The sequence below is a fragment of the Mustela putorius genome, unplaced genomic scaffold (genome assembly GCF_011764305.1).
Source record: "Mustela putorius furo isolate JIRA1106 unplaced genomic scaffold, ASM1176430v1.1 tig00000145_pilon_pilon_pilon, whole genome shotgun sequence".
Taxonomy (NCBI): Eukaryota; Metazoa; Chordata; class Mammalia; order Carnivora; family Mustelidae; genus Mustela; species Mustela putorius.
The window spans coordinates 43,700,488-43,772,576 of NW_025421294.1; positions in this window are offsets into that span (position 1 = coordinate 43,700,488).

The window sequence follows — 72,089 nt, forward strand, 5'->3', positions numbered from 1 at the left end:
AATTCTAGAGAGATAGTGACCACACAGCAAGCTGGTGGGATCTTTTATTAAAAAATGTGTAAGAAAAAGTGACATTTTTATAAAGGAAAATTATAGTATGCATATTTGGTAATAATTTTATTCACCATTTATATCATAATAATAGCAACTTCATAGTAAGTACTATTATTATTTTCATGTTGTTGAGGACAAAGCTCCACAAACCAAGTAAACTGTGTATTTGTTATGCAAATGTTAGTAAATACACTGAAAGCAAAAACATGATCTCTGTCTTCCATTACTTAGGAAGAGTTAAATATAAAAGCACAATAAGAGAAGAAAGGTGTTATAAACTATAAAAGAGGTAATACAGTATGGAGACTACTAGAAGGAAGATATTACTTATTGTTGAGGTAAGTGGGGGCATTCTTCATTCTAGAGGAAGTATTTGACCTGGATCCTACAGGATGTACAGGGTATGTTCCATACTGGGAAGTTCTAAAGGGCATTTTGGCAAATTATAATGATTAAGAAAATAAGAGAAATGTAAATATTTTTAACAGAGAGTCAAAGTTATCACTTTTTAGTTTTATCAGTCATACACAGATGATATGATTGTATACAAACAAGAAGAATAAACCCAAATCTTTTGGAATTAATAAAATAATTCAATCAGAAGGTTAGAAGAGACACATCAATGGTTTTCTTAAACTTTATCAATATCCAATTAGAAAATGTGTAATGAAAAGATCTAGCTCACAACAACAATAAATTTTAAAAGTAATAGAAACAAATTGAATAAGTGATCTGCAAAAGAGGAAACTATAAAACTTGAAAAATGAGTACAGAAGCCCTTGGATTAATGGAGAGCCTTGCCAAGATAAACAATGGAGATAATCAAGATGGAGATATTTCAATTCTCCCCCAACTATTTAAACAATAGAAATCAATGTCAGTCAAATCTTATGTTTTGGTGGGTATGGGGCAGCAAAGTTTACAAAATGATTTTAAATTTTACCTGGAAGAATACATGTAAAACAAAAAACAAAACCCTCCAGAAATACAGTAAAACACTTAAAAACATAATAATAATTAAGAACAGTCTCCCCTCTTCTGATGGCACCAAAACACAGGTATTGTTCAAAGGAAGTTTCCTGAAAGTGTGGGGGAGTGGAAGAAGGGGAGACTCTTGAGAGAAATGAAGACAGGACAATTGTTCTATAGTAGAAATAATAAAATCCACAACAGATTTGTTCACTGTGTCCCTGGGCTGCTGGAACAGAAGATGCTTTTAAGAAGAACCTTGCAGGGGCGCCTGGGTGGCTCAGTGGGTTAAGCTGCTGCCTTCACCTCAGCTCATGATCTCAGGGTCCTGGGATCAAGTCCCGCTACTGGGCTCTCTGCTCAGCAGGGAGCCTGCTTCCCTCTCTCTCTCTCTGCCTGCCTCTCTGCCTACTTGTGATCTCTGTCTGTCAAATAAATAAATAAAATCTTAAAAAAGGAAAAAAAGAAGGACCTTACAAATGATTTTTTTTTAAATGTGATTTTGAACAAGAGTCAGTTTAAGTTATGATCAAACTGGGCAGAGTTGAAGATGTTTATCAATAAAAGAACATACAGCATCATTAAGGTTAACTAGAACACTTGGGATACCTTTGTAAAATACTGGTAACAACAGAAGAAAGACTAAATGGCCCTCATATCTTCTGATGCCATATAGATTAGGTATTTCTTTCTTTAGGATCACAGTGCAGTGGGAATGTCCTATAAAACCTGCAGATTAAGCTCAGTGGGGAGAAATCATAACAACATGCCCCCCCCACTTGGCAATGAAGAGACGTGGCATTATACTTACATTGCGAAATTCATTTTGGCTGAGAAAGCCGGGTCTTGAAATGTGCTTGCCAAGAGAGTAAAATGATACAAATATGCATGCTGAATTATACATAAATATGCATATATACATAGCCACCCACACATACCATGTTTGGATGATAAATAGACCAAAGATTGGTATTGAGCTATTTAGATAGATAGTCAAAGGGTAGTCTAGGAAGGCTCAGGATGCATTGTACTTCAGGAGAACTTTAAGCTTCCACACACAGCAGCATGTTTTCCAGAACCCATTTAATCTGAGTTCAAAGGAATTTGAAGCTCGTGAACTGTTAGGACTTGAAAGATGAGAATGGGCTGCCAGTGACACAAGCCACAAATCTTGAGCATATGGAAAGGGCTGACCTGCTGTGCTCCACACAGGAGAAATTTGTCTCTCTTGGCTTTTTAGGAGGTGCTTGTACTGAGATCCTGGGAAAGAACAGCTCTACCAGCAAAGCCTGAAGTGACAAACACGTTATTCACAACACCTTGCAATTTAAGTTTGAGGCTGGAACTAATGTGCTGGGAAAGAGGTCAATTGTAACAAACAAAGGGGAAAAGAGCACTACAGCTGTAACTTTCACCATCAAAGCTTCTCAATCCCCTTTATATTTCAAAGGGGAGAGAGAAAAGGGCTTGAGGAAATAGTCCAGTTTCTCTCTAAACAAAATAAAATGAAAATATTATGGTAGAGTCAACCTTGTGAAACTGACAACTGATACTGGAGGAAGTTAGCTTTGAAAACCTTGGGAATGAAGTAGAGATGGGCTCTGGTTCATGGAAAAAGGTTTATTTGATTTTAGGTTTATTTGTATTTTTTTTTAAGATTTTATTTATTTATTTGACAGACAGAGAGACAGAGATCACAAGTAGGCAGAGAGGCAGGTAGAGAGAGAGAGAGGGAAGCAGTCTCCCTGCCGAGCAGAGACCCCAATGTGGGACTCGATCCCAGGACCCAGAGATCATGACCTAAGCCGAAAGCAGAAGCTTAACCCACTGAGCCACCCAGGCACCCCTTTATTTGTATTTTTTAAGCAAGGTAAAATAACTAAAGGTCGAATGATAGGTGAGTCTTAATTCACTTCCAGTTTCTCCTTTACCTGTGATTTTTAAAGGCACAGATGGTTTGCATTCTTTGCCTTTGCCCTCTGGGGCTGTGGAAAATCCAAATTCCAGGGACCTGAAGAAGCTCAGCTATGTTTACATTGCTAGTGCTGCGAATTAACTTCATCAGGTGACACTTGTTGCCTTATTAGGCAACAGTGGAAATAATTTGGATCTCTAACTGCTCTCAGGAATAAGAGGAAACACTTGCACCCTCAGTCATCCCTCATCTCTAAAGCAGGCTTATGGGATTCTTCACAAACTTACTGGTATTATGACTCCTCAGATCAATAATTGCAGTCCTTAAGTTCTATTCCCTATGAAGAGTATTTTTCCCCTCCTCATAAAGTCATTTTTCACTTGTCTCTGCGAAATATATATCTTAATGAAATAATGGGCCCCCAAAAATGTGTTTCTCTTTGGGTGACACACTGGTATGGCTTGCTGGATAGAAGATGAGGTAAAACATGAAGGCGGTGTTGATGATAGTGATTAAAACACTGGCTTTGACAGGGCAATAACTATAAACTCTTGCTGCTAGTAATAATCTCTACAATACAACCGGAATATCAGTGCACCATATGTCACAGTATAGCAATCCATCTCTACGAGTGTCACTGACTTAAACAGATTCCAGAAAAACCTATCATTATTTTTAAGTGGGGGGAAAGAAGGACACAATTCCATCGCTGTACTGCATTAGTCACTTCAGTTCAATCCTTCAGCTGACTTATTTATTTTCATAAAAAGGCATCTATATCCTTCAAGCTATTAGATCAGATATCATGATCTCTCTGGTCTACATTTCTTGTGGTTATCCTTTGGATCATTTATCCCTTATCCCTTAGGCAGCTTGTTTTTGAGAGTGAGAGTGAGCTTGTTTTTGAATCTTGTTTAATTTGAACAAGCAAAAAGTTTCTGAAATGTGCTAGTAATTATTCAATATGTGCCATTTATTATTATTGGATATAAGAGGAATTGGGTACCTACAGCTATAGTACCAGGTTTGATTTAAGGCCAGAAGAGAAACCAATAGCAACAGAAGGACAAAACAACAATCTGGCAAAAGAGAATCTTTAGAACTTAACAATAATAATGGTAACTGGTCTTTGTGCTGAGCCTTGACAAGGGGAGACCCTTGCATTACAGCAGAGGATCAGTGACTAAAGTTAATTATTACTCCAAGTCTGGAGAGCAACAGACCTTGATAAAGAATAAATTAATTGTATTACTGAGGTGAAAGTGAAAAAAATAACTTCCCCTAGCGAATATTTGTCAAAAATACCATCCAGGGAGTATGATGCAGCTTATAAATTTAATGATTATCATTTCAGAAGGACCTGCTTTACTTTGCATGTTATAGCTCATGTTAATAAATTATTGGAATTAATGGGTTTCTGTGACTCAGTTCCCCCTCTGTAAAATGAGGATAATAGTAATATCTACCTTAAAGGGTTGTTGTAATTAATTTAATATATGTAAAAATGCTTAGAACAGTTCCCAGATCATAATAAATGCAATACAGGTGGTTGCTACTATTGTTTTGTTGCATTTATAAGAGTTAATTATGGAGTCATAGCAGACTTAATTCAAATCCTAGATTGCCAATTACTTGCTGGGTGATAGTGAGATCAATTGGCAAACGACTTAACCATTTAAAGCCTCCATAAAATAGAGACAATGACAATTTCTTCCTCAAACTGGGAACAGTAGATGAGACCATGTATGGTAAGCCCTTATACCAGTGTCTGGCACAGAGTGAGACATTTTTTATAACAATAAAAGTATTTGTATGACCACAATCTTTGCCATATTACAGTAAGAAAATTAATCTATCCAAGTAAATAGAATATGCTCTTGTTTCCCAGCCTTTTAAGCTAATGAATCACACCAAAATCTGCCATCTTTTCCCTGAGTACACCCAGGCAATCCCTGATTGCTCCTATCTAATACGGTGCTTTCTCAAGATTTTATGAAAAGATCTGAAACAAATAAATTATTTGATAGAAATGGATGAAAATATATATATACATACATATACATATATATACATGCACATTATATATATATATATATATATGTATATTTTTTTCCTCAAATCTAAGGTAAAATGTAGCTGGCTTGGAAGGATGAAACAAGTTGTAACATACTCCTCTTTCAGCACTTTTCCAACAAGGTGGTATTTCAAACTCCCCAGCAGATGGGGAAAAAAAAAAACAAAACATGAGGACAGCTTGTTAGAAAAAGACTCAGACTGTTGAGTCCATCATATCTCCCTTTTTCTTTCCTCATTAATTCCCCGATCCTTATTCCATTATATAACTTAACTATCTCAATAGGCAAAAACAGTGTCTAATCCTCACTACTGCACTTTAGAGGCTTGTACAGTTCTTGAGGCATAAGCCAAGAGGTTTTCCCTAAATGAGAAACCGGCGGGAAACTTTCACCTGCTCTGCAGGCGAGCAACACTTTTCAGTGAATCTCAATGAACTCAGTACAACTGCTCTTTTGTTTCAGTGTTTGATGTTGCAGGTAGAGAAGATATTTCACTCCTATGAGTACTATAGGTCGGACTACCTCATTCAAACAGAAACATATCACCAAAGATTTAAAAGAAATGGATGAAAGAGAAAATATGGCTATACACTGAAGGAAAAAAATGTGTTTTATTTGGTTTTTACATGGATGGAATATTAGCTACCTAAATCAGACCTACAGAGATGTGCACTAAATCTGTTTTGTACTCCCGTATCTTTCACTCTTGTTGAGATTAAGCCAGTGGTGTTCCCATGGAGATATCTCACACTGTTCACTGAGGGTTTCTTTTCTAATTAATGATTAATGCCATCTCCTAATTACAGATTGTGGCAGATTCAATAACATGAAGGATAGTCAGAAACTTTGAATTCCTGTGGTTTTCTTTTCCGTCTGTTACTAATTTGTGGGGCTAATGTGCAAATTTACCTTACATTGTCCTTACCAATAACAGGGAATACATTCTAAAACAAAGAAGGAAACTTCTGAAAAGGAAAACCATTTGGGTGGCCTGTGTACCAGATCCAACCCACAGAGATACTTTTGCTGGCAAATGTTTTAAAAAACATTTAGACTATTATGCTAATATTTAAGGAGTTTTGAGAAGTAATGATCTGGAACAACTTGAAATGTGGCAGCATTACAGTAGAACACCTGCATGACCAAGGTTGGCCAAGTATCTAATGTTTCATTGAGATGGGGTATGGGCTTTTCAGCTTATCAGAGTTTCCATAATGCTCTCCTATCTTATCCATCTTACCTTTTATCCATTTACTGTACTTAAAATGCCTCTGTAAGCCTTTGATTTTATGACCTCTATCTCCAATTTTTGAAAGACAAAACCCTTCACCATTATGTCAACCAAAAACCAACCAAACAAAAATGATTGTTACTCTGTTACTGGTGCTGGGGTTATACTGACCAATATGATCATCTCTGTTCTCAAGGAGGTTGGAATCTAGAAATGGTGATCAAATGTATTCCAAAGATAATATAAATAGTTCCATAAACCTTCTTGTGCAGCTTACAAAGACACATAGGTTGGTAGTTTGGACATATGAGTAGGGAGAGGGAGAAGGGGAAAAATCCATAAACTACTCATCAAAGGGTATTTCTAGGTCAGCTCTGTCCAGGGAAAATATAATGCAAGCCACAAAGGTGACTTAAACATTTCTAGTAGTCATAGAAAAACAAAACAAAACAAATTCAAATTAATTCTAATAATAAATTTTATCTATCCCAGTAAATCCAAAATATCATTTCAACAGTAATCAATATGAAATACATGAGATACTTTACCTCTCATTTTCATACTGTCTTTGAAATGCAGTGTGTATGACCCAATTCAGACTAGCTATATTTATAGTGCTCAGTACTTAGGATAGAAGAACACATCACTGCAGAAAGTACTACTGACAGTACAATTCTAGAGCACACTCCAAGCAGAGGGAACCACAGAAATGCAGGCACACCAAACATATGAAAGCCCAAGTCATTTCCTGGAAGTACTATGTCCATTTCAATCTGATACGGATCAAATATGTAAAAGTAACAGGCATAGGAAAGATGCTAGATAAGTCATACAACAGTTTTTGGCTACAAAAACAATAAAAAGTTTTCAAACTACCTTAATGCACATTATTAATGCTGAATAAAAAAATTATAAGTAAATCACCAAAATTTTTAAATTTCTAAGAAAATTCTCCAATCAATTAGTGACATGTACTAATGATTGTATGTATGAAATTACTGGCTCACATAGTTTAATAGTCCAGAGATAGCCAGAATTTCTGGAAGAGACAGATTTAGGTGAACTGACTAGTTAGGATATTTTATATGTTATAAGTAGAACCATTATGATCACTTCTATAAAAGTCCAATGCACTATTTCCAGGTAATTTCAAATTACCTTTTAAATTTTTTCATTAATTTTACTCTTGATGGTTTCATTTAAAATTTAGTTCAATATATTTTCTATGATTTAATGAAAGGTATATAACCCTTTTTTATTAACATTATTAAGATACAAAGAATAAAAGGTTAAGGATAAAGATATAAGTGGATAAAACATCACGTATAGGTATTCTGTGTGATATCTGCACCTTGTCTTACAAATTGATATTCATCTAGTTTATTACTTCTTGGTAATTCCTTTCCAACAGGTTCTCAGGTGTTCAGGTGTTCACTTATTTTCAGAATTATTTACCTTTTTTTTTTTTTTAAAGATTTTATTTATTTATTTAACAGACAGAGATCACAAGTAGGCAGAGAGGCAGGCAGAGAAAGAGGAGGAAGCAGCTCCCCGCCAAGTAGAGAGCCCGATGCGGGGCTCGATCCCAGGACCTTAAGATCATGACCTGAGCCGAAGGCAGAGGCTTTAACCCACTGAGCCACCTTTTCTTTCTATTTAATAATATTCTTCTATTCAGGCACATATACGAAATAGTTAACTTCAAATAAAATATTCAATACTTTGAGAGAAATTCATAAATATTAGTGGGAAAATACCTCCAATTCACATAGTTTCTTTCTTCTTTTTCTTCCCTATTTCCTTTCTTCCCTCTTTCCTTCCTTCCTTCTTTCCTTCCTTCCACTTTACACTCAGCATGGAACCCAACATAGGCTTGAACTCATGACCCTGGTATCAAGACCTGAGCTGAGATCAAGAGTCAGATGCTCAACTGACTGAGCCACCCAGGTATCCCCTTACTTAGTTTCTACTTGGACAATAATAGCATTTGTAGTAAGTATCCAAAAAGTTTTATTTATTATATCAAAATATAAAATCAGTCTAATTTCAATTAGTTTAAAGCTTTATACAATTGCTGTATCATTATATATGATATAAAGTTAGATTAAAAAAACATAGTATCATCATAAATTGATACTGTATTCCAAGTGATAATTTTCATAGATAGTTGTCATGGAACCATTTATGTCTTTTGATATTTTATAAATATCAAGTGTTATCATTCTAATAATGTAGTATTAATATAATATAAAGGCACAGGACTGTAGAGAAAGAAGCTAGGTTTACAAAATTGCAATTATTAGGAAAGTCAGAGTTTAAAAGCAGCTTCTGCTAAGTCCTGATTTAATTCTTATTTAATAGAAAGTAAATACCTAACAAACTGCTTTACATATTTTTATAGGCAAATAGGAATTAAATTACCAAATAATTAAAAAATTATATTTTTATTCCATTATCCCAAGATATCTAACTAGTCTCTTGAGTCTCTTAGAAAAGGATATTACTGAGGCTATTTTGCAAAAGAATCAATGAAAACAATATTTTAGCTTAAACTATCAAGAAAATTAAGGACGATGCATATGTTTATTGAATGAATTAACTTTACTGTTAAATAAAGCTTTACTGTTAAGAAAGTACTGTAAAATACCAGTCATTTAACTTGCGATAATGCAACTATAATGTTGAGAATCAATTGTGTACATTTTAGTCACTCAATAGATAACTGTTGAATGAATGAATGAATGAATGTCTACATGGCAATCATAATCTTTTTGTTTTGTTTTGGTTTTGGTTTTGTTATTGTTGTAGCTATTGTTAATGATTCTATTCTAATGTAGAGTATTGTGCCAAGATAGAATAGTTCCAAATGAAGACAAGTCAAAGTAAGAGGTTTACTGTATTCAATCAACAGTACTGAATGTCAGTATTTCCTGCTCATAATAAAAGGTATTATTTTGAATTGTCTTCTTCTGAATACCTGGCTGAAATTGTCTAGAGAATCCAAAGGTACAAGTTAACTATCATAGTTCACAGTGCATAACTTTAACTTAGATCTTGTAAAAATTCCCACACTCCATATTTGCAGATACTAGTTCCATAGGACTCATTGTATATGGACAAAGACTCGGTATTTTAAACAAGTAAGCCATATAACTTTTTTTTTTTGCTTTTTTTTTAAAGATTTTATTTATTTATTTGACAGAGAGAGAAGGAGATCACAAGTAGGCAGAGAGGCAGGCAGAGAGAGAGGGGGAAGCAGGCTCCCTGCTGAGCAGAGAGCTTGATGTGAGGCTTGATCGATCCCAGGTTCCTGAGAGCATGACCTGGGCTGAAGGCAGAGGCTAAACCCACTGAGTCATTCAGGCCCTGCCATATAACCTTTCATCTGGCCATTCTTGGACAGTATACAAAACACTGTACTTAGCCACTTAAATATATAATAATCTTTAGGCAATACTTGTTTTGCACACTACTTCTATCCATTATCCTAACTGCCATGTTCACTATAATACAATTAATATTATGTATTTGTCATTAATTAATGGCAGTGACATAAGAATTGATTATAGAGGGGTGTCAGGGTGGCTCAGTCAGTTAAGTATCCAAGTCTTGGTTTCAGCTCAGGTCATAATCTCAGGGTCCTAAAATGGAGCCCTGTGTCAGCCCCCTGATTGTGATTCTGTCTCTCCTCCCCCCTCTGCCCTTCCCCCATGCTCATGTGCATGTCTGTGCATGCTCTCTCTCTCTTAAATAAGTAAATCTTAAAAAAAAAAAATTGACTATAGAAAATATTACATATATTCCTTAAAACTGCTAAAGATATTATAAAATATTACATTTTACTGAATATATTTTAACATATTTAAAGTATCTGTTGCTTCTTGAATGTCCAAAAAAATTGAATGTTCAGCTATAATAAGCAATTATCATTAATATATTCTTCCCTCTGATTAGCATAATTCTTTCTCTTTCTCTTTCTCTCTGCCAAAAACAAATGCATACCATAATCATAAGGAAAATAGTTTGAGAATCCATAGACAGGCACTCTATTAGAATGGAATCTTATTGGAATCTAATGTTAATTTTGAAAGTGTTTACTATGCATTTCAGACTTTGACTCTCAAGTAAGCTGAGAATCACATCTATAGGTAATGAGATGAGGTCATCACCAGAAGGTAGATTAATAAAGTAAAAGTACTACCTACCCTGCTCTCAACTAGTCTCTGCCACCAAATCTACACCCATCAATAAACCAAATAACACAAATTCCAAATTCTCCTCTAAAAGAAAAACTCCTGTTTCCTTCACTTATAGTACTTCTAACATCAAATGTGTGGGGTTTTCTCACTCATTGAGCAATTCTGACATTCTCTGGAGTTAGCTCTGAGCCCACAGTTAGGGGCTCAGCAGCACAAGACTGTCCCTAATCCCAAATCCAGACCTCCCATACTTTCACCAGCTATAAATTAGAGTTCTCCCAATTCCCTTCTCTGGTTTTAGCAATTTGCTATAACAGCTCATGGAACTCAGGGAAACATTTATATTTATGAGTTTATTACATTATGAGTTTATTATAGAAATGTAAAAGATGGATGGAAATTAAGATGGACACACTAATCCTTCTGCAAGGCTTGATTTTGAACAAATTTTTCTCTTCCTCATTCTCGAAACCTCTCCCTCCCCTTAACTTGTTGTTCTGTAGAATCCTTTGTTCCAGGAACTCAGTATTGATATTGACATCTTCCTGACCTTGATGTATACTTAATAACAAGAATCAGATGGCCCGTGTCAGCACTAGTCATGAGACCACCTTGAAGACATGAGGAACAAGGCTGGCAGCTCATACTAGATTGCTATCGAAACCACCCAGATCCTATTTTTCCTATAAAACCCTTTTACCCCAGGTGGGCCTGCAGTTTTGAAGGCTTTACCCTGCTACAGTCTCCTTTACCTAGCAAAGTAGTAAGACTGTTCCTCCTTATCCCCAAACTCTGTTTTTATGTTACGTTTCAGCTCTGGAGCACAGAGGTCCATTTTCAGCGATATAATAAAGCATACAGATGATAACACAGATAAAGAAGTACATAAGGCAAGACATAAGGAATGTGCACAGAGCTTCCATACCTTCTCTGGATGCATCACACTCCTTCCACCTTTTTGTGTTCACCTAGAAGCTCCCCAAACCCAGGCTTTTATGGTTTTTATGGAGGTTCCATTATATAGTCATGAAAAAATTAAATTACTAGCTATTGGTGATTCACTTAGTCTCCAACCTCTTTCTCCTCCCCAAGACTGGGGGATTGTGTTGACAGTGCCAACCCTCTAATCACATGATTGGTTTCCCTAGCAACTAACCTCCATGTCCCAAGGGTCAACTCTTTAGCATAAACTCAGATATAATGAAATAAGGCTTATTATGCGTAATAAAAATATTCTTCTCACTCTTATCACTCAAGAAACTACAGGGTTTTAGGAGCTCATGCCAGGAACTGGGTATGAAAACCAAATATGTATTTTTTATTATGTCACAATATCATATTCTCCAATAGCACTGCTGAGTTAATTTTTCTATAATATTTTCCTAATGGTTTTATGAAGGCATAAATGGAAGAGAGTATTATCCCTAACTGACAAAATTTATTTGATTATTCATTCCTTTCTCAAAGTCTCTTTCTTTCTCTCTGAAATCTCTCCTTTATCCTAAAGCATCTACTGTCCTCAAGCCTACAGTGAGCTCTCAGAATGACATCCCATTCACAACCATCCTCCCCCAACAGAGGCTGCTCTTCAGATCTACCCTTCTCTTTGGAACTTAAGAACAAATTAATTTTTCTTTTCTTGACACCTCAGTGAAACAGAGTCAACTAAAAGATGTTTGACTTGAATGAAGTGGAGCCAATTATGTTGTTATATTTAAACTTAGTGGTATCAAAAAAAGAAAGCTATTAAACAAAAAGAGAATCAGAAAATTGAGGTTAGATAGAACAAAGTTCCCACAGATTATCTAGAACACTTGAATGTATTGGGTCAGAATAATGAGGGTGGTATTATCTCACGGGACGCCTGCTATTAGTTCAGGACTCATTTTCAAATACCTCTACTACGCTGCCAGGCATAATAAAATGGATCTGTATTCATCGACCTTATAAATATTTATAGTACTACTTGGATATTTTTAAGGTAAATTAAATATTATGATCATTTATGAATCTCCACCAAAACAAACAACCCACCCCCCCAAAAATTCTTAATCTTGAGTGAAGTATGTACTGAAAACTTCAGTACCTGAGTTTACATGTTTAACCACAGGACACATGTCACAATGGAACATCTTAACATTTGTCAGCATTCCTTCCTTTGCATATTGGTCAACATAAGTAATTTTAGATGCTAAATAATCTGTAACTACCTAAATTCTTAGGATGATGGAAATGCTTTAGTCCTGTAGCTCTTCTTTTTTTTTTCTTACCCCAAATAAAGTACAGATTCTAATAAGGTGATGACACATAAGGCAAAAACAACCATAAAATATGTAAGATATACTATTAAAAATTATTTCATATATATTATTCTACCTTATGTAACCAAGCACTTAGATTCTTCCTATATTTGGGTATAAGCACTCATTTCCCTATGTGAGGTCATGTGTTTGCAGATAACAATCCAAGTCAGAGTATTTTGCCCCTAGTGTCTTCATTCAGAGTATTTTCTTGTGGTGTCAAAAGTAGATAAATGCACGTAATTACTAGATTGTACATCCTGATCTATGTTTATTTGACTAGACAAACAACCCACCAACTGTACAATTTTCTCTTCTTAAAAAGCATGGTAATTTAAATGCAAAAGATATGTTAATCACTATTACCATTGAGATTTTTCATATGTCAAGTTGGGATGCCTGGAATGATTTTGTTGTCAGCAATCAGGCAGCTTACACTAGAAATCCTTTATGGAAATATATTAACATTTTCAATACAATAGAACCCATAGTCCCTCTGTTAGACCAAGGCAATATGCCAGACCAAGTACAGGCTTTTATAAAATAATAATTTGGTAAATATAGAGTGTTCCCATTAAGAGTAGGGAGACATAAAGCCTGGGCTATAATACTGTAGAAAAGATTCTATGAGACATTAAGAAGAACAAAAATTTGAAATGAAGGGAATAAATAGAATGTACTCTTCCAAATTACTGTACAAGTTCTTTTGAAGTCAAAATATTTGTTGCAATGACTAAAATTTGAAATTGAGGGGTTGTAATCATCAGAGGAGTAGTGAGAACTCACCAGCATAAGGGTGCTCCTATTAGCATTTCCTGCAGTAATTGTTATTTTAATTGGTTGAAATAAACTACAATGCCTCAGGCCAATGATAGAAGTGTAGAGGGGAGCAGCTTTTTTCCCTTTAGGAAAGAGACCCATTAAGAAAGTTTATACCTGAATTAAAAAAAAAAAATAAAAATGAGTATTGTTACTTATTTGTATCATTGCAAAATAGACTGAAATCTCTTCTCTCTGTGCCCCCTCCATGAAACTACCACATTTCAGATTTGTATGTTACCTTCATTTGGGATTATTTCCTAAGTAGGAATTTATCCAAAATTGCCTCCAAACCTCCACCTCTGCCTTCCCACTTTATTTCCAAAGACTTGAAGACTCTAAAGCATTGTTATTTTGTTATAAATTCTTTAAAAAAAAATATATATATATATATATTTATTTATTTGACAGAGAGAGAATGAGAGCAAACAGAGGGAGCAGCAGAGGGAGATGGTGAGATGGAGGAGCAGGCTCCCCACTGAGCAAGGAGCTTGATTCGGGGCTTGATTCTGGGACTCTGAGATCATGACCAGAGACAAAAGCAGACGTTTAATTGACTGAGCCACTCAGGTGCTCCTTGTTAAAAATTCTAATTAATACGGTGAGTACATATAAATTACTGGTAATTTATATCCTTTAAAAAACGCACTTTGTTGGGACGCCTGGGTGGCTCAGTTGGTTAAGCGGCTGCCTTCGGCTCAGGTCATGATCCCAGCGTCCTGGGATCGAGTCTCACATCGGGCTCCATGCTCGGCAGGGAGCCTGCTTCTCCCTCTGCCTCTAGCCTACCACTCTGTCTGCCTGTGCTTGCGCTCTATATCTCTCTCTAACAAATAAATAAAAATCTTAAAAAAAAAAAACAAAAAAACACACTTTGTTTCATTTCTGATACATCCAAGAGTATACTTTCTAAGTACAAACTATGCACTAATCATATGAGTTTTCAGAGGTGAAAATGCTATTCCTCTCAAGTTTAAAATGAAGGTAATGAAATGCATCTGAAATTTCATGAACTGGTAGAAAGAATAGAAGTGCTATTTGAGAAATATATTTTACCTGGGTATAGACTGAATTTCAGTTTTGGGGTAAAGAAATGAAGACCTATTAGGAATAAAATATGTTAGTTTAGAAGAAAGGGCATGAAAGCTTGAGCAAGAATGAGGTTGCAGTGGGATTCTGCAAAAAATGGATAAAAGATTTGATTTAAAAATAGAAACAATAAGATAAATGTGTAATCAAGGTAGAAAAAGATATGAAGGATCAACAAATAATTATGTAAATAGTAGAAAGCCTTAAAGGCTGAGAGAACTGCAGAATTGGAAAAGGATCATTGAAGTGAACAATGATTAGCTCACACGGACATATGACACAGCGATGGCAAACATATTTGTTTAATATTTAGAGATCTACATTTCCAGACATTTGTGAATGAGGAAGTACTAAAAGCAGTACAAGGGAGATTCACTTACACATTAAAACTTCAGTAGTCCCAGAGACTAAAGAGTGTTTGGCTTCTCAAAAGATATGAGAAGTGAAAGCACAGTGTACATATATCTGTACAAAACACCATCTAGTATAGAAGCCAATAAATTATGTCAACAGACTGAATATCCAAACAAGGTGGTAACTGATAATTAGTTCTGCAATTTCAAGCACTATGGCTTGATAATATAAGAGACATTATGATAAATACATCAAAGTTTTCCCATACCTTCCAAGAATTAATAGTGAAATATTCTAAGAATTAAACCAAATTTTGGTCTTCCCTAACTTATCCTATAAATCTGTAAGCTGTATGGTTTCCTCACAAGGCTCACTTTGGAGCTACTCCCATGTTGCAGCTGTTTTGACAAAGGCTTAAGCTAATGAATTTATTGGTGATTCTCCTCCCTTAATCTTCATAACGGGTTAACCTTAGATGGTTCTACATCTTGAGGATGCTATACCAGCTTCAATTGAATCCAAGTCCTACTACTTTTCAAGCAATAGATTTATAACTCCTTCTGGAGATGGGCAAATTTACCCAGAAATATACCAGAAGGAAAAAAAGAGAGAGAGAAAATAAGCCATATTATATATGGGGGAATCTAAGAAACAGACTCAGGTGAAAAAGTGCCATTTACCTGATGTTTTTTTTTTTTTACAAGACTGCAAGTCACAAGAAAATGAACAAAAAGCTTAAACTCTAACAAAGATTGTTTGACCAAACTTGAGTCAGTCTCTTAAACCTTATTATAGGTGCATCTGTTCACTTTCTTATAAAATTGATTTGGAACAAACACCCTGCTAGGTCACTTTAACCATAAAACCCCACCCTCAATTTCTGATCACATTTGATATCTGAACAGGTTCCTCATTCTCCACCATTCCCCAGATGACATCTTATCACTCTGGACTGTCTTCAGGAAGAATTCTGATGATTCCTTTTAGCAATTTTCTATCCACAGAACCCCACCTTGCTCTTTGGCTTTAAATTCCCACTGGCCTCTGCTATATTCAGAATTGAACCAATCTCTCTCCCCTATGGTAAAATCCCGTTGCATTGGTACCTGTATTTATGGTCATGGCCCATAATCATGTCTACCTTACCATTTTTAACAAGTGTCATTGATTTTTTTCTTTAACACCTTCTATCATATTAAGGCTATCTCTCACATTAAGATGACAATAGTAACTGAAAATTATTTATATTCATTTTACACCAACCTAAAACACATCTGCTTCCATTTAAAACTGAATGAACTCCTTCTCTGGAAAAACAGAATCTTTGTGTCCGTAGAAATTCAGTAGTTAGATGCAGAAGTATCAAAATGGCTGTCAACATACCACATCATTTAAAGCAACTTCTTTAGAATAAATGATGAGAAACCATCTGCAGAATTCCCAAAGATAATACAATATAGAAACTATTACATTTCTCACCAAAAAATCATTCCATTTATAAGGACTTTAGTAAAATCTTTCCAATTTGGAAAGTTAATTTTATTTTTTATTTTAGAGGTAAGGGAAAAATAAAACTCTCCTTGCTATGAAGGACATTTGTAGAAAATCTTAGAAGAAATACATGTTGACAGACCTACCCGTGGTAAAGAACAGGTTTTCTGATGATTGGTGCCAAGATGAGGATTTCCTGCAGATTGAGGTTTCTTAAAGTGCTTCAGGGTCTCTGTCTGCTATTTTCTTATCTAATGTATCTTCACCCCTCAGCCCTTAATGACAGTGTTCTAAGAACCTAAAAGCGGGGGGGAGAGACATTTTGGAAAAGACTGCTGAGTTACAGAAAAGTCACCTTGTGCTTGCTTCAGATGCTGTGCACTCAGGAATATAAACCAGAAATATCTTGTTATAGCAGTCAACCTACTGAAGACATGGTCAGCGTGGAGGGGCCAGTACACCTCCAAGATGGGTAATAAGGGAGGAGAAAGACTCTCACTGCATACATAAAGCCAGTTTGGTCTCCAGAACTACACTAGCAGAAGATGCTAATGCATTTTGTTTGAGAAAGGAAGTGGCAGGGGTGAGAAAAATTGGGAGAAAAACCTAAACAAGGTCATTATTCAGTATCTATTTGTGACGTAGCCATTAAACATAGTTATAACATTGAGCAAGACCTGCCTGTGCCTTCCCAGAGTTCCAGGGTGACTGGGTAAAAGATAAGAAAATATGCAGGTATAATGCAATGGGATAAATGCGATGGCAGTAGATGACTTGCGAGAATATGGTAGAGACTACATATTTCCTAATTTTGGGAGGAGAGATGAGGGTCAAGGAAATCCTCCCAGCAAAAAACACTGCCAACCACAGAGCTGAAGGCAGGGCAGTGGTTAACCAAGTTAGAATATTAGAGACACAGGTATAAAAACTTATATACAGAAAGACAAGAAAACAAGAGCTTAATGTGGAAAGCTACACAGGGAAGTAAAGGAAACAGATCTCACCTTACCTTCTCTGCCTAATTTAGGAGGAGGGACCTGAAGCTAAAAATTACAATTAGATTTTGAGCAACAGAAGCAAGGCCTAGTGGGAGTGTCAGGCTTACAGGAGACCTTAAGAAAGTCTTACTAAATTATTTTTACCACCTTACTTTTAACTCATTAATAAAAGCTTTTCTAAAGATAATCTTAAAGTGTCTCTGCTTAATGTGTTTGGATCTAAATCAAATGAATATATATAACATTTTTTTTTTTTTTAAGAAACCAGCTTTTATTTTTTAAGACTGAACAAAGAAACAAGTTTTTCTTTGGATTTGGCTAAGCTAAGATGCTGGTAAGACGGCTGTTTGCAAATGGACCAGTTTGTGTCCACAGAGTAATATATATATAGGCACCCATATAAATATGTATTCACATATGTATACACATGCGTGCGTTTCTTTCCTCTTCTTCTCTTTCCTTTTCTTTCTTTCCTTCCTTCTTCTTCCCCCTTCCCTTCCTCCCTTTCTCTCTTTCTTCCTCTCTTCCATCTTTGGTAACTATGCTGGCAAACCTGAATATGTTTAAGAATTTGCAATACTTTCACAAAATAAGGTATTTTTATCTAACGAACATATGCAACAGGCAATTTAGCAAGATAGTAAAAAATCACATAAATCAAGTATTAAAATTTATTTGATCTAAAGTTCTGAAACAAAGTCATACTCATTGGTTTGAAGAGTAGTTTGCATAATCTTCTATATACATTGGATTTTTCAACTAGTTTTCCTCTGGTTTCCTCTAGACAGAGTGAGGAGAGTTCCCCGTTTGAAATGCATAAGCATGGTTTTAACTCTTCAGATTTTGGTCCTCTCATGTTTTTTCCTCCCTGATAATTTGAGAGCCCTGATCTAATTATCTTTTTACCTTAAACACCTGGAAAAAAGAACTATCAGAGATGAGATGCTACAGGTTGTAGGTCAAAATGGATCATATGTTTTACTCACTGAAAGAACCACTGAGCCTATAAGTAGGTTTTGTTCCCATGAATGAATGATGTGCACTGTATTTAAACTCCACTGTCATCACCTTGGAGTACACTGAGTTACATGTATATCAAAACCTGGTCAGTGGTACAGACACAGTAATATGAATAAATTAAATGACAGTTCAATTTCAAGTCAATGAACATGTAGTGACACATCAGTTTTTGTTTTTGTTTTTGTATTTATTTCTTTGACAGAGAGAGACACAGTGAGAGAGAGAACACAAGCAGGGGGAGTGGGAGAGGGAGAAGCAGGCTTCCCGCCCAACAGGGAGGCCGATGCAGGGCTTGATCCCAGGACCCTGGGATCATGACTTGAGCTGAAGGCAGAAGCCCAACAACTGAGCCACTCAGGCACCCCAGTTCTTATAAACCCCTAGTTACCATGATAAATAGAAATCATTCTTTTATACTTTTAAGTCATGTTCATATTATGCTAAATTTAAATGCTATTACTAATTGTCCATTGTTAAAATAATATTTTATAGGACATAAGTGAAACAAAAATTCTGCCTCTCAGTCTAAAAAGCTCAAAAGAAATGAGATAGTAAAACAATAACAGTTATTTGAAACCTTAAAAAAAATATATGGTTTCAATCATCAGGAAAGCATACTTGAATCATTACACATATGGTATATTTTATTATGTTCTTTAATTGGTCAAGAAAATGGGTTCTTTCTTCTCTAACCGAAGCTTGCTATAGTCCAAATGTGTTGTTTGCCTACACAGAGCCATCCTCTCTCTTCTGTAAATAGATGATCTCAATTACTTGTTAGAGACCCCAGTCTCTTCATTGGCTATCATTTTCATGGACCACTTATATGAGGTGCTGATTATACTACTTGCATAATATGGGTAGAAAGTGACCCAAATTAGGTCAATCAAAATCCCTCCCCAGGAATTTGGATCCTGAGTACAATGAACTTAGAGAAAAGTTTATTCATTCTGTGACAGTGGGAAACTGATGATTCTTTTAACTTGTTTTAAATCCTTTGATCCTAGGACTTATGCTATTTATTCCTCTCTTTAAACTTGGTGGTTCGACTCTTTTATCCATTCCATGATCTGTCCCATATATTAAGACAAACAAACAAACAAACAAACATTGTTTTTTAATTCTCAAGTTACCCACTGATGGTTTCTATTGCTTGTAACCATTTAAACCTGACACAAAGACTGATAGCAAAGCTCATAGGGGTAAGCAAGAGCTAAAAGAACTGTATTATAATTCAAAATTTTTACTAGCACAGGAAGAAGCAAATAGTAAATAAAGGAGGGAGAGCTAGCTCATGTTTGCTTCAAAATAAGTTTCTAAAAAATGAAACAAGATGGGATCAGGAAGGACACAAACCATAAGAGACTCTTTATCTCACAAAACAAACCGAGGGCTGCTGGGGGTTGAGGGGTAGGGATAGGGTGGTTGGGTTATGGACATTAGGGAGGGTATGCACTATGGTGAGTGTTATGAAGTGTGTAGGCCTGATGATTCACAGACCTGTACCCCTGGGGCAAATAATACACCATATGTTAATAAAAAATAATTTAAAAATAAGTTTCTATGGATGAAGTGAAAGAATGGGTGGAATTTTCAGAAAAGACAGGGTTATAGCCTAAGGAGGAAGGAGCAATACCAACAAATACCAACAAGGAAAGATGAGTTCATGATGTAAGCAAGCATTAGCAATGACCTCTGTTCACACATATATCCTAGGGAACACAGAAGTGGGAAAAAAAAGATTGGGAAGGTTGTCTGTCCACTTTTAAGATAAATGTTTATTGTGGTTCTGTGATATAATGGTGAATAATACAGACATGTTCCCGACCTCCAGTAAACTTACTTTTCCATGGAGGAGAGAGACAGTGGCTAACTAAAACATTCTCCAACAGACAAATAAAATACTTTAAAATGCAGTAACTTTTGTGCAGGCAACAAGGATCTAAGAAAGAGACCCGTGGCATGGATTGGGAGATAGTATGGAGGGCGCACTGGAGGAAGACAGTGATCTTTTAGATAAAAATCAAATGATGGGAAAATGAGAAGAATGGGGCCTTCCAGCCACGTGAACAGAACATATAAATATCTTAGGGAGAGAAGACTTTGACTTGTTCTCAGAACTGATTGGCGATGAGTCTGGCCAGGTAAACAAAGGAGAGCATAGGATCAGACAATGCTGGAGAAACAGGCACTGACCAGATCACATGGGTTTTATGCCTTAGAAAGGGGTTTGGAATATATTTCCAATTTATCAGTAAGTTCTTTACATTTTGTAAATATCAACTTAGTGGTTATAGGGGAGGGCACTTAGTCTTGAAAGACGAGTAAGATTTATGGGATGAAGAAATGTGAGAAATCGAGAAGAGCGTATCATAGCAAACACGATGAGAGGTTTAAATGCGAGTGTGATGTAGTTTTTCTTTTTAATTCAGCACACGATTTGGAACTCTCGGAAGTATTTATTATAGTAACAACTACCAACCATAGTGATATCATTCATATTACATATTTCTACTACTAATCTGCTATAGTGTTTGTACTTCCTACTGGTCATCAGCACTGAATTATATACTGACCAATACAGTATGGTTCACATTATATTTTGTTTCCCATCTTGAGTGCAGTGTCCATGCCATATATTTCTGGTATCTCTCACATTACCTGGCTTATAATTGATACAAATATGAATTAGTAATAATAATAAATATATATTTAATGCTTACTATATTCTAGGCACTGTGCTAAGGCCTCCACATGTATAATTTCATTAATCCTCATTCTAAATTTATGAAGAAGACCCAGTTATTATTTTACAGATGAGAAAAAAATTGCCATGACTAATTCTCTTGTGCACTTGCTACTAATTAATTGACTTACAATGTTTTAGAGATTTGAAAAAATAAAAGTATCAGGTCAGATAGGTCAAAGTATTTTGAAAGGATACAGGTGAATGACAGTTTCATGATATACCATTTCTTGGTCCTATTGGGAATCAATCACAAATCTGTTCATTGTGATAGAATCCCACATATCTTCTCCATATATATTTGCTAGCTATTCTTCTCAATGTGTGTCATTTAAATGGAAGAGTTTATTTAGTACAGCTTATATGACAATATGACACTGTCTCATTTACCCTTTCTTTCATTTAATTAAGCCAAACCATGCTTCTCCCACCACTAAATCTAAAAATGAATACAGATTCTACAGTAGATAAGGGTGGCTCATTTTGTCTAGATTCTAAGCATTTCTAACATCTAAATATCTATGCAGAAATACCCATCAAATGATGACTGTAACACAGATTATGATTGTGGCCCAATTATCTCAACAGACAGAGGTGCCATAACGTTTAAAAGAGAAAGGAGACAGTGATATGAAGGGGAAAAAAATAACAAACAGAACACTAATGGGAATAAGAAGAAAACATAAAGATTGTCAAAGAAAATTACAGTTGGTCTCACTACAGGAGGACACAAAAAGGAAAACAAAAATAAAAATAATTTAGATTCTATCCCGAGGCATACAAATATACAAACAATGGAGGAATTTTAATTGGGAAAAAATGCTCTAAATGTTTGCTTAAAACTATTTCTCTCCTTAAAACACAACTACAGTGATGACATACTTGACATTTGCTCACAATCCATTTTCCTCACCCAAAGTTTAAATTTTGTAAACAGGCAATTCCAGTTTCTATTTTGGTTCACATTCTAAATGCAAATAATTATGTCTCACACCCCCTTAGGAAGAGAGCATTTAAATAATAAGTGGAAGATGGTATTAAAACAAATATCAACACACCAATCTGTACAGAAAATCAGACAGATGAGACAAGATGTTTGGCAAAAGGAATAGTAAGATAAGAAGGAGAAATGGGGAGATAAGGTGGAGTAGGAGGCAGAGGAGAGGAAGAACCTTGCCACCAACCACACACACACACACACAACATTAGACCCTGATTATTTTTACAATTTCAAGCATTTAGATTTGCCCATTTTTCTTCCAGGAATAATTCATTTTCTGACCATGTTTAGTATCTATTCCACCCCCTCTGCTCCCTTCCCCCACTGCTAATGGTGGAGGTTTGTTGGTTTACAGAAAATTGTGTCATTCAGAAATATTAGGATCACAGAAGGCTGATTAATAACTGTGTTGAAAAGCTAAATTTTGGTGATAGACCACATAAATCTTTCTTATATGAGATGTCGGTTCTGCAGGCTGTAGGGTTGATAGAGTTTAGATCTTAGGTTTAGCTGAATTTCTTTAGGAGCTCTGGCAAAATAGGACCACAAAGAAAATGCCACTAAAGGAATTCATATTTTCTTAATGGAGAGGCAGAAACTTGGTTTAGGGAAACTTCAAATCCTCATTGGCTATTAGGGTAAAGTAAGAAAAGTGTCATAATAACATGTGAATGAAAATGTTTTTAAAATGTTATTTAAATGCAATCCTCAATTCTTCCAAAATTTAGAGAATTAGTCACTTGTTGCCTCATTTAGTACTCAAAATCCAACTTAGCCTAAAGCATTTTAATAAATATAAAAGACCTTAGAAATAAATGAAAATAACATTTTGTAAACATCATATGGCTTCATAATTTGGGGCCAATTTACATATAATACATTTTTTTCTCAAACGTATTACAAAATAGTCTTCTTATTTTTAACCGTTTGCTTCTCCTTAGTCATACATTTTCTTACCATAGAAGTAGTTTTTAAGGGAATACCTATCAAAATATCATAGGATACTACCGTTCAACAAGCATAATTTAGGAAATGTTAAGTTTTTTTTTCCTTCCCTGAATAAAACACTAACACTAACTCAACAGTAACCTTGACTAGCTTGGTCAAGGAAGCAGGGCATAAAAGACATGCAGAAATTAATCTAGAAATTGAAGATGAAATGCAAAGGAATACTGTGCAAAGTGAAGTCACAAAATTAAAGCCCTCAGAACATTGTGGAACTTTCTGAAAATCAGCCACTCTTTACACACTGGACTGAATTGTGTGGTTCTATCTCAAACCTTGCACATCTTCTCTATTCCTAATATTGTCTTAATAACTTACAGTGAAGTCAGCAAATATGCTAATAGCACAGACTCTGGAACATGACTGTCAGTTCTAAATCCTTTTTGCCTCTTACTAGCTTTTGGACCTCTGGCAAGTAATTTAACCTCCCTATACTCCTTTTTTTTTTTTTTAATCTGTAAAATGAAAATAATACTAATAACTACCTGATAAAGTTGTTATGTTGGTTAGTATTTATAAAAGGTGTGGAAACAAGACTGGGGCACAGTAATGCTATATATCATAACTACATGAAATTTAAAAATGCATTAAGTCAGTAAGTATCAATTAGACACCAACACTAGTCCAAGTAATGCTATATATGATGAACAAGGTAGAATAGGTCAAATTTTTGAATTATTCAGCTTACATTCAAGAGAAAGCTAATAGAAATAAGTGTGTCCACAAATAAGAAAGAGATTTTTGAATGGAGGTAAGTACTACGATGAAATGAGAGTTGGGCGATAGTGACAGAGGAAGAGTTCTGATTTGGGAAGGCTTTCTTGGCACCCGGTGTCTGAGAAGAGAAGGTAATACAGGCATAAGAAACAGGGACTTTCAGAACTTCACAACAAGAATTACAGTTTTGTTCCTGAGACAAGGGGTAAGGAGCACAGAGAGGGAAAGAGAAAAGAAGTATTATAATGCTGGAGAAGCAGGCAGTGCTATTTGGGTCAGCCAGGGATTGGCTTTTAGATTGTAAGCGGAATGGAAAACCACTATAGGATTTAAAGCTGAGGATCAAGTTGATCTTGTCTGCTAACAAACTCCTTTATTTCTGAATTGTAATTTAAACTCAGTGCCCAGGGGCTGCTGGGTGGGTCAGTTGGTTAAGTGGCTAAGCCTCTGCTTTCAGCTCTGCTCAGGTCATAATCTCAGGGTCCTGGGATCAAGCCCCACATTGGGCTCTCCACTGGGCTTCGAATCTCCTTTTCCCTCTCCCTCTGTGATCTCTTTCACTTTTGCTTCCAAATAAATAAGTAAAATCTTAAAAAAAAAAAAAAAAAAAAAAACCAGAAATAAAAACAAAAGCAGTGCCCATTGGTCTGACTTACTTTTTACTTTGGCATAGTGCCTTTGACCCTAAATTGTACCTTGTTGATTGAGTCAATAAGTGAAGAAGATACTTGCTGGACGGTGTATGTATATCTGTCACCGAGATATTTTATTTCCAAATTGCTTGGCAGCTACATTCACCTAACTGTGTATAAATCTAGTTACACTTTTTCTCTCACTGTATCCCACTCATCCAAATTTGGGGCAATAATTCATCTCTGGTCTCTTACCATAAACCCTGTGTAAGGGCCTATTCAGCCAGAGTGGCCCCACCCTGGTTGAACTGCCATTTTGTTGTAAGACTTAAATTGACTCTGCCCCCACCCTCCGAGGGGAACTTACTTAAAAACAAGACCCAAAAACCAGTCCCAGGTAACAAAGCCCAAATACAAGGGTGGGTCAGGCCAGGTGGAGACATCCGATCAGTGAGGGGGGGCGCATACTGTCTCCCTAGTTACCAAGTATGGGCCCCGCCCTTTGGGCACCTTTTGGGTACCAATTCTGACCAAGGTGATAGGCTGGTTCTAAATGTCTACTAGGGTAAATTGTAGTTCAATTGGTCACCTAGCATGACTGTGCAGCTTTCTCTGTGTGTTATAATTTCATTGGCCACCTGTATGTGGCCAGGCCCAACCACATGGTCTTTGCTCTATAAAAGTTAGTCTGTGAAACAGAGAGAGGTTGTCCTCTCTGTAAGGCATGGGCCCAACTGGTCTGTTTGACTGTCAGTTCAATTCTTGGTGCTTGGCGCAAAATAAAGCTTTGCTTGAACTTTGCTTTATACCAGTCTCGTTCCTTTAATCATGGACCCATTATTGGGGGACCCAATACTGGGGACCCAACACCTGGACAGGATCAGCTATATGCAAAAGCTATAGGCTTTTTGCTAGCTATAGGAAGCTAACTATATTTATATGATGTGGAGGGCACTAAAGCTATGTTGGTTAAACATTAATATTGCTTTTTGGTATGTTTTAACTGTAACAAGAAATTAGGGGATTTGATTTTGGCATCCAGGTGCTTCCCTGCTTAAACAAATAAACTGATTAACTGAACTCATGTTTTAGCCTAGACTCATGCTTTAGCCTTTAGAAGTCTGTGATTTGTTACAGTCTCATGACTTTTAATACCTTGATCTCGTTTTTATTCTTTTCAGCTTTTGTGATAAAAATTCTCATTTCTTTAAACTCAAAGCGTAGAATTATGTGTATGTATAGTGTTAGTTTCCCTGAGTCTATATTAAATTAAATATTGACTTTGTGAGCTCTATATAATTTATTATTTACCATTCTCAATCTGAGAATTTATTAAAAATTTGATAAGAATGCCTGGTGATGAAATCCCCACAGATGTCAAATTGGATGACCCAACCAAGCCAATTACAAAATTGACAAATCTATGGTTACTTCAATAAAAATGACACAATTTGATTTTACCAGGGACTGATACTTTTAAAGGACACTTTCAGACATTTTCTTTGAAGGAATAATGTTCTTCAATTTTAGAAAACTACTTTTTTTCTTTTTTCTTTTTTTTTTTTTTTACCTCTCAGAAAATTGCTTTCTTGTGAGCCTTGTTAGCCTTTCTGTTCTTTCTGCCTTTTTCCAGAAGTTGATTTCTCATTCTTCAGCACTTTAGAAAATGTTGGGAGAGAATTTCAAGTATTTAAAATATATATTTTTAGCAGATTTACCTTTTGTGCAAAGTGTCAGACAGTTCAAGGGGGCACCCTGAGCTTTCTCACATCTTTTGGCAGCAGAACAGAATTTCATTCCTAAAGAACAGTTGTTCACATTACAAAAATAAGTTTCCTACGTAGGTGCCCTTGCTGATAGCCTCTAGAGAAAGGATAAAAAAATAAATGATCCTATAGACTGATTAACTTACTCTCTTTCCCATCACCAAATCTAGGGCTCTCGGTGAGGTGGTAATGAAGGGTTTTTCAGGGGGAAATGCTTTGCAGTTTTCTAAACAGCTTTTTTAACTTCTATAGTACAACTGTTTTCTAATTCAGTTTCTGTGGGCAGAGGTCATATAAGTAAGGAACAAAATATCAAGTGAAACAAAGTAGTCTTGAGGATAATGTTAAAAATATCTGCTAGCATTCTTTCATACCCATGATGTTAAGCATATCAATAGCCTTAGTTAAAAGAAAGGGGAAAAATCTTGCTATTTTCAATTCTACACAATTATCAAACAAAAAACTCTTTTGCTTTATGGCTCAATCCATCTATCTGTTCACACATATATAGTTAGCACAGTTTCTCAAGCCAACCTGCTGCAGTTGGGGAGCTTCTAAAACTTACCACTGCTGGAGTTCCAGCCCCAGAGAATCTGCTTTGATTGTCCCTCAAATATGAGCAGGTTTTGGCATGTGTTAGTGCTTCCCCAGATGACTCTAATGTGTGGTCAAGATTGAGAAACACTGGGATAAATGGACACCTCTCTTCAAATGTATGCTTGAAAATATTTAAAAGGGAAATTATTACGAAGAATTATTCTTTTGATGAAAATGAGGTTCCTCTGAGGATGATTGGCTGCTGTGTTTCACTGGCATTTATCTATTCTAGAAATGTTATTACTCACCCCATGTTTTTAATATTAGTATAAGTATCATTATTTTTTAAAGATTTGATTTATTTATTTGAGAGAGAGAGCATGAGCACAAACAGGGGGAGAGGAAGAGGGAGAGAGAAAGAGAGAAGCAGACCCTCCACTGAGCAGGGAGCCCCAGGCAGGGCTCCAACAAAAGTCCCTGGGATCATGACCTGAGTGGAAGGCAGATGCTTAACCGATTGAAACACCCAGGTGCCCTAGTCTAAGTATCATTATTAGTAGTAGTATTACAGATTCTGTAATCCATCTTTCTATGAATCATTGAACACTACATCAAAAACTAATTATGTACTGGGTGCCTGGGTGGCTAAGTGGGTTAAGCCACTGACTTCGGCTAAGGTCATGATCTCAGGGTCCTGCGATGGAGTCCCACATTGGGCTCTCTGCTCAGCAGGGGGCCTGCTTCCCTTCCTCTCTTTGCCTGCTCCTATGCCTACTTGTAATCTCTGTCTGTCAAATTAATTAATTAATTAATTAATTTAAAAAAACTAATTAGGTACTATACAGTGGCTAACTGAACATAATAAAAAATAAATGATAGTTTTTTTAAAAAAGCCCTACAGATGGAAGTTCAATGGCTTCATCCAGTTTTCAAAGCACAACACATTATTTTTGTGAAGAATTCGTTAAAAAGAATCTTAGCCAAGTGTCGGTGCCCGAGCGGCTTGTAGCGCATGCGCGGTGATGTTTCTGAGCTCCGCCTTGCCCGCTCGTTGCCTCGGCCACCGCTGCCTCAAGCCGTCGGGTGGCGACGGTGTGGAGCTGCTCCGGCTGGGCCCGCGGGGGGGGCCCCGGGCGCCGCACGACTTTTTCGGTGCTCGAAAGTAAACATGCCATTAAGATGGCGGCTGGATGCGAGCCAGTAGGCGGAACTTAGGATTTTGTATCTATGTGGCTGCGAGTGATTGGTTGTGCAACCTTGGTATATATAGACATGCACGGGCGGGGGAGAGGGAGATCCCAACAGCTACGCAGAAATAAAGCTTGCTTCTCTGAGGTCTCCTGGTCGTTCTTGCTGGCGAGAGCGACAAGTGGTGCCGAAACCCGGGAAACCCGAAACCTACACCGAGGAGTTCTCAGTGAACGCAACGATCCAGTAAGTGAGCACAAAATTTCAGATAAGAAAGTTCCTAAGTATAGGACGAGAAGTAAAAGGGTTCCTAGGCATAGGACAAGAAATAATGGGATCAAAGTTTACTAAGATGGGAGGATTACTGACGGAGGTGCTTAAGGCTAACGGCACTCCGCTAGACTCTAACCATAAAACGGTTAAAAATGTTATCGAGGAGCAAGTCAGAGAAGCCTCTAAGGCAGGATCTAGCAGAGGGGGAGAAAATTCAGAGGAGAGCTCCTCTGAAGATGAGCTTGGGGAAGCCATGACACACTTAAAATTAAAAGAGGAAGTCCCTAACGAACCTTTAAAGGGAAAGACATACAAAGAAGCTGGGAAAAAATATGACTCCCTAGCGCCCTCTGTCAGAAAGTCAAGAATTCCTACCCCTGAATGTAGGCCTATAGCGCCACCTGCAGAATGGCCGCCACCATATAACACTTCATGCTTCCGAGGGGCATGCGGTTGTCCAGAATGTAGAAATGCAGGATGGAGGGACATTACGGACTTTACTAAACCCTCCCCTCTTGCATACTCAATCATAGTTCCTGCCAGGTCGGCTCAACAAGTAGAGCTACTAGTAGTGCTCCTAGTGCTCCAAAGATTTTCAGACACTCCCCTAAATATTATTTCTGATAGTCAATACGTGGTAAATGCAACAAAAAATATTGAAACAGCCATCCTCTCCTTAAGTGATTCACCTATTCCATGGATCTTAAGGCAACTACAAGAGGTTGTGCAACTGCAAACTGCACCATTTTTTATAGATCACATCAGAGCCCATATGAGCCTATCAGGACCATTATCCGAGGGCAATGCTCTAGCAGACCACAATAGTCGTTTCCAACTTATTTGCCCTACCTTAGAACAGGCGAAGCTGTTCCATAGCAAATGGCATGTGAATTCTAATACCTTAAGATATAGATTCCATATCACCAAAGAACAGGCAAGAGATATAGTAAGGACCTGTGGGAATTGTGCCACATTACTCCCTCAGCCTTCCTTAGGGGTAAATCCCAAAGGCCTTCAAGCTAATCACCTATGGCAAATGGATGTCACACATGTACCTGAATTCGGGCCACAAAAGTATGTACATATATCAGTGGACACTTATTCGGGTATCATAATGGCTACTCCCCTCATGGGGGAGAATTCAAAATAAGTCATCACACACTGCCTACGATGCTTCGCAGATTGGGGTATCCCAAAACAAATAAAGACAGATAATGGACCTGCATATACATCAAAATCTATCCATCAATTCCTAAGTCAATTTGGTATAGTCCATACTACAGGTATACCTTACAATCCACAAGGTCAAGGAATAATTGAACGCGCCAATGGCACCTTCAAACGATGCTTACAAAAAATAAGAAAAGGGGGAATAGGGGATGACTACAAGTCACCCTGTGATCTTACATCTCTCACCCTTTACATTTTAAATTTTTTGTCCTTGGACCATAATGGTACATCTGCAGCGACAGGCAAGCGGCGGTTACCGAACACACTCTAGCCCAGGCAAAGTGGAAGGATATACTCACGAGCCAATGGAGAGGCCCTGACCCGGTCCTAAGATGGCACCAAGGTTCTGTTTGTCTTTTTCCACAGGATGCCCAAGTGCCTATCTGGGTCCGGGAGCGACTGATTAGAAGAATCGATCAACATGGCCCGCCCCGTCCTGATGCCTGGCCTGATAGCAATCCTGACGACACCAGCATCCCTTCAACAGATGCACCAATGGGCAATAGTGAAAGCCTGGCCGTTCCCCATGCCACTGACGAATGAGTCCGCCATCCTCCCTCCTGTATACCTACTTTCATTCCCATGCCCGTTTCTGTAAATCCTAACAATTTGCCTGTATTGCTCTCAAGACATAAAAGAGACTTTGGGATCACTGCAGCCATTATTGCGGCTGTAGCAGCCTCCTCAGCTGCAGCAACTGCAGCGGCTGTAGCTCTCACCACATCTGTAACAAGTGGACATTCTCCAGAAACTATTGATGACCGGATGCATCCAATCACTTTCTGGACTTTGCATAACCTCCGTGGCCTATAATGACCTTTCTATTGCTGCTAATCTGTCGAAAGAGTTAAGCAGATAAGATTGACATAGCTCCATTGCGGGATTGGGTATCTGTTGTAAATCCTTATGTTCCGCCGTTTTGCATCATTACGTAAACAACAATGTAGGCAACAGTTGGCGCTAGTACAAGCTTGCATGGCACTGGAAGCTGGTACATTTCCCCAAATCTGGCTGGCAGCGCTAGATCGGTAGTCAATGACGGGTAAGATTGGCTGCATGCACATAGCAACCTAAGCCAGGAGTTCTCCAACCAGGGGGAATTATCCGATGACGGGTAAGCATGTTCATGGCAGCTGACAACCTAAGACCGGCACGATCTCCTGCCTTGCATGCCTAATATAAAAGAAAAGGGGGGAGATGTCGGTGCCCGAGCGGCTTGTAGCACATGCATGGTGATGCTTCTGGGCTCCGCCGTGCCCGCTCGCTGCCTCAAGCTGTCGTCGCCGCGGTCGGGTGGCAACGGTGTGGAGCTGCTCCGGCTGGGCCCACGGGGGGGCCCAGGCGCCGCACGACTTTTTCGGTGCCCGAAAGTAAACACGCCATTAAGATGGCGGCTGGATGCGAGCCAGTAGGCGGAACTTAGGATTTTGTATCTATGTGGCTGCAAGTGATTGGTTGTGCAACCTTGGTATATATAGACATGCATGGGCGGGGGAGAGGGAGATCCCAACAGCTACGCAGAAATAAAGCTTGCTTCGCTGAGGTCTCCTGGTCGTTCTTGCTGGCAAGAGCGACAGTACATTATCTATAAAACTGAAATACCTGGGAAAATCACAGAGTAGGTTTGTAATAAGCAACTGGTGAATAAAAAATAATTAACGAATGAAGAAGGAAGTTTCAAAAAAAGGCATCATGTAAAGAAGATTGGAACAGGAAAGATTCAAAATGATCTAAAGGAGGTAGAAAAAGAACACTCTAAATAAATAAGGAAAAATAGATACACACACACAAAAAATTTCATACAAATGTGTAGAAACAATAACCTTTATTCCATATCCATGCAGTAGGTTTCACCAGATGGTTTCCTTGATTGTGTCAAATAATTGTACACTAGCATTTTATTAAAAGTATATTTTTAAAAAGCTTGAAATATAATGTTTATGATTTCCCTAAATAGATCTTTACCAACCAGAACTGACTTTTTAAGAATAGAAAATATGATATAAAAAGCTTTCTTATTTAGGGATAACATTTGACTTGGGCTTTATAGTGATCCCGATGAAACAAACAGGGGGGCACAGTATATGAATTTTCATTATGTTTGGATACTCTACTTACAAAGTTTTCTTCCTGGTAAATTCATTGCAGTGTCACATCTATCAATACCAGGCCTCCAACATTAATGCCATCATCAATAAAACAGTGATTGTAATTTCACAACTGCTTATAAAGAGCTTATAAGCTTTTTTTTTTTTTTTTGGTAATGAGTTGCACAGATGGTCCATGACTCTCAACATGTGCAGTGTGTGTCTCTGTGTGTGTTTTCCAGGAACCAGGATAAGAATTAAGAGGTTCCCATCCCAAATGTCTGTTTTGTTCATCACTTTAAAATGGAGAAGAAAACCCGTTATATAAAGATATAAGTAGGAAAATTCTGAGAGGAAAAGTGAAAGTGTCTGATGTTATAGATACCCAATTACTGAGTGGTTCAAACTAAGGATATTTTAATTTTTTTTAAAGATTGCTTGATTGATCGATTGATTGACTGATTAGAGAGAGGATGAGTGGGGAGGGGTAGGTGCAGATAGACGCAGAGAAAGAAACCACAGGTAGACTCCCCATTGAGCACAGAGCCCAACTCAGGGCTCCATCCCAGGACCTGAGCCAAAACTTAGAGCAGATCACTTAATTTACTGAGCCACTCAAGGGCCCCCACATGCAGATATTTAAAGAAGGAGGTTAATTTGATATTTGATGTTTCTACATAATTCTATGTTACTTCTCACTCTGTGATAAAAGAAAAATTTTAATTCACTTAAATCCACAAAATGAAAAATTCATTTTACTTCAGCTGATTCATCTCCATCAATGAAAACATTTTTATTATAACGTGCTTTTGTTGGGATCAAAGTGAATTCTTAAGAGGGTCATTTAATTCTACAGAGAATTGTGATACTGGTGATAAATTCTCAGAATATGCAATCAAAAATTGCCATAACATAGTTAAGATAAAATAATCTGTATTTTATTTGAAATTTTATACTGCATAGGAGGAATCCAAGTTGCAAATAGTTGATGCTCCAAAATTTCACAAGAAAATAGATTATTAGGAATTAGAACAAAAATTTTTCTACTGAAGAATGTAATAAACAGTATTTAGATTGCCAGGTACATCCCCCAAATTAAATTTAATATACAATATTATTCATATATTGTATGATTTTGTGAGAAAAATACAACTTAATTCTGTTGTTACTCTAGACACAGACTTTTTAAAAATAGAAATTTGCTTATTCTTTTTGATCTTGGGCACTTGAGTTTCAGTTAGATAAATAAGAAGTGTCTGAGAATTCCTGTGGTAACTGTAAAGAAAAATTGAGTAACCTTCTCTAAATGCCTACTATGTGTCAAAAATACTGTGTTAGATGATTTACATATGCTACCTAAATTAGGTCTCAGATTAACCTCAAGAACTACACATTTTAACTTATTACAAAGATGAGAAAATCAGGTACATTTAAGTAATTTCTTTAAGCCCCATTGATCATAAGTGGTACATATAGAATTTTAAATCAGGTTTGTCCATTGTTTATTTTCTGGACTTTGAGATTTTCAGACTTAGTGTTTTAGGATTCTGGATATTTATAAAGACTAACTTGATTTCAAAACATAACAGGCAATCAGAAACCCTCTCAGAGGACAATAAGGAAGGAGCACAGTGTCCTAGACTATCAAAGAAGATCATCCACCATCACATTTATCATCATCTTTGTCATCTTTCACTACCAAGGACATACTATATGTGATACACTGTACAATGCCCTTTACACATATTGTCTTATTTGATCCTATGAAAAATTCTATAAATTAGATTCAGCTATTACCCCTATTTTACAGATAAGGAAACTAAGACCCTTAATAGTTCAGGAACTGTTATTCCCTTATCCAGACAGGCTGACTTCAGAACCCATTTTCTAAACTACTATTTTAAAATGCCATCCCACCAAGATCCATATGGATGTACCATATATTTATTTTAAGTTCTATTTCTTGTATCCTTCATTAGTATTTAAAGACTTCCACACTAGATCTAATAGCAGAAGTTTTCCATTTGGGTAAGCCATTTGGATTTACTTTCTTCTGTTATTACACCTCATGCTTGGGATTTTGTTCCTAAGGAGGAAGTTTGATTATAATCTCATCTAAACTTTCGTGATGGGTTTCAGACAGTACACATTTCTTTATTGGAAGTTCCTGCTGGGTGTTTTCAATCAGATAGCTGATAGGACCACCTAATCAAAACCAGTCATATTTGGCTCAGGAGTGAATAAAAAAAGAAGGGGCGGGGGAAGAACAAGAAAAGGGAAGCATTCTGAGGCAAGTATTTTAAATATAAAGTTACAAATCTGAGTTCAAGTTCTGATTTTACGACATTGTCAAAGCTGGTATTCCTATACTTAAGTTTTTTCATTAAAGAGAAAAAGAAAAAAATAAAGAAGGTAAGATAATACTGTATTTTATCGATCATAAAATTCACTTTTTGTCCTCATGCTTCAGCATCTATACCTAAGAACATATCTTATAATCACTGATGTCGCACAGTTTAATTAACAATATATTTGCTTTCTCAATGGCACTAAAAATAATGTGTCTTAGTACAGACAGTGACTTAGATTTGACAAAATATCAATGCATTCTTTACTGATTATTATACTCATTTTTCTGATGCCCCAATATCTAATTCTTCTAGGATAATTTAGGTTAAGCAAATGATTGTACTTCCATTCCCTTGACAAAGGTAACTGGGAAATTTCAGGGGAAGCTTTCTGTCCTACAAAGAAAGACACATGGAAACATTTTTCTGAATATTGTCATGTGACTTTTAGAACAGCTACAGCCATCTTCTTTCAAGCTTGAAATTAAAAACATTAGCAAAAAAGAATGGAACCAGAAGAGATGTTAGAAGTAGAGGGAAGAGCCATGATTCATCATGCACAGAGCACTGTTCTTGTTATATATGATGATACATTTTCTTCTTACTAACAAAATATAGATCATGAATAATCAATGTTGTCTGCTGGCGAAAGGAGCTCAGTGTTATACTGCTGAAGATAAGCTGAGTATCAATAAAGTTCCATTTTGAGCCATCTTCTTTTGAACACTTATCAATAAATAGAAAAAATTATAGAAACTATACTTATATTTTTATGTTCATTATATCTGTACTAGAAACAAAATTAGAAAACTAGGTGACAAGGCCAAATTTTTAAATGATTCTGGAATTATATCAGATAAAAACCATAACTCTAGAGTTAGACTTCTTGGGTTTGTAACTTGCACTCAGCTCTGCTAGCCTCAGTTTTATCATCTATATCAAGAGATAATACTGATACTTCTCAAGATGATTCTTATGAGAATACAGCACGTTAAAACATGTGACACTGAATTTCAAGTTATACTATAAAACTGTAGTACTCAAACCCATGTGTTACTGGCACAACTATAGACCCAGAGATCAATGTTAACAGAACAGAGAGTCCAGAAATAAACCCATATTTATATGATCAATTACCCTACGACAAAGATGCAAGAATATACAATGGAGAAAAGGGTCTCTTCAATAAATGGTGTTGGGAAAACTAGACAGCTACATGCAACAGGATAAAACTGAACCACTTTCTAACACCATACCCCAAAATAAACTAAAAATGTATTAAAGATTTAATATGAGACCTGAAACCATAGCAATCCTAGAAGAGAACAGAGGTAGTAATTTCTCTGACATCAGCCATAGCAACATCTTTCTAGATATGTCTCCTAAGGCAGGGGAAACAAAAGCATAAATAAACTGTTGAGACTACATTGAAAGCTTTTGTACACCCAAGGAAGCTGTCAACTAAAAACAAAAAGGGACCCTACTGAATATGAGAAAATACTTGCAAATGAAATATGCAATAAAGGGTTAATATCCAAAATATATAAAGAACTTAAGCAACTCAATACACACACACACACACACACACACACACACACATATCTGGTTAAAAAGTGGGCCAGAAGGGGTGTCTGGGTGGCTCAGTAGTTAAGCATCTGACTCTTGGTTTCAGGTCAGGTCATGATCTCATGGGTCATGAGATCCAGCCCCACACTGGGTTCTGAGCTCAGTGGGGAGTTGGCTTGGACAGTCTCTTCCTCCCCTGACTTGTGTGCTCATGCCCTCTCTTTCTAAAATAAATTAATAAATCTTAAAACAAAACAAAAATACAAATTGGGCAGAAAATATAAATAGATATCTTTCCAAATAAGATTAAATAGATAGTCAATGCACATGAAAAGATATCCAATATTAAAAATCATCAGAGAAATGTAAATCAAAACCACAATAAGATATCAACTTACACCTGTCAGAATGGCTAGAATCAAATAGATAAGAAATACACAAGCGTTGGCCAGGGTGTAGAAATCAAGGAACCCTCATGCAGTGTTGGTAGGAATGTAAACTGAAGCATCTACTATGGAAAACAGTATGGAGGTTCTTAAAAAATTAAAAATAGAAATACCATATGAGCTAGTAATTCCACAACTGGGTATTTAACCAAGGAAAATGAAAACATTAATTGAAAAGATAAATTCACCCCTATGTTTATTGCAGCATTATTTACAATAGCCAAATTATAGAAGTAACTCAAGTATCCATCAATAGATGAAGAAAAAAGATATGACATATATAATGGAATATTACTTAGCCATAACAAAAAAATGAGATCTTATCCTTTCTGATAATATGGATGGACCTAAAGGGTATTATGTTAAGTGAAATAAGTCAGAGACAGAGAAAGAAAATACCATATGATTTTGCTTACATGTGGAATTAGAAAAAACAAAACAAAACAACAACAACAAAAAAAAAAGCAAGTGAACAAACAAACAAAAAGAAGAAACAGACCCATAAATACAGAGAAAAATCTGATGGTTGCCAAAGGGGATGAGGAAAAGGAATAAAGGCAAGTGGGAGATCTTGGTTTCCAGTTATGAAATGAATACACGATGGGGATAAAAGGTACAGTATGGGGAATATCCCCATGCACTATGGGGATAAAAGGTACAGTATGGGGAATATAGTCAACAGTATTATAGCAGCACTGTATAATGACAGATGGTAGCTACACCTGTGGTGAGCATAGTATAATGTATAGACTTGTCAAATCACTATGCTGTACACATGGAATTAATGTTAAACTGAGTGTCAACTATACTTAAAAAAAAAAGAGAGAGAGAGAGAGAGACATATGACACCAGGAGCAAAGTACCTGCTCATATTAAACATTAATAAATGCTCACTATTATTACTATTAAGCCAAAGATACATAATTTTTAAATTTTTCTTCTATATTATTTATGATTACTTCAATATTTGTCATGTGGGCAATCTAATATACTGAAGAAGGGAAAAGTTTTAGGTTTAGTTGGTAGCAATAAAGTATGTTGTTAATGAGTTCAAAGGAGATATTAGGAGAAAAAGAAATATAGAATATCTGTATTCCTGCAACTATAAGGATAAGATGAACCAAAGAATACATTAGGAGTTTTATTAAATAAAGAAGAGGGTCTTTATGATACTGGATTACATAGATGCCACCACTTATATTCCACTTATATTTCAGTTATGGCTGTCTTCTCTGTATGTTAATGATATTATAAAATGATAAGCTATATGCAAATGAATTAGAGAGTAATTAAATGCTGAACAAAATGAGCTCTAGCTCATTCCATCTTAGGAGCAGACCTGGGAGTGGTTCAGGAAGGGTGTGCACATGGGACAAAGGATTGGTTACTATAAAATGACCATGGCTTTAAATATAGTTGACCTGTGAGTGCCTGGGTGGCACAGCTGGTTAAGTGCAAGACTCTTGGGTTCTGCTCAGGTCGTGACCTCAAAGATCATGTGAGTCTGCTTAAGGCACTCTCTCCTTCTATCCCTCAGCCCTGAGTGCTCTCTCTCTTTCTCTTCATCTAAAATAAACAAATAAATCTTTAAAAATACAGTTGACCTGTGAACATCATAAGATTGAACTATGCATGTCTATTTATATACAGAATTTTTCAAATAAATATAGTATAAAAATGCATTTTCTCTTTCTTATTGCTTTGTCAGCAACATTTTTTTTCTTTAGCTTAGTTTATTGTATGTAATACATATACAAAGCATGTGGTAGTTAACTATTTATGTTATCGATAAGGCTCCTGGTCAACAGAAATTTTTGGAGAGTTAAAAGTTGGAAGCATATTTTTGACTATGTGAGGATTTGTTACCACTAACCCAAGAGTTCTTCAATGCTTAACTATAACAGGAATTATAATGAGTTTGCTTGTTCAAAATTTATTAGGTCTTACAGAATTCTCGTCTCATCTGCACATGTGGTAAAAGTAAGTAAACTACTCATGGATATCTTCTTTAATTGGTAATACCTTTATAATATTGGTCCTGCATGGAAGCAACTCCCGGAATGAGATTAGATAGAACCCATTCTGATGATGTGGTGGCTTTTGATAATTTGGTTGCATTCTTATTTATAGTACCCAATTGTGGGGAATGTTCTGCCTGCCCCTGCTAGCATCAAGCAGGACTAAACCTATTTTTAAAAGAGAATCAGTGGAATGAATAGTATGAAATTATTTAAAATGGCCCTTGCTAATATTTCATTTGAAAAAAACCTCAGGCAGAATTAACTGACCACAGAATTACCACTGTGAGAGATCAATTTTAAATCACATACAAAAACCTTCCTCAATAGATGTTTAACAGTACATATTTAGCCTTTTATCCTCTGTATATGACTGGTTTTGTTTTCAGTTCAAGGTGCCATTTTTAGGGTGAACTGGAGATAACTGAGAGGAAAATAATATGTGACAAAGCATGAAAACTATTTCATAAGAAGAAAATTGGGGAAATCTGTGATTGCTGAGATCTGAATAATATAGTTTGGGGTCATAATAGAGATGATCAATACATTTGAAACTACTCAGAAATCTTAAAGCTATATTTTATTACTATCAAAGATAGAAATAAATAATTACAAGTCAAAGGGAAACATATTTCAATTAACCAACACTTAAAATTTTTGAAAAAAAATGACAACTATATCATAAGCAATTTAATAAGATGCCAAACATTGTCCTCATAATCAATTTACTAAAACAGAAGCTGAATGTCATCTGCGAGGATAGCCATAGTAGGCATTTCCTCATTAATGTAGGATGCTAGAAGAGATGACATTGTATATCCTTTCCAACTCTAAGTAAACAACTCATTTTATTGAGTGTCTATAATTTACAAGGTGTTACACAGTAGGTTTGGAGATGCAGAGGAAAAGCCCATAAACTCACAAGAATCTTCAGTCTAGATGTTAAGCTAGATGATTTGGCAAAATTTCAAAATGATAGAGTGATATACAAATGTTACGGTAGCAGAGAAGTGGAATAAAACTTGAGCAGTGGTGGAGAAGATGATGTGGCCAGTCATGAATGAAATATATAGGAAATAGGTGAACAAAGAGAAGAAAGGTACTCTAAAATTCTGTTTGATATGTATATGTAATATAATCTTTATTTTGTTCACCTGGTAAAAGAGCAAGAAGACTTAAGAATAAGAATATGCAGATCTATTTATATACACATTTTTCAAATAAATACAGTATAAAATTGTATTTTCTCTTTCTTATTACTTTGTTGTTAACGTTTTTTTCTTTAGTTTAGTTTATTGTAAGAATATTGTACATCATACATATACAAAACATGTGTTAATTCACTATTTATGTTATCAATAAGGCTCCTGGTCAACACTAGGCCAGATTGACCTGGCCTATATGGATTGTCTATACCATGGTTACCTTTAATTTCATGTATACGGTTACCATAAATTAAATAAAATACCAGGAAAAAAATAAATATTTGTGGAAATACAAATGTCAGCAGCTTTTCAGCTTGCAAACCACAGGGGAAAATATGTAAATAAAATCTTGCTAATAATTGCTTTTCTTAGAACACTGAAATTTAGAAACTATAACTAGTTATTCTTGTCCAATTAAAAAATCCTCAATAGTTAATAATTCTTTGCACATCTCTGTTGCCATAAAAGTCTTTGAGAAATTCTTTAGCAATGTGAGAATAATAATATGAGATCCTTTTATGACACGTGTAGCAAATATCATAGTGTTCCAATGGATTCCTTCTATAATGTGAATTAAGTTGAGAAGAATGGCTTAAAAAGTCAAGTCATTGGAAATATAATACAAAATACATATCCCAAATTCTATGGAGCTGTCCCTATTTCAAATATTGTTTTAATGTAAAATATGCATTTTAATTTCAAGTTAGAAAATGTGCTTAGAGAAGATATCACTTAATGATTCTCATCTCCAAAAAGTCACAGCCTTGTGTAGTATCTTCCAACAATATATAGGTCTGGCCTGTGTAGCAATTAGGATATTGTGAAAATGACAATACCTGATATCTAAGGCTTGATCATAAAAGACACTGTGGCTTCTGCTTTCCTTATTAGGATCACTTGCTCTGAGGAAAGTCATCTACCATGTCATGAGGACACTGAAGTTGCTCTGTATAGAGAAACTCAAGGCAAGGAAATGAGGCCTTCAGGTAATAGACAATTGAGTCAGCCATACTGGAAATGAATCCTCCAGTCCAGTGAAGCTTTCAAATGACTGTGATTCCAGGTGACTTTTTTCTTTTTATTTTTTTCTTTCTTTCTTTTTGAGAGGAAGAGAGAAGGAGAGAGTGCACAAGTGGTTAGGGAGGGGTATGGGTAGGGAGCATAGGAGGAGAGAGAGAATCCTAAGCACGTTCCACACAAACCATGGAGCCAGATGTGGGGCTTGATCTCAGGACCCCAAGATCATGACCTGAGCCAAAACCAAGAGTCAGCTGTCTGACTGATGGAGCCCCCCAAGCGCCACTCCAGTTGACTTTTGACAGTAACATCATGCAAGACATTGTGCCAGAACCAACCAGCTTGGTGCGTGCACGTACGTACATGTGCACGCACGCACACACACACACACAAATATGATTATAAGTGTTTGGTTTTTTGTTATAATAACTTTATTGAGATGTAGTGACATATCATAAAGTTTTCCAGTTTAAAGTGCTCAATTTAGTGATACTAAATAGATTTACAACTATTACCATAATCCAACTTTAGAATACTTTTATTATCCCAAAAATAAATATTTACTCAACAGCAGTCACCCCCCTCCCCCTACCCCATCACCTTCTGCTTCTCAAACCCTTAGTCCTAGGCAACCTGATGTAATTCAGTCTCTAGACATAGAGACATTCTATCTCTATGCTTATGAACATTTCATACAAATAGAATGATACAACATGTGGTCTTTTGTCACTGGCTTATTTTACTTAAAATGTTTTGGAGGGGCATCCATGTTGTAGCATATATCACTTGATTTCTTTTCATTTTACCAAATCATTTCTATTCTACTCTATGGATGTACCATATTTGCTTATTCATTCATCAGTTGATGGGTATTTGAATTGTTTCCACTCTTATAAATAATCCTATTATAAATAATCCTGCTTTGATCAGTCATTTGTAATTTATTTACTGGAAATACATTTTCATGTCTCTTAGATGTAAGCCTGGGAATGGAATTGCTGAATGATACGATAATTCCATGTTGAAGTTTTGAGGAACTGCCAGACTGTATTGTAAAGTGGCAGCACTGTCTACAGTCCCACCAGCAGTGTACGATGGTTCCAATTTTTCCACAACCTTGCCAAAACTTGTTATTATCTGCCTTCAGAAATTTGCTATAGTAGTGTGAAGTAGTATCTCACTGCGCCTTTGATTTGCATTTCCCTGATGACTAATCATGTTAAGCATCTTTTTCTGATTATTAACCACTGTCATCTCTTTTTTGTACATATCACTATTCAAATTTTGGTCCATTTTAAAAGATTGGATCACTTGTCTTATTCTTGAGTTGTTCATTGTTTTAAGTTCTAAATTTTCAAGTAATTTGGTAAATGGTAGTACATAACTAACACAAGCAGTACATCTACATTTTCTTAGAAAAAAATGTGATACTGATACATTTTAATTGATTAGAGGGAAAATATAATGGTTTGCTTGAAGATAAAAAATAGCATTACTCTATTCTTAGCACTGGGACTCAGATATATATATAGTTGAGGTATGAAAAATAAAAAAATCAACATCAGAAATATATATATATATAAGCATAATTCAAATTATATGCCTCCCTAATTACTACAGTGATTGATTATTGATGATCCAAGGAAATTTCTAAAAACTCATCAACCAAAACAATTTCTTCCAACAATATAGGAAAGAATTGAAAAAGTTTGAAACATTTTTAAAATTCTTTGTCTAGAAATTTTCAGTACCTCTTCTAGGCATTCCTTTGCTTATAAGAAATAAAGGATAGCATAAAACAGAGAACTGCATTTCATAATGCTCTTAAAACACATGCATAATAAACTTGTGTTTTTTTCTTTAAAATGCCATGATTCAAAATGGGACAATTTTGAATATATACATTATTTGATGATTGGGTTCTCATTGTGTTCAGATTTATTTATTTGAGAGAAAAAGCACACAGGAGCAGGGGGAGGGAGCAGAGGGAGAAGGTGAGAGAGAATCCCAAGAGGCCTCCACGCCCAGTGCAGAATCCCATTGAAGGTCTCACCTGTGACTGTGAGATTATGACCTGAACAGAAATCAGGAGTTGGTGGACACTTAACTGACTAAGCTACCCAGGTGCCCTTGGGTTCAGATTTAGAAACCAAAAGAAGTTAAGCATTTTGAAAATCTTTATTGATATTTGTATTTGAAAGAAAAAAAAATTCACTCAGCATGGTTTTAAAAATTATTTCTATATAATTTTTTGTCTTCAGTTACTTTATTGATTTAGTCCCTACACTGGGATATTAGTATGGGAAAGACAAATACCACCTGATTTCACTCATATATGGAATTTAAAAAACAACACAGATAAACATAGGGGCAAAAATAAAAAAGAGATAGAGGCAAACTAGAAAAACAGACTCAACTATAGAGAACAAATTGAGGGTTATTGGAGGAAAGGTGGAGGGATGGGTAAAGAGTGATGGGTATTAAGGAGGGAACTTGCGATGAGCACTGGGTGTTGTATGTAAATTATGAATCACAAAATTCTACACCTGAAACTAATATTACACTCCACGTTAACTAACTAGAATTTAAATAAAAACAAGATGGGATTGGGAGGGAGACAAACCATAAGTGACTCTTAATGTCACAAAACAAACTGAGGGTTGCTGGGGGGAGGGGGTTTGGGAGAAGGGGGTGGGATTATGGACATTGGGGAGGGTATGTGCTTTGGTGAGTGCTGTGAAGTGTGTAAACCTGGTGATTCACAGACCTGTACCCCTGGGGATAAAAATATATGTTTATAAAAAATAAAAAATTACAAAAATAAAAAATTAAAAAAAAAAAAACTTGAAAAAATAAGAAACTAATAGATGTCCTAAAACAAGAATGATGTGAATGAATGTGTGCTTTAAAGCAATATCAGCAACTACTGATGGAGGTTAGAAAAACATTTAATTTCTCTTCCTCAGCTGATTAATAAAGATCCTTAAAACCCTGCTATCATATCAAAGAGATTTAAAAATCCCCCAACTATATTATCTCTCACCTATGTTATTTTTAATATAACTTACTTCTACTTTTCTAGATCTATGTTAAAGAAAAGTCAATCAAGGGGTGTCTGGGTGGCTCAGTGGGTTAAAGAAAAGTCAATCAATTTACATGGATGTTCTCATTGCTATATAGTACTTACATTCTTTTATTTCCAAATGCCTACAATAAATAATGAATCTAATACAGCGAATATAAATCCCTATGCTTTAAATTTAAAATTACCATGGCATATTTAGAGAAAATGATAGCAACAATTGTGTTTATGTTAAATAGAAAATTACGAAAAGTATATTTAATGTTTTTTTCAAAACATCTTGATCAACACAAAGAATTAAACTTCAGGAATTGATAATATTACAGAGACCCCCTAATAAGTTTAAAAGCATCCAAAGCAGCTCCACCTGAAGATATAAAAGTTACACTGTAACAAAGTATGACAATAAATTATCCTCATTATTTAGTGAAAACACAAATGTAAGCAATATAACAAAGGCTCCTTAATATAGGAATATGAATCCAAAAGGCAGTTCTATAAGTGAAAGAAGAAACTGTGTCTGTGTGAAATTTGCTGTTCTGAGTGTTTCATGATTTATGTAAAATGAATCACACTTAAATAAATTATGGTAAAATCTTTGTGTTTTTTTCCTTTATGGACATATTAGAATATCATTGTTACATTATACTTCAGCTGTATACATGTTATCCAAACATTTCCTTTTTCAGCATTTTAAAAATTACCAAAAGGAAAAATTAACTTATGCATTGAAGTATGATGGAGAAACACCACTGTATTTCTATTCATGCTGAGGTGACTGACATGTTTCCTATGCTCTATTGATACCCTATGATCATGAGTGGCCAATGTTACAGACTTTAAATGAAATCTGATTTGCTTTCAACTTTACAGATCATTTCTAAATATAAAAATTTCTAGCTATAACTGGATACACTGTGGGATTTTAGTGATTTATTGTTTTATAGCAAACATTTATATAAAACTAGAATAGTTTGTTTTAAACATCCCTCCACTCTTACCATCTTTCATATGCTTTTTCCCCCCTCCTGTATACCATAAGAATATAATAAAAAATAAAACTTACTGTGCTAAAAACTGCAAAATTTGGCACTGGAGCTTCTCTCTAAATTGACCAGAGGTTGTGCACATTCTCTACCATTTGGCTTTAGTAACACTGGCTTCCTGTCAGTTCATAAAATATCTTAACTTTACTTTTTTTCTTTTTTTTCCTAAATTAGGCAAATTCACTTTCTGTAGGGAAGATTCTACTCTTGAGTCTTCTTTACCATTTATGTCTCAGTTCATCCTAAGTATAATTTTCTGATCGTTTTCCTTCCCATTTAAATAATTCTCTGCTTCCAATTTTTGACCACACCAGAACATTTATTCCCTTTAAAGTGGTTTTCACAATCTGCAATGATCACTTTCATGATTTCATTTTGTGACAATTCCCCTCCCCACTTCCCTCCCACCACTATCAACTCAAACCTAAACTACAGGAGGACAGAGACTTTCCCTGTCAGGTTCTTAGTTGTTTCAGAATGGCAAATGTTTGTTGAATGAATAAACCAACTTGTACAAATGATCTAGTTGTAACTAAGATCTAAGATCCTCTGAACTTGTACAATTTATATACTACATAGGTCATGTCCTCCGTTGTTTTTCTAGGTTTAAGGCCAATTAAATGATATGCTTTGTTTGGTTTTCAAATTAGAAGTAGAAAGAGTGACATTTCAGAAAAGACCTTCTTAAAAAATTCAAATAACATAATAAAGATAAAATACATAAGTAATCTCTCAACTCTACATTTCAGGGGTTTTTTTTTCCCCCTTAAAAATTTAATCAATCTTTTAAATATTTCACTCATGTATAAATGCAACATGTAGGGCTTAATCAAAATATTAAGAGGAATTCTAATACAAGTTGCCTCATGACATGCTTTTTGGGGAAAGTTGTTTTAAAAAAAAAAGAAAAAAAATCTTTTTTTTTCTCAAGTAATTAAAGGAATGGATCCAATCATTCCCTTTTCAAATTCTCATTGTATAGAGAGGATAATTTATTTTTAGCTAAGAACTGAAGCTAATAACTTAGGGATCATCTTTTTTTTTTTTTTAAGTTTTTAAGTGTTAGCAGTGACATGAATTTGAGTAAGCTTAAGTACATTATTAAATTTGTTCAACCAGGTAGCAAAAATGGATTTAAAAGTTAAGGAGGTAAAGAGCTCTTCATAAAAAGTCAAGATATGTATATACATGTATCCATCAAGGTAGGCATTTCAAGTATTTTTTCAAGACATCTAAATAAAAAATCCTGAGGTTAAAAAAATGAACGTTGGAAATTCCAGATAGAAGAATTTATATGTAAGACATATAAAAAGACAAGAATAGGAAGATACCAGACATAAATTCATGAGTTTTTCTTTTGATTTTAAATTTATTAGACTGGTTATTGCCATCATAAGCCTGACACCAGACTGTCATAATAAATCTTTTGGGAAAACCTCTGTCCACTGGGATAATTGGCTTTGCTTTAGTCTGGGCAGAAAAGAACATTTTCTTTCTGTTTATACAGAGTTGAGATTGAAAAGGGAAAGAGAAAAAAATAAATCATGGTAGATATATAAAAGCTTAGTCATCCTTTCCTACTTGAAAAACCAAGCCCTCCCCTTTTCCCCCTAACTTATAATAAGATATCACTGAACATCGTGTTTTATATGTTTCCCTCCGTACAAAGATTAGTAGAGAAGAATGAAAGACAAAGAAAGAAATCAGAATTACTCTCTTTTGGTTATTCCTCCATATAACAGGGTAAATAGTTTTATGAATAAATAAACAGGTTCATTGATCTGCTTTGTACAACAACAACAACAACAACAACAACAACAACAAAAATGGATTCAGTGGCTGGTGTCCTTAGGTCCCAAGCATTTTTTTTTTTTTTCCAATTAAGAAAATAAAGTATTCCAGGGCAAAACATCACTCATCCTCTCTAGTTTCATACACCTCCCTCTAATCTTTTCTTTTTAATCCTCATTCCTCTTCTCTTCCTAGCACTGATTGTAGGATGTGGCCCACTGGACAGTAAAATTAAAACAAAACAAAACAAAACAAAACAAAAAGTCAAAAAAAAAAAACTTAATGTTTGTTTTTGTTTTGTTTTGTTTTTGCTTAAAATAAAATGCATGGCTAATTATAAGACAAACAAACTTTTATGGAATCTTAAAATTTACAATTGCTACATGGTTTCTTTTTTTTTAATTTTTTATTTTTTATAAACATATATTTTTATCCCCAGGGGGACAGGTCTCTGAATCAATTGCTACATGGTTTAAACTTCAATTGAATGAGGATGCCTACTAGACACATGTGACTTTAATTATGTAAGATGTCCCAATATTTTTTTTACCTTTTCTTAGAAAACTGCAGGAACATTTTATTGAATATATTTTATTTAAAAATATTGAATTATAATTTTTTAAAGCTTACTGTATTATTTTTCATTTATTTTGGCCTTTTAGCTTTGTTCAATTATAAATAGACCTCTAAGTATCCTTAATAAGAAGAAAAACCTTAATAATAAAATTTCAATTTAGATAAATTTCTTAGACTGGATAATAAAAATGGTACCAGTCACATAGCATATAAAGTAAGCATTGAAAATATTGTAGCCTTAAAGCAATGAAAGTTGTAATATACACTAATATAAAAAAAAACATAGTCATAGTGAAAATCACACATCCAAAATGGCAATGCCATGTCAGGAAGTTCTGAGACTAAGTATGAGTTTACATAGGAGAGCATTAAAGTTAAAGGTTAAACAACAAGACTAGTCAGAAAATTTGGACATTTGCTTATAACTTGTCAGGGCAAAGTGAAGTTTAATAGTATGTACCTTTTTTTCACTTGGTTCTTGAAATTGAAACATGTTGAGAAGAGCAGATCTGGGATGTAAACAAACACTTGCAAAGCATGCAAATGAGTAAGGCCAAATGTGTAGGAATATTTTCCTACCAAAGGAAAACAAGAGTTCAAATGCAATTAAAATGGCAATTAACTCCTTTAGTCAGTGTCAGAAACGACAGAGAATGGTAGGGACCATGGCTAACTGGAGAGCACCTGTCTAGACCCATTTGTTATATAAGTCTAACTTACACTTACCATCTGAAATGTGGGGTCAATGGGGACAAACCTTTGGATTTCTCAGGATTCATAAACCTGAATTTTTATGTGACAATCCTTGATCATAATCTCACTGATTACTCAGTTTATAAAAACAATATTTTTGTTGGTAAAACCAAACATGTCTGCTTCAGGTTTGAGAGAAAGAGGGAAGAAAAAAAGAATACATTTTATTTTGAACCATAGAATTCTGGTTTGGAGTGATCTGTGGTATTTGTTCCAGTCCAAACATTGTGAAAACCAAGTTGTGAATAGACTATATAAAGAATAGTTCATGATAATAAATTTAAAATTCAAATTTTTAATGGTTAATATAATCTGTTTATAGATGCACCATAATTTATTTATTCAGTCTCTAAGTGATGGACATGTGCACTAATTCTAATATGTTATTAATATAAAGTATTGTAAATTAAAACCTTTAATAAACATAACTTATATTTACCTGTTTATTATTCATTGTGATGGTGATTACATTATCTATTATCAAGTCATTTTTATAAATTTAATATATTTATTTATTTATTTGACAGAGAGAGATCACAGGTAGGTAGAGAGACTGGCAGAGAGAGAGAGAGAGAGAGAGCGGGAAGCAGGCTCCCTGCTGAGCAGAGAGCCCGATGTGGGACTCGATCCCAGGACCCTGAGATCATGACCCGAGCCGAAGGCAGCGGCTTAACCCACTGAGCCACCCAGGCGCCCCTACAAATTTAATATTTTTAAAGTGTCATTGTTAAGTATTTTCTTAATTATTAGTCAATTCTACTTCTATTCTATGTGTTTATCTAATTTAAATATCCTCTCTTATAGGCAACTCAAATTAAATCGAAATATTCTTTAAATGGTAGCTAAGTACCTCTATTTAGTAAACTTATCAACTCTTTACTACATAAATGAGGCAATTCTTCCTAATTTTCCATCTGTTAAAATTTTTTTGTCATGCATTTTAGTATAAACACATTTTAAATTTGGATGTAGTAAAATCTGTCAATTTTAATTTTTTCTAGATTTGATAAGATTCTTAAAAACTTCTTAAGATCTCAAGGCTACATTTTTTTAAAAGATTTATTTTTTTATTTTTGAGAGAGAGAGAAAGCATATGAGCAGGGGGAGGGAGAGAGGGCCAGGGAGAGAATCTCAAGCAGACCATTGAGCACGGAGCCTCACATGGGGCTCAGGATCCCACAACCCTGAAATCATGATCTGAACCCAAATGAAGAGTATGACGTTTAAGTAACTGAGGTACTCAGGTGCCCCAAGGTTACCTTTTTAAATATAAATTCATTTAAAAAAATAAATAGGTGGACTAAATATTTGACCATGTCGTAGTTTATACAGCTATGTGTATTTGTACAACAAAATAACTCATATTTTGCCACTAAACATTTGCGGTTTAATCTAAAGGCATATGATTGTCAAGGAATCAATGTGTTACCACAAAGTACATAATTTAAAAATGAATTTCCACACTGTATTAGGATCATTGTACTGATCAGCAGTACTTAACTGCATACTTTGTTCTTTCCAATTGCTGATTAGAAGCTCTACTCAAATTATGGACCTGCTAAACAGAATGATTTTAAAAATCCTAAGTATAGGGGCACCTGGGTGGCTAAGTCAGTTAGAGCGGCCAGCTGTTGGTTTGGACTCAGGTCATCATCTAACGGGTCTTGGGATCCAGCCCTGCTTTGCTCGGAGGGCTCTGTGCTCAGTGGGGAGTCTGCTTGAAAGATATTCTCCCTCTGCCCCTCCTCTTCTTCTCTAAAATAAATAAATAAATCTTGAAAAAAAACAAATCCTAAGTATACCTACATATGTATTCTGTGTTTTGTACCATAGTAGAAAACTTACTCAAATTTGTACAAACAAAAAGATATACATACATCACATGCCATCTAACGCCATAGATTTTTTAACACTTTATTTTTTTTTTAATTTTTTTTTTTTTATAAACATATATTTTTATCCCCAGGGGTACAGGTATGTGAATCACCAGGTTTACACACTTCACAGCACTCACCAAATCACATGCCCTCCCCAATGTCCATAATCCCAACCCCTTCTCCCAAACCCCCTCCCCCCGGCAACCCTCAGTTTGTTTTGTGAGATTAAGAGTCACTTATGGTTTGTCTCCCTCCCAATCCCATCTTGTTTCATTTATTCTTCTTCTACCCACTTAAGCCTCCATGTTGCATCACCACTTCCTCATATCAGGGAGATCATATGATAGTTGTCTTTCTCTGCTTGACTTATTTCGCTAAGCATGATACGCTCTAGTTCCATCCATGTTGTTGCAAATGGCAAGATTTCATTTCTTTTGATGGCTGCATAGTATTCCATTGTGTATATATACCACATCTTCTTGATCCATTCATCTGTTGATGGACATCTAGGTTCTTTCCATAGTTTGGCTATTGTGGACATTGCTGCTATAAACATTCGGGTGCATGTGCCCCTTTGGATCACTACATTTGTATCTTTAGGGTAAATACCCAATAGTGCAATTGCTGGGTCATAGGGCAGTTCTATTTTCAACATCTTGAGGAACCTCCATGCTGTTTTCCAGAGTGGCTGCACCAGCTTGCATTCCCACCAACAGTGTAGGAGGGTTCCCCTTTCTCCGCATCCTCGCCAGCATCTGTCATTTCCTGACTTGTTGATTTTAGCCATTCTGACTGGTGTGAGGTGATATCTCATTGTGGTTTTGATTTGTATTTCCCTGATGCCGAGTGATATGGAGCACTTTTTCATGTGTCTGTTCGCCATCTGGATGTCTTCTTTGCAGAAATGTCTGTTCATGTCCTCTGCCCATTTCTTGATTGGATTATTTGTTCTTTGGGTGTTGAGTTTGCTAAGTTCTTTATAGATTCTGGACACTAGTCCTTTATCTGATATGTCGTTTGCAAATATCTTCTCCCATTCTGTCAGTTGTCTTTTGATTTTGTTAACTGTTTCCTTTGCTGTGCAAAAGCTTTTGATCTTGATGAAATCCCAGTAGTTCATTTTTTTCCCTTGCTTCCCTTGCCTTTTGCGTTGTTCCTAGGAAGATGTTTGCTGCGGCAGAGGTCGAAGAGGTTGCTGCCCGTGTTCTCCTCAAGGATTTTGATGGATTCCTTTCGTACATTGAGGTCCTTCATCCATTTTGAGTCTATTTTTGTGTGTGGTGTAAGGAAATGGTCCAATTTCATTTTTCTGCATGTGGCTGTCCAATTTTCCCAGCACCATTTATTGAAAAGGCTGTCTTTTTTCCATTGGACATTCTTTCCTGCTTTGTCGAAGATGAGTTGACTATAGATTTGAGGGTCTATTTCTGGGCTCTCTATTCTGTTCCATTGATCTATGTGTCTGTTTTTGTGCCAGTACCATGCTGTCTTGATGATGACAGCTTTGTAATAGAGCTTGAAGTCCGGAATTGTGATGCCACCAACGTTGGCTTTCTTTTTCAATATCCCTTTGGCTATTCGAGGTCTTTTCTGGTTCCATATAAATTTTAGAATTATTTGTTCCATTTCTTTGAAAAAGATGGATGGTACTTTGATAGGAATTGCATTAAATGTGTAGATTGCTTTAGGTAGCATAGACATTTTCACAATATTTATTCTTCCAATCCAGGAGCATGGAACATTTTTCCATTTCTTTGTGTCTTCCTCAATTTCTTTCATGAGTACTTTATAGTTTTCTGAGTATAGATTCTGTGTCTTTTTGGTTAGGTTTATTCCTAGGTATCTTATGGTTTGGGATGCAATTGTAAATGGGATTGACTCCTTAATATCTCTTTCTTCTGTCTTGCTGTTGGTGTAGAGAAATGCAACTGATTTCTGTGCATTGATTTTATATCCTGACACTTTACTGAATTCCTGTATAAGTTCTAGCAGTTTTGGAGTGGAGTCTTTAGGGTTTTCCACATATAGTATCATATCATCTGCGAAGAGTGATAATTTGACTTCTTCTTTGCTGATTTGGATGCCTTTAATTTCCTTTTGTTGTCTGATTGCTGAGGCTAGGACCTCTAGTACGATGTTGAATAGCAGTGGTGATAATGGACATCCCTGCCGTGTTCCTGACCTTAGCGGAAAAGCTTTCAGTTTTTCTCCATTGAGAATGATATTTGCGGTGGGTTTTTCATAGATGGCTTTGATGATATTGAGGTATGTGCCCTCTATCCCTACACTTTGAAGAGTTTTGATCAGGAAGGGATGTTGTACTTTGTCAAATGCTTTTTCAGCATCTATTGAGAGTATCATATGGTTCTTGTTCTTTCTTTTATTGATGTGTTGTATCACATTGACTGATTTGCGGATGTTGAACCAACCTTGCAGCCCTGGAATAAATCCCACTTGGTCATGGTGAATAATCTTTTTAATGTACTGTTGAATCCTATTGGCTAGTATTTTGTTGAGTATTTTCGCATCTGTGTTCATCAAGGATATCGTCCGCCTGGGGCAAAGACACTTGAGAATCACTACAACAGGCCCCTCCCCCAGAAGATCAACAAGAAATCCAGCCTAGACCAAGTTCACCTACCAAGGAGTGCGGTTTCAATACCAAGGAGAGCAGCAGAATTCCAGAGGAGGAGAAAGCCAAGCACGGAACTCATGGCTTTTTTCCTGTGATTTTTTTTAGTCTTGCAGTTAATTTAATTTTTTCTTTTTCATTTTTTTTTTCTCGCCTTCGGGTAAAATTTTTTTTTAACTGTTACCTTTTTCTTTTTTAACGATTTTTTACTAGTTTATCTAATATATATATATATATATTTTTTTTTTACATTTTTCTTGGGTGTTTTCTTTTTTTAAAAATTCTTTTCTTTTCTTTTCTTTTTCTTTTCTTTTTGTTTTTTTTTTTCTTTCTTCCTTTTTGAACCTCTTTTTATCCCCTTTCTCCCCACTCACGATTTTGGATCTCTTCTAATTTGGTTAAAGCATATTTTCCTGGGGTTGTTGCCACCCTTTTAGTATTTTACTTGCCCCTTCATTTTCTCTTATCTGGACAAAATGACAAGACGTAAAAATTCAACACAAAAAAAAAGAACAAGAGGCAGTACCGAAGGCTAGGGAGATAATCAATACAGACATCGGTAATATGTCAGATCTAGAGTTCAGAATGACAATTCTCAAGGTTCTAGCCGGGCTCGAAAAAGGCATGGAAGATATTAGAGAAACCCTCTCGAGAGATATAAAAGCCCTTTCTGGAGAAATAAAAGAGCTAAATTCTAACCAAGGTGAAATCAAAAAAGCTATTAATGAGGTGCAATCAAAAATGGAGGCTCTCACTGCTAGGATAAATGAGGCAGAAGAAAGAATTAGTGATATAGAAGACCAAATGACAGAGAATAAAGAAGCTGAGCAAAAGAGGGACAAACAGCTACTGGACCACGAGGGGAGAATTCGAGAGATAAGTGACACCATAAGACGAAACAACATTAGAATAATTGGGATTCCAGAAGAAGAAGAAAGTGAGAGGGGAGCAGAAGGTATACTGGAGAGAATAATTGGGGAGAATTTCCCCAATATGGCAAAGGGAACGAGCATCAAAATTCAGGAGGTTCAGAGAACGCCCCTCAAAATCAATAAGAATAGGCCCACACCCCGTCACCTAATAGTAAAATTTACAAGTCTCAATGACAAAGAGAAAATCCTGAAAAGCAGCCCGGGAAAAGAAGTCTGTAACATACAATGGTAAAAATATTAGATTGGCAGCTGACTTATCCACAGAGACCTGGCAGGCCAGAAAGAGCTGGCATGATATTTTCAGAGCACTAAACGAGAAAAACATGCAGCCAAGAATACTATATCCAGCTAGGCTATCATTGAAAATAGAAGGAGAGATTAAAAGCTTCCAGGACAAACAACAACTGAAAGAATTTGCAAATACCAAACCAGCTCTACAGGAAATATTGAAAGGGGTCCTCTAAGCAAAGAGAGAGCCTACAAGTGGTAGATCAGAAAGGAACAGAGACCATATACAGTAACAGTCACCTTACAGGCAATACAATGGCACTAAATTCATATCTCTCAATACTTACCCTGAATGTGAATGGGCTAAATGCCCCTGTCAAAAGACACAGGGTATCAGAATGGATAAAAAAACAAAACCCATCTATATGTTGCCTCCAAGAAACACATTTTAAGCCCGAAGACACCTCCAGATTTAAAGTGAGGGGGTGGAAAAGAATTTACCATGCTAATGGACATCAGAAGAAAGCAGGAGTGGCAATCCTTATATCAGATCAATTAGATTTTAAGCCAAAGACTATAATAAGAGATGAGGAAGGACACTATATCATACTCAAAAGGTCTGTCCAACAAGAAGATTTAACAATTTTAAATTTCTATGCCCCCAATGTGGGAGCAGCCAACTATATAAACCAATTAATAACAAAATCAAAGAAACACATCAACAATAATACAATAATAGTAGGGGACTTTAACACTCCCCTCACTGAAATGGACAGGTCATCCAAGCAAAAGATCAGCAAGGAAATAAAGGCCTTAAACGACACACTGGACCAGATGGACATCACAGATATATTCAGAACATTTCATCCCAAAGCAACAGAATACACATTCTTCTCTAGTGCACATGGAACATTCTCCAGAATAGATCACATCCTCGGTCCTAAATCAGGACTCAACCGGTATCAAAAGATTGGGATCATTCCCTGCATATTTTCAGACCACAATGCTCTAAAGCTAGAACTCAACCACAAAAGGAAGTTTGGAAAGAACCCAAATACATGGAGACTAAACAGTATCCTTCTAAAGAATGAATGGGTCAACCGGGAAATTAAAGAAGAATTGAAAAAAATCATGGAAACAAATGATAATGAAAATACAACGGTTCAAAATCTGTGGGACACAACAAAGGCAGTCCTGAGAGGAAAATATATAGCGGTACAAGCCTTTCTCAAGAAACAAGAAAGGTCTCAGGTACACAACCTAACCCTACACCTAAAGGAGCTGGAGAAAGAACAAGAAAGAAACCCTAAGCCCAGCAGGAGAAGAGAAATCATAAAGATCAGAGCAGAAATCAATGAAATAGAAACCAAAAAAAACAATAGAACAAATCAACGAAACTAGGAGCTGGTTCTTTGAAAGAATTAATAAAATTGATAAACCCCTGGCTCGACTTATCAAAAAGAAAAGAGAAAGGACCCAAATAAATAAAATCATGAATGAAAGAGGAGAGATCACAACTAACACCAAAGAAATACAAACTATTATAAGAACATACTATGAGCAACTCTACGGCAATAAATTTGACAATCTGGAAGAAATGGATGCATTCCTAGAAACATATAAACTACCACAACTGAACCAGGAAGAAATAGATTTTTTAACACTTTAAAAAATTACCATATACATGATCACAGTCTTCAACTGATTTAGGAGAATCAAAGCTACATTTTCGGGATTAGTATCATATTAAAATTAATGTCCAAGTTTGAAAAATTATATATAAATTAAATTTATAATTCGTGAAGAAGAGAGTCATCTCCATGGGTACAGGAAGGAGACAAGGGGACAAGAAGGTGAAAAATAGAAAACAAAAAACAAAAGAAAAAAATATTTGCTGTCTCCCAGGAGTACACTGACAAATATTAATATATTATGCCAAAATTTTATAAGATACTTTGGTGATTTTATATTTATACCACGACCATATATTTTGAGGGCATTCAATCTAATAACATTTATATAGTCCTTTCTAATAATTTATATTCATGCTAATTGCTCCTCTGTTTATTAGAAACTTAGCAATTTTATAGCACTTAAAAATCCTCTTTCTGGTTATAATTTTATGTTTTGTTTCAAATTACCAATCAAATTTCAGTTAATTGTAATAAAAAGTTTGTTTTTTTCTTTCTATTCCTCTTGGCTGATAGCACTTAACTTTCTTCCTCTGCCCCCTCCTGTGCATTTTAAAAAATGAAAACCCATATTCCCAGACTGAAATATTTGTTCTCTTTAGTAAGATTCTTTCTGGCTTCAGGGAGAATAAATTTACAGAGACATTCTGGGACTTTGAGACTCTAACGATACAAATTTTTACCTTGACTATCTATTCTTGACTTTTGCTTCTATTTGAATAAACATCCCCTAAAGAGAATACTGGCTTTGTGACTTACTTTATTGAATAAATTATGCAGTGCTTCTGTCTGCAACTCTTGTGAGTGATGCGAGATAAAGCAGACGTAGCTGTTGGACATCATTTTAGACCCTCTGTCTGATTGGCAGATCACAGGAAGGAAAAAATGTCCCATGAGCCCCTCTGTGAGGTCGTTACCAACTGATTGAGTATTCGCTTTAAATATCTGAAACCCAGGTGTGTTGTAGATTAGCACAACTTAGAAGCACTGTGTGGAGATTTTTTATGATAATTGTTGCTTTTATTTTTTATTTCCCTGAACTCAAAGATAATTAATGTCAGTATGTGTCCTGGTATCTGACTCTCTTAATTGGTCCTATGGTGCCTTGGGTGTTTGAAAATCCACTCACTTAAAGCCCTTTTTTTTTTTTTTTCTTTTGACTTGTTTTCCTGGAGCTGTTCTTTAGTGCCTAAAATATTTGATTACATTTAATTGTGATGTCTTCAATTTTGTGCACCTGCTGCAATTTACATGACGGGGGAAAAGGCTTGCAGAAGCAGAAAAAATAAAAAAGAGGGAGAATTAAATTTTTAAAGAATTCCCCTGCACAGGGTAATTGGGGTTAAATATGGAAACAAAATAAATTTAATAGGTAGTTACATTTTTCTAACTACTATGGTTATACAAAAAGGTTCCAAATCAAAACTGCTCCATCATATATACTTTTAACATACATTTTCACATTTTTCTTCAAAGGCTTTGGTTTCTAAGGGACATCCATATTTACTTTAAATTTAATATCTTGTATTAAAGAGCCCATGTGGAGATAAGAAGAAAATATTGAATCAGAAGCCTAGTTGGAAGTGTTTTTTGTTTCTTATGAATTTTTTAATGAAACATACCACTGCTTTTTATTTCAACAAATGTCGCGTTTTTGTCATCAATTTCACTAATGGTTTTGTGTTATGTTATTGTTTCATGATGGTTGAAATGGCCAAAAGTTTCCTGGAAGCATGTGAAGTTCCTTTGTACATGCCTTAAGTAACATATAAGGAGCAAATTATATCTACAAAGAAATACTAGTTTCAAAGAATGATATTGACCTGAATATCAATTCCAAATGACCACACTATAATTCCAAATGACCATACTATAATTCAGCAAAGGCAGAAGGAACAACAGGGTATCTACTGCATTTTTGGTAGAAGAAATAAATCACCTTTCTGTCTCTTTTGTAAAACCATCAGTTTCTTTTCCATTTAGTTTAACAAGCAGTGAAATCTAAATCTGTTTCACAACCATGCTTTTAGAGAAGAAATAATTAGACCTAGTCCTTAGAGTTATAATGGCAGTGATACACAATAGGATCTCTATTTTAAATATGGCAAAACAATGCAGTGATTTACAATAAATTTTTATTCATAAGATATTCTAAGGGTCAAGAAGGCAGAGAGGTACTGGTAATCCTTTATGGAAATTCCTCTGTCAAAGGGCCAGCTCAGCTCTCCTCTCCTCCAAGAAATCTCTGTTTCACAGCAACTTGAAATGCCTGCTTTGACATTTGACTGCTTTGGTGAACCACAATATGAAATACACTACCCCATTCTATTATTTCCTATAAAATGTATTTCTCCATGTCTTATTGATGTTAGCATTTCTGCCCTGAATATATTCCAAATTGCTTAAGCATAAGGGCAGTAAATAAAATGATTAATGCATGGGTAATATTTGTCATTTTCAAAATTATTTCACATTCACTTGCTTCAATTGACTCTTAGAACAATGCTATGCCACAGTGATTCCTGAAATATGGGACCCAAGTTTGTTTTTTCACCATTTTATCAGTTGGGTTTCTATTATCGTATGATGGGTATTTAGGAGATATAAAATGAATGAATGAAATAGTATCTATACTGAGTAGCTGCTCAATAAAGTCTCAACTCATTTAAATACATTTGGGACTTGTATCACAGCACAGGTTCTCAGAATGTAAACCTAAGTAGTGAATACGCATCATAGGAGATGTGTTAGGGATAGGAGTGTGTTTAGGTTAGTGGTTTGACCAGAGGTCTATTTGTGTGCATCTGTGGGACTGGGGGCCCTCATGAAATTGAAATCTCTGAATCCAGTTGAGAGAGCATGAATGGGCAAGTGTGATTGAAGGAAAATGGTGACCATTGGTTATTTAACAGATCTGTTATACATGTGGGTCTTTACACAATTTATACAATTATTTACAATGTTCTTAGTAAAATATGTGACTCCATCCCAATCCCTATGGACAACTCTTCGGACTCCACACAAAACACCACTTTTGTTATATAAGGGATTATAACACAAATCTAATTGTTACAATATAAGAGAACATATGAAGTAGCAAAGAACTTCTGTGCAAAGTCAGAAACAAGAAAAGCCCACTTCAACCTGGGCACCTGAACACATGTACAATGTGTGCCAACTCAGTAAGGAGCCTTAGGACAAACTGACTGAGAAACAATGAAATAGGAATCGTTTCCTAGTACTTATATCATACTCCTCCTACACACACCTAAACTACTGTGGTTAGGATTGAACTGCAGAAATGCTGTTTGCTTTGCTTTGCTATTTGGTCATTGCCATCCTACGTATTCAAGGGACACCAAGTTACACATAGCCTCTGCCTGATCTTCCTTCTATAATCTCTGCCCTCCAGACACGGTGGCCTTTGACTTTTTGAAACACGTGATTCCCCCTTCTACAACAGGGTTGGCTCCATCCTCTGTGTCTCCTGAGTCATCTTTTAGAGCTCAGCTCAAGTCACTTCCTAGGGGGAGTCTCCTTTCTTAAAAGACACCTTAGTTCAGATTCTTCTGTTTTGTGTTCCAGGCTATCTCATAACATGTTCTTAGTTTGTGTACACTTACTAACATTATCACTATTTTATTTCTCCTACTTGACTGGAAGCTCCAGAAGTGGAGCTTAGGTTTGCATTCAGTTTTTCTCCCTATGCCAGAACCATATCTGAGGGCTGACTGAATGAAGCCATAGAGATACATTTACATGAATCTGTATCTTTATCACTTCTGACCAGGTAACCATCATTTAGAATACAAGAGATAAAAAATGTATGCAATTTTCTTTACTTAGGTGATTTGTATTATCACACACAATTGTGCTGGCTCTACCTGGTTTGGATATGTCTACCAGTAAGCTCAATGACATTTATATGTGCAGTCCAACTCTATGTGAATCAACTCAATATAAAATATAAAATTATACAAGGACAAAAGAAATATACAGGCATATGGGTGTCTTTGTGCTTCTGCATAGTGATGAAAGTATCAAAGGTTTCTAAGTAAACATCAGAAAAGGAAACTTTGGGGATTATTGGCTAGAAGCTAGAAATTTAAGTCCTATTATGGCAGAACCTGAATAAGGATGATTGTATTTGCTCCTGTCCCCAACTTCCCTGCTAGACTCCAAGCTTCATGAGGTCAGAGTCCACATTGTCTCTTCTTCACCACAGTTTATGGTGCATATTAGATCCTCATAAATGTCACTATCTGACTCATTCACCTCATTTTCCAAGGAGGGGAACCAAGAGTAAACTCTTTGGAAACAAAGTCACACGGCAACCATGTGCCAAAGAGAAAGCGTCCCTGGACTATGTTGGACATATTGTTCTGATACATACTGTTATCAGGATAAAAGCAGGTGACACATTAACTCCTAGGTTTTGCTCTCTTGCCTTATTAACCATTCTTATCTCCTGGATTGAGGCTTCAACAACTCTAAAGTCTACGGTCTTTGTGTTTATCTTCATCTCCAATGATATTTCTCCTCTTTTCTCCTCTCTCTCTCCTTTTCTTCTTCTCCTTCCTTAATGCTAAGCTGCAGTTAGTCAATTAAAATCAAACAAACAAATAAATTCTTCCTATTGGTTTCTCATCTGAGCCTAATATGATTTTTAGTATTATTACTCAGTCGGACAGACTGAGACATGATGTGAGGAAAGAATCTGGAAAGTAGCCAGTTGGAAAAGGCAATATCTTCCCTCTAGTCTACTGGATAATCAAGCATATTCACAAGGTCAAATATGGCTAGGGGTTCAGGAAGGACAATGAAACTGGCCCAATAGAGGGAAATATATGAAATGACAAAGGCCATTTGTCACAGTCATATAACTCTTCTACTATGACATGGGCCCAAAAAAGTTAGTCACTAATTCCAGAAAAATTCCACTTGAACAAATCAGCAGATTTTCATTTCTCTTTATCCAACCTTTGACTAGTATTTTGTTTTTAATTCAGTTGATACTTACTGAGTGTGCATTGCCTAGATTTAAAATGTGTGACATGGTGTTTCAATCTTGGTATGCTAAGTGTGGTCCAAGGACAGCAACAAAGTTATCACCCAGGAGCTTGTCTGAAAAGCAGGTTCTTAGGCTTCACTCCAGACTGCTCAATCAGAGTTTGCATGTTAACAAGATCCCCAGGGGATTTGTCTATACATTAAAATTTTGAGAAATGCTATTTGAGAGCACTGATTTGGGCTTTCACAGCCCTGATATTGAAGATACTTAACTTCTCTGAGTCTCAATTTATTTATCTGAAAAATGGAAATTATTATGGACTTTTTCCCTCAGGATTATTGTAAGGATACAAAGAGATCGTAGTAAGTGAAGGATATCTTAACATAATTCCTAACACATATTGAGTCTCAGTAAATGATAAAGCTACACAATAAATATAGAGCCCATAGAACAAAGAAGACTTTTTTTTTTAAGATTTTATTTATTTATTTGACAGAGATCACAACTAGGCAGAGAGGCAGGCAAAGAGAGAGAGGAAGGGAAGCAGGATCGCTGCTGAGCAGAGAGCCCGACGCAGGGCTTGATCCCAGGACTCTGGGATCATGACCTGAGCCGAAGGCAGAGGCTTTAACCCACTGGGCCACCCAGGCGCCCCCAAAGACATTTTTAAAGAAGGTATAATTTCTTCTTTCAGAAGTAATAAAGAGAATCTGAAAACCTGAAAGAAAGTAAGTGTCTTTTTGGCCTATGATAGTATTCACTATAAGTTTTAATAACAGGTAAAGATGTTGAACAATTTTGCAATAGCCATAAAGGGGGAAATGGGAAGTAACATCAATTGAATGATTTTACAAATATCATCTAATTTAATTCTTCTAACAACTTAGTGAAGTACATAATGTTGGAAGATGAGATATTAAACAGAGGTGAAAGGCATAAATATAATAAATTTAAGTGACCTTCCCAAGATTGCACACTTCATAAATAAACACTGATGGATCACAAAGCAATGATTAGCACTGAATAACTGCCTTCTTGCCCATACCCCTTGACTACAGAGTATGGATACTCATATATAGATGAAATGACCGAAATGTTCTTTAGTGTCAGGATAATTTCTATTGTTTTTTTCATGATGGGAATTATCTCTTTTAAACACAGAAAGATGGAAGGAATTTACTAAACCCTTCACATTACCTTCAAAGATTATCTAGAAACTTTAATAACTCAGGCTTAGGTTATAGGATTTCCTAGGTGAGTTTTATATAATAAATTTATTCTTAAGGTCACTAACCTGGAATTTTTTTTCTTATTTTTTTAATAAATGGAGAGAAAGGAATGAAAAAAAATTAAACTGAGAAGGAATTCATTAGCTTACTTCTTTAAATATAGTGGTCCTGTTATAAAGTCAAATGTAGACGACTTGGTGAAAATGAGAATTGGTTGAAAGGAATATTTCTCTCAACAACATGTAGGCTGTGGAAGGAGCTTTGTTTGTATATCTAGTGCAGAGAAGATGAGAGACAAGCAGTGGTCATGCTTCTTGTGTTTGGTGGCATGTGGTGAATAATTGATCATCCTTCTCTTCTTGATGCAATCACGAATTCTCTCAGTCTGTATGTCTACATGTGTCATGTTCATGATTAAACCAGCAGAGGATCCTGATGAACCCAGGAGACTTCCTTCTATTTGAGATGCCATTTATAACCTGAATGAAAAATTAAATGGGAAAAGCAAGAAAATGCCTCTGAAGGTTTACCTTTTTTTTTTCCTCGACCTTTACTCTACCCTGTATTGTTTGACAAGGCAGGCCACACATTCTCCAAGCAAATGCCATACTCAAGGCGCAAGCCAAAGAACTGAATTCATGTAAGAGCTTACAAAAGGAAACACAATCTTCTGGTAATTGGTGATGGCTTGAACAATCAAGTTTCAAAGGATGCTTTTATAGTGCTTTAAAATAGTACTAATTCAGCCTATTATTTTTCCAAGTGCCTGATAATTTTAGATTATCTCAAATGCAAAGGAATATATATATATATATATATATATATATATATATATATATATATATCTTTATACTTTTAGGAAAATAATACCTCTTAAGTCAAGAGGCATATTTTCAGGCTCATATTTTCTTTTTCTTTTTTTTTTCAGGTTTACATTTTCAATTGTTATATTATATACCAACAACATGGTGAATATGAAATTTTTAGACAAAAGAAAAGATTTTCATATGCAGAACTAGATTTCAGAACTTCAAGTGCTTTCAGGAAAATTTCTGAACCCCCACTTAGGAACTGGGCACAGCCTTGTTACTTGAAGGGCAATTCCCCATACTTGGCTTTTTGCCCCCCAATGGAGAAGACAAATCCTACATTGCCTTCTCATTAAGGAAAAAGTAACTGCAAAGACAGTATATTTCTAGAGTAAACAAATCTCCCAGAGGCTGTATTTTTGATAAGTATTTGTGCAGTGCTAGTTTGAAGGTTTAATGGTGTGTAGTGTTTCACTTTAATAGTCAGACTAGCAAAGTATAACAAATGCACTTTAAAAACTTTACACTCTGTGAGCTATGCTTTGACAGGGCTTCCTTGGAATCAGGAGGTAATACGGCTTCTCAGTGAGCCACAGCTACATTTCAAGCTGAAGAGGAAATTATTCTTGAACCATTGGATCTGTTGGTAATTTGGGTTCAGTTTACGGTGGCCTTTTAAAATTCACCCTGTCTCCCTAGGTTTGCCCAGCTAGAGCTCAGAGTCGAGAGATTATGCAAAGGTGATGACTGCTAACAGAAGGTGGTTCAGAGGTCTGTATGAGTGTGTAAATCAAGTAGGCATGAGTGGCCCAATTATGCCCATTGTACAATGTTACATTTTTTACTTAGACATGGAATATGTGAAGGTATTCCCAGAAAACATAACAAAATACAAAAACTAGTGAAACTTTTCATATAATTTCATATATGATTATTTCATAGGTAACCAATAGCCTAACACAGCTGAGTGAATCTCTGTATATATACATAAGGATATAGACACATACACCTATACACATGCACAGTGACATACATATGTATGCATGCACATAGACACACACACACATATACCCGTTTTCTCACAAATGTTTGCAGATCCCCCCAATACCATATGTATCTTGGAAATAATCTCCACCATTATTATTTAATTTTCAAAACTGAGTTGGGATGTCTGAATATGGGTTCTGTACCAGACTGCTTGGATTCAAATCCCTATTTCATTAAAAGCATTCTTGCAGTATTCTAACCTTCTTGGGCCTCAGTGTCTTCAACTATCAACATGAAAATAATAATACCAAAGTCTCACTTCAGAGTCATGAGAATTTTATAATGCAAGTAGTGTGTTTTGTATATGAAGTACATCAAAATGAAAGCTATAAATAATCTATCTTCTCATAAGAAAAACAGTTTCTGGGACAGCCAGCTATAGAGATTTAACTGCTAGTTAGTGGATGCTGGTTAAAATTGATCTGGCTGCAAATATCTGGCTTACTAGTATTAGCTTAGCATGTTCAAGAGTCCAAGGGCATGTGATACAACTCAAGAGCAAAATGTAAAGCCAGGAAATCTAGAATCAGGGGGAAAATGTCATGAGGTATCAAAGCTTCTGCTCTCTCGATTTCTTACTCACAGGGGTCAAACAGGCTCTTCATAACTGGTGTGGTTCAATCTGCAGACTGCCTTCCTCTGGTTTTCTCCACATGCAATACCCATGCAGCTCTCAAAAATTTATGCTAGGTTCCACCCATGTGCTACCAACCAGCTGGAGAGAGAAGCCAGTTACCCAGCTTGCACTAGGAATCTGCTCCTGAGACATTCAGCTATGCCACAGACCAGGCACTCAGTGCCCACTCTTGTTGGGAGACAGAGAAGTCCTCAGAGCAAGGGAAACATTAAGAGTAGACAAGATTTCTCAAAAGATACTAATGAAAATGTACATAATGATTATAATCTTTGGTTAAATAAAAGCATGAAATAGTAGTATAGTCTCAATAAAGTTTCCTGTTAATTAATTGAGTGTCATGAAATATTTCTTTCTTTCCTCCCACTAGGGGGCTGATATATTTCTTAGATGTGTTAGTCCACATACACCTCGGGAAGTACATTGTAAAAAAAACTAATTTATTTTCCCCGTGATTCATGAGCAGCCTCAAAGCTAAAAATTGGTTTACCAGGGATCAGAAATAATCTTGACTCATCCTAGTCACATTGCAGAAAAAAAAAAATTCACTTATGATATAATTCTTTGGTCATAGCTATTGTTATTGCTATTAAATTCTTTATCCTTCAGTTGGAACTCAGGAAGAAAAAGAAAACAATGCTGATTCATTGAGTTTTCTAGTTAATCAGTGGTTCACTCTAATGAGAATCTCAGTGGGTTTTCTGAGGAGATTCACAAGGAAACCTTGTTGAGTATGATACAACTTAATAAGCATGGTGCAGAGAGCATTCAAAAAAGAAGTATTCCATGGGGAGTTTCTCAAAAATAATGTCTATTGTAGATGGTACCCAGACATTCATGGATTTGAATGTTGCCTGTGTGTGATAAGAAAACATTAATTCAGAAAAAGATCAAAGGGGGCACCTGGGTGGTTCAGTGGGTTAAGCCTCTGCCTCCAGCTCCGGTCGTAATCCCAGAGTCCTCGGATCAAGCCCCACATCAGGCTCTCTGCTCGGCAGGGAGCCTGCTTCCCCCTCTCTCTCTGCCTGCCTCTCTGCCTACTTATGATCTCTCTCTGTGTGTCAAATAAATAAATAAAATCTTTTTTAAAAAGAAAAATATCAAAGAACTAGTAGTAAACATATTTCTTCCTAAAAATACAGAAGCCTATAGGAATGAATGTGTCCTTAAGACTCTAGGTTAGGTACCTGGTCCTGGAGTTCAAGGTCCTTGCTTTGCCAAGTCATAAACAGATGCACATATACCTGATAAATTTCTATAATTTCTCATTCATACTTCTAAAAGTTTATGCTTTCAGAAAAGATTCAAATTTATCTTACTAAAACCCTCTTATTTTAGTTGCCAAACTTATATAGCAAATATAATTTTATTATTTAATTTATCATCATTATTATCTATTGAAGGTACTCAAAATTAAACATTATTATAACAGGAAAAGAGCACACAAAAATGGGAGATGGGTGAAGAATTTGAACTGATACATTGAAAGAATTTTAAGGGTGGTTGGATGGCTCAGCCAGTTAAATGTCTGACTCTTGAGTTTGTTGAAGATCTCAGAGTCATAAGACTGAGCCCCAGGTTGGGCTTTGCACCGGGCGTAAAAACTGCTTAAGATTCTCTTTCTCCCTCTCCTTCTGCCCCTCCCCCCACCTTTTCTCATACTCTCTCTCTCCCTAAAAAAACAGACTATTTTTATGATTTTATAATTATAATTTATAATTCACTAAGAAGTGTCATTTGTATAGCAAGAAAAGTTATTACTTTAAGAGTGTTATTCAGTGTGGGTGGGAAAAAAAAAATTAAGGACACTATAGATAGGTACCATGGTAGTGACAGTCTTGCAACCTGAGAAAGTGCATTGTTTAGTATTTCCTAACGTATTTTTTTTCCACATAAGATTTGTTCTAGATAGCTGGAAGTCAGAGTAGGGATTTAAAGAGGCAACATAAAGACTTTGTGTCTTTGGAAAAGAAACAGAGAAAGTGAATCACTGGCAGGGTAACAGTAGTTTTCTAAATCAGTAAAGATCAAAACATAGATGCACCTGGCTCATGATAGAAAGTAAAAGGCTACCACACCCTCCAGGATTAGTGTTTCTTTTTATCTTGATATTTCTGCAGGTCATAATACATGGTAAAGTGATAACTGACAAATAGAGGGAAAAATTAAAGGCTATAAAGCACATTTTCTGTCATTCAACATAATTGTGACAATGGCCAGAATTTAAATTGATGAAATCTGAATACTTCTGGGTAATACAGGTATCTCTCATTTTACACAAAATCTTTGTCAATAGCTCAGGAAAAGTAGACTCTATAGACTTCTACAGAAACCCAGAGACTTGATTACTGAGTGAGGAATCAGACCAGAGAAACCAATGTTAAGTTGTTAAGAATCATAAACATATGGCATGAACTTTAAAGGGTCAGATTTTTTGTCACAACATTATCTATAATAGCCAAGATGTTGAACAACCTGTGTCCATTAATGGATAAATGGATAAAGAATATGGCACATGTATACATACACATACATACACATGCATACACATATACCTGCAAACACATGCAAATGTATATGTGCATACATACATATACATGCATATATGTATACACACACAATGAGATATTAATCATAAAAAATGATCTAAGATTTGCCATTTGTGACAACAATGATGGCCCTGGAGGGTATTATGCTAAGTGAAATAAGTCAGAGAAAGACAAATACCATATAATTTCACTTATATCTGGAATCTAAAAAACAAGATAAATTAATAAACAAAACAGAAACTCATAGATACAGGAAACAAACTGTTGGTTATTAAAGTGGGGAGGAAATGAGGTGCATAGGTAAGATAAGTGAAGGGGATTAAGAGGTGTAAGCTTCCAGTTATAAATAAATAAGTCATGGAGATGTAATGCATAGCATAGGGAATATAGACAATGATATTGTAATAAATTTGTATGGTGACAGATGGTAACTGGACTTAACATGGGGCTCATTTCTTAATGTATAAAAATATTGAATCATAGTGCTGCCTGGGTAAATTTGTCAGTTAAGTGACTAATTCTTGAATTTGGCTCTCATCATGATCTTAGGGTTGTTAGATTGAGCCCCAAGTCAGGGCTGTGCACTGGGTGTGGAAACTGCTTAAGATTCTCTCTCCCCCTCCCCCTCTGCCGCTTCTCCTGCCACTCTGCACACAGGTGCACACTGTGAAAGCTGACACTCACTTTCTCTCCGTCTCCTTCTTGAAAAAAAAAAAAAACATTGAATCACTATGATGCAAATCTGAAACTAATAGGATATTGTATGTCAATTATACTTCAGTTAAAAAATAATCAAACTTTATCCAAGTTGCTTTAACCTAAAAATGTAAAAGATTATATCCCCAAAATAATTTTCTCTAAAAAAATTCTGTCCAAACTGACAACCATCAACAAACTAAATTTGATCTTTGTCTCTTATTCAGGAATCTTTACTGTGGTATTATGCATTGGGCTTCGTGAATGGTAGAACCAGGAATGAAAAAATAGAGTTCCTTCTCTTTCTGAGATTTTTGGTCAATTCACAAATAGTGCTGGAGACCAGAATATTTAGATACTAGTGTAAATTGTGTTCTTTGCAGGCCACTTTGGCTCAATGTAAAATATCCCTATATAGATAAACATAAATGGGTGCAGTGGGACATTCTTATTGAGTATTGACTATTTGAGTTCCTACGTTTACAAGGTTAGAAGAATAGCAAAAATTTTCTTAAATAAAAATGTTGACTAGTAAAGGCTATTTGTGAAACTAGTATCCACTCAAATAATCCTTCTCACATAATGTAAGAGTCAATGGAACATGCTACTATAGGACACCAAAACAAGTGATACTCCAAAGGTGTTGAAAGGAACACACCCCATATATAATTTCAATGCTTATGAGAGAAGTTTGTTTTGGAAGTAGAGGCCTTTGTTTTAAATATGTAAATGTTAGAAGCTGCCTGGGCTCGATTTTTTGCTCTACCATGTACTAACTCTGAGGTTTTGGACAGGTAGCAATCTCTCCATGTTCTAGCTTTTTATTTGTAAAATGGGACAATAGGGGCGCCTGGGTGTCTCAGTGGGTTAAGACTCTGCCTTCCACTCAGGTCATGATCTCCGGGTTCTGGGTCAAGCCCCATGTCAGGCTCTCTGCTTGGTGGGGAGCCTGCTTCCCCCTTTCTCTCTCTGCCTGCCTCTCTGCTTATTTGTGATCTGTCCAATAACTAAATAAAATCTGTGTAAAATGGGACAATAGTTCTTATTACACAGTGATGTTGTAAGGATGAAATAAGGTAATGTCTGTAAGACATTTAGAACAGGGCCTGACACATAATAGGTATCCAAATATTAGGTAGTATTAAAAAAAGAAAATTATGAAACTACAGAATTGATGGAAACACAAATAATTACCAAACAAAAAGTTTGTACCACTTTTTTTTTAATTTTCATATAAAAACTGGTGTGTGTTTTTGGGAGGCATGGGGTAGCTGGGTGATGGACATTGTGGGGGTGGGTAGGGAATGTGCTATTGCGAGTGCTGTGAATTGTGTCTCTGAAACAAATAATACACTATATGTCTATAAAAATAAATAAATAGATAGATAGATAGTTTAGGTATCAAAATATTAATAGAAGCTGGTAGGAAAATTGATGAAGCCCTTGACAATCTTACTGCAAAAGTCTAAAGTAGAGTAAATTAAGCTATGTATTTGTATCATTAATGTGGTGGAAGTTGCCTATTATTCATTACTTATTTTCTAAGAGTTATTTATACTCGAATTTTTTAAATATAAAAAGTATCTTCATATTTCTTAATTTTTTTATAATTAATAGAAATTTGAGGGTAACTATCCATAAAAATACGTATCTGTTTGGGGCACCTGGGTGGCTCAGTGGGTTAGGCCTCTGCCTTCGGCTCAGGTCATGATCCCAGGGTCCTGGGATCGAGCCCCACATCGGGCTCTCTGCTCTGCAGTGAGTCTGCTTCCTCCTCTCTCTCTGCCTGCCTCTCTGCCTACTTGTGATCTCTGTCAGATAAATAAAGAAAAAAAAAAAAAATCTTTAAAAAAAAAAAAAAAAAAAATACGTATCTGTTTGTCACATTGGATTCTGTGTATGGGTACATGTAGCCACAAGATTACAAATAAAGTGTTTCCTCTTAGAAATATAAATAAAATGACTAATTAAAGTTGACTAATAAATAACCAGCTAACAATTTAATACTTCAGTGTAGAAGTTATATATTATCTATTATAAATATGTTGATCTTGTTGGTTATTTGGAGTATTTTACATACCTCATTACATATGTAACTAAAATAGAGGGTCTTTATAAGATAACCAGTGATTATCAGCAAACCAAACTAACACTGCTTCATGAAAATAAAAGCCTTTCTTTTACTGAAGCAAAAGTAGATAAATAAATAAAATCTTTAGCTATAATAAATATGGATTGAGGAGAATTGCCACTTCAACAGAGTTTTCCAGTGGACAGGAAAATGAAAAACAGCAAGATATCTGAACACTTAACCAAATTTTTTTCTATCTTTAGATGAATTATTAAATCTCATATCTCTGAAATCTAGCATCTCTATTCTAAAGATATATCCTTTGAACAGATTTCTAGTGGCTGAAATAGAAAAACTTGCCAGTATGCTAGGAAACCCTCCTTTACATCAGAGAACAATTTAGACACATTAAAATTCAAATGTGAGATTAATTTTTACTTGACCTGGCAGATTTAGTAAAACAATGCACTTATAAGGGGGGCAGGTGATGTGATGAGCCCTGGGTGTTATATGCAACTGATAAATTATTGAATACTACATTAGAAATCAATGATGTACAATAAGTTGGCTAATTTAATTTAAATAAAAAAGATTTTTTTTTTTAGAAAATAGAGGGCATAAGAATTTTCCAAGATGTTTTTGATGTTTTCCAAGAAGCTCTGAAAGGTAAACAAAGGCAATACAAAGTGCTTCCTTCTAAACAGAGGATGGACTGTTTTAGCTTAACTGGCCTTGAAAATAATTTGATATTTTCATGATTCTCCAATCTTGTATTCAACAAATACTAATTAGGTTCTGATTATGTATGAGGCCCTTTTCTATATATTAGAAATGACCCCAAGGACTTTAATACCCTACTTTTATCAATGAATAGATGATCTAGACAAAAAATTCAATCAGGTACACATAATATTTAAATGACACATTAGACCAGATGGACTAAACAGACATTTACAGAACACTCCATCCCAAAACAACAAAATATTCTTTTCAACCACATATGATATTCTCCAGCATATATCATATGTTAGACCACAAAACAAGTCTTAAAACATTTAAGAGGATTGAAATAATATTAAACATCTTTTCTAATCATAAAGCATAAAACTAGAAATTAATTATGTGAACAAAACTGGAAAATTCAAATATGCATAGATTAAAATGACATGCTCATGAACAATCAATGGGTCAAAGTAGAAATAAAAAGAGATAAGAAATACCTGAAGACAAATGAAAATGGAAATGTAACATACCAAAATCTATGGGATACAACAATAGCAGTTCTAAGAAAAAAATTTATAGCAATAAATCCCTACAAGAAAAGTCTCAAGTGAAGAATCTAACTTTATACCTAGAAACAACAAAGGCCAAAGGCAGTTGAAGAAAGAAATGGCAAGGTTTAGAAATAGATGTAAATAAAATAAAAAGGCAATAGAAAAGTTCAATGAATCTAAAAGCTGGATCTTTGAAAAGATAAAATTGACACAATTTTAGCTAGATTGACCAAGAAAAACAAAGGAATTCAAATAAATAAAATCAGAAGTAAATGAGGAGATATTACAATTGATATGAAAGAAAAATACAAAAAAAAAAATTTAAGAGACTATTGTAAATAATTACACACAAACACATTGGACAACCTAAAAGAAATGGATAAATTCCTAGAAAATACTGTCTACCAAAACTGAATGATGAAATATAAAAATGTGAACAGACAGATTATTAACAGAAAGACTGGATCGGAAATCTAAAACCTACAAATAAAGAAAGTCCAGGGTCAGATGTCTTCACTGGTAAATTACGCCAAACATTCAAAGAAGAGTTAATACCAATCCTTCTCAAACTTTTCCAAATAATAAAAAAGGTGGGAACTACTCCAAACTCATTTTATAAGGCCAGCATTACCATGAAGCCAAAACTACACAAGAATCCCACAAGAAAAGAAAATTATAAGTCAATATTCCTGATGAACAAAAATGTAAAAATACTCAACAAATATTAGCCAGTTTAATTCAACAATATAGTAAAAGAATCATACACCATATCCAAGCTAGATTTATTCTAAGGATGCAAGGATGGTTCAACATTGGTAGATCAATCAAGGTGATATACCACATTAACAAAATAAAGGATAAAATCATATCATTTCAATAGATACAGACAAAACATTTGACAAAATTCAAGGTCCACTGAATATCAAATGATAAAAACACTCAATAAAGTCAGTACAGAGGGAATGTACCTCAGCATAATAAAGGCTGTAAGGTTTTCATCTAAGATTAAAACAAAACAAAACAAACAAACAACAACAACAACAACAAAAAACAAAGCAAGGATACCCACTCTCATCACTTCTATTCAACATAGTATTGGAAGTCCTAGCTGGAGCTATTAGGCAAGGAAAAAATAACAGATACCAATTGGAATGGAATAAGTAAAATTGTCAGTATTTGCAGGGAACATGATATTATATATAGAAAACCCTAAAGATTCCATCAAAAAACTGTTAGAACTCATAAACAATTTAAGTAAAGTGTCAGGATACAAAATCAATATGCAAAAATCTGTTTCATTTACATATGCTAATAATGAACTATCAGAAAGAGAAATTAAGGAAACAATTCCATTTATAATCCCAACAAAAAGAATTACATTCTTAGGATAAATTTAACCAAGAAGGTGAAAGACCTGCACGCTGAAAAGTCTAAGACATTAATTAAAAAAAAATAAAGAAGACACAAATAAAAGGAAATATATTTTATGCTTATAGATTAAAAAATTAATATTTTTCAAATGTCCATATTACCAAAAGCAATCTACAGATTCAACACAACCTTTTTCAAAATCTCAATGGCAGGGGGCGCCTGGGTGGCTCAGTGGGTTAAGCCTCTGCCTTCAGCTCAGGTCATGATCTCAGGGTCCTGGGATCGATCCCCGCATCGGGCTCTCTGCTCAGCAGGGAGCCTGCTTCCCTTCCTCTCTGCCTGCCTCTCTGCCTACTCGTGATCTCTGTCTGTCAAATAAATAAATAGAATCTTTAAAAAAAAAAAAATCTCAATGGCATTTTTCAGAGAAATGGAACAAACAATCTTAAAATTTGTATGGACACACAAAAATTCCAAGAAGCCAAAGTAATCCTG